The sequence below is a fragment of the Silene latifolia genome, chromosome 6 (genome assembly GCF_048544455.1).
Source record: "Silene latifolia isolate original U9 population chromosome 6, ASM4854445v1, whole genome shotgun sequence".
NCBI lineage: Eukaryota > Viridiplantae > Streptophyta > Magnoliopsida > Caryophyllales > Caryophyllaceae > Silene > Silene latifolia.
Genome location: NC_133531.1, coordinates 16,225,014 through 16,289,185, shown reverse-complemented (window position 1 = coordinate 16,289,185; position 64,172 = coordinate 16,225,014). Strand labels below are relative to the sequence as shown.

At 37.9% G+C, this 64,172-nt stretch overlaps 5 protein-coding genes and 1 pseudogene across 5 annotated transcripts; 3 read left to right on the top strand and 3 right to left on the bottom strand.

Annotated features, from left to right (window-relative positions):
• Positions 1 to 12,601: 12,601 nt before the first annotated feature.
• Positions 12,602 to 13,463, bottom strand: LOC141587595 (uncharacterized). Its single transcript, XM_074409070.1, has 2 exons — positions 13,326 to 13,463; positions 12,602 to 13,270 (listed from the first exon to the last, which is right to left on the bottom strand). Exons 1-2 carry the CDS (start codon positions 13,461 to 13,463, stop codon positions 12,602 to 12,604), a joined length of 807 nt encoding a protein of 268 aa, XP_074265171.1.
• A 19,361-nt stretch (positions 13,464 to 32,824) lies between these two features.
• LOC141587594 (F-box/kelch-repeat protein At3g06240-like) lies at positions 32,825 to 33,814 on the top strand. The gene has a single exon (XM_074409069.1). The coding sequence runs from the start codon at positions 32,825 to 32,827 to the stop codon at positions 33,812 to 33,814; it is 990 nt and encodes a 329-aa protein (XP_074265170.1).
• A 644-nt stretch (positions 33,815 to 34,458) lies between these two features.
• On the bottom strand, positions 34,459 to 36,829 carry LOC141587593 (putative E3 ubiquitin-protein ligase ARI5; annotated as a pseudogene).
• A 5,751-nt stretch (positions 36,830 to 42,580) lies between these two features.
• On the top strand, positions 42,581 to 43,852 carry LOC141587592 (F-box/kelch-repeat protein At3g23880-like). The gene has a single exon (XM_074409068.1). It carries the CDS (start codon positions 42,581 to 42,583, stop codon positions 43,850 to 43,852), a length of 1,272 nt encoding a protein of 423 aa, XP_074265169.1.
• Positions 43,853 to 45,024: 1,172 nt separating this feature from the next.
• On the top strand, positions 45,025 to 46,228 carry LOC141587591 (putative F-box protein At1g32420). Its single transcript, XM_074409066.1, has 2 exons — positions 45,025 to 45,454; positions 45,513 to 46,228. Exons 1-2 carry the CDS (start codon positions 45,025 to 45,027, stop codon positions 46,226 to 46,228), a joined length of 1,146 nt encoding a protein of 381 aa, XP_074265167.1.
• A 10,426-nt stretch (positions 46,229 to 56,654) lies between these two features.
• On the bottom strand, positions 56,655 to 58,928 carry LOC141587590 (uncharacterized). Its single transcript, XM_074409065.1, has 2 exons — positions 58,206 to 58,928; positions 56,655 to 57,350 (listed from the first exon to the last, which is right to left on the bottom strand). Exons 1-2 carry the CDS (start codon positions 58,926 to 58,928, stop codon positions 56,655 to 56,657), a joined length of 1,419 nt encoding a protein of 472 aa, XP_074265166.1.
• Positions 58,929 to 64,172: the final 5,244 nt, after the last annotated feature.

Genomic DNA, 64,172 nt, shown 5'->3' with positions numbered 1-64,172 from the left:
TAACTTCTTCTAATTACCGTCATCACTTTATTTACTCCAACACAATTCTCCTCCATTAATTTATTCTCTTACAACAAATTTCAATCTTACAAAAAAACTCTCTAGTTTTACAAATTACAACATAAGGAAGTGAATCACAATAATGGCAGGAATTAAGAGGAGCCGTGGAGTTGAAGACCATGAAAACCAACAGATGACGAAGAAGTTGAAGATTGTCGAAGAAGATGCAAAGGAATTACGCGCCTCAATGTTGAGAGCTCGATATGCAAACATCATCGCTAAGTCATATGAAGTGATAAAAAAGCGTGACGAGAAAGCAAGAACTAAGGAATTATTAGAGAACCAAAGGTGGCGACAAGAAGAGAGGCAGGCGGCTCGCCGTGCCTTAGACAAGTTGGAGAAATCGGTTCAATTTGACGACAGCTATGGAATTACAAAGGAGTTGGAGGTATTAACGGGATGCTCTATGTCTCGTTTAGGTTATGTTGGCAGAAGACGAATGGAGAAGCTTGGTTTGTTCTTTAAATCGGTTCAATTTGTTTGCTAGAAACAACCATCGTCCTCTGATCCGTATGTGGTTACTTCCTCCGTATTAAATATGTAATTATAATTTTGAAGTTGTTGTAATCACGATTCAGTAGTTTGTCGTAGCAAACATTGTTTGAAGTTTGAACTCTGTTAATTAGTTCTTACTGTTTTTAATTGTAATGAAGGAATACTACTTACGGAGTACAATGTTAATTAGAAACATAACAGTAATCAAAACAGAAGAATTTATTTTTGGAATGATACCTGGACTATGGTGGCTCCCACCTTCTGGCTGTCGTCTCTACGGACTGACGCTGTTTATGGTGCTCCATGATGGTAGAAACATAACAGTAATCAAAAGATTGGTCAGTGTTTAGAGGTAGTAAGGCAAGTGGGATGTTGATGGTGCTCCATGATGAGGTGGGCGTTGCATGACGGGCAATGGCACAGATGCGACATTGCTTGGTTCCGGAGGTGGTAGAAATAAACAGTAATCAGAAGATTAACCCTCTGCCTTCTAGAATTGCATTGCTCTGGTTGCTAATTCACATTATAAGACAGACAAACAATTTCGTCAATCATTCAATTTGATTGAATCATGACGAAAACTAACCAACGAAAAGTTGGCTCCATTGAAAATAAAGCATTCATATTGGTTCATCATTTACTAGCCGCCAGCTAGCGCATTCTATAGTTTCCCTGTCAATCATATAAACTGCAGAACATTATTTTTCAAGTATAAAGAAGATCGAGAACCTTATTTTGTAGGAGCGATTCATTGTTTGAGGCTTACAAGTTACAACGTGATGGGTTCCTTATATTGATGATAACATGCCCATTTGATTTGTGTTATCTTAGTTTACCTTTTCAGGATTAATGATTTAATCAAGCATGTATTAAGAAGTGTTGAAGTTGTTAATCATCCCATTGTATTGAGTCTTAGTGTCATCTAATGTACAAGTGAGAAAGTAGAGTATCTTAGAGTAATAGAAACAGTCAAGACGATCACACTTTCATTAGTAAACAGCTGCTTGGATTGTTGCCACAATTCGTAACACTTGAAGCCTTTTTATCTTTCGAAAATCTTTCACGTGTCTCTTATTTTTCAAAGATAAACTTCAGATTTTTATTAGGAGTTGGCCTTCAATAAAGAGTGGTTTGAATAATTATTAATTTCAAAATGTTTCCTTTTTATGCAAATTTGACCCTTTGGTCCTTTAAGAAAACAAGAAATGCTTTTTGCCATATTTGTGTAAACTTGTCATCATGTGACTTGTCTTTTCTCTCTTTGTTTTCTGAATTTGCATGAGCTTTTAAGGATATCTTTCAAACACTCTTTCTCTATTCTTGCCTTTGCAAAAGGACCTTCTTTGGTGAAAGTTTTGAGTGGTTGCTAAGGCTCTTCACATGTGTGGTCTTTGACCCTTCAAAACCCTAGCAACCTCCTCACCTTTTCTCTCTATAAAAGGCGAGCCATCTCCTTCATAAAATACCAAGACTTCTTTCTGAAATTAATTTCAAGTTTGCAAAATTGTTTTTTCAAAGCTTTAAAACCGAGTGTCCTTTGCAAATCTTCTAAGAGTCTTCAAGTTGTTACAGTCGTGGCTACTGTTACTTTAACATACTAAACTCTCTTGCTTATGAATTGTTGATCTTGTAAAAGTTGTCCATCTCTATTCTTTGCTAAGAATATGTTAGTGGAAACTTGATCCCATAACATTCTAAGTGTGTTAGTAGAGTTTAGGACGGAGTAGTCTTTAACTCTTGGCAACCGGAGTAGGTTGCGAGTTGGCTTGTCACAAGAACGGAGTAGTTCTTGGACTAGCTTTACAACCGGAGTAGGTTGGTGTTTTTATTGTATGGGTCTTTTAGTTGTCGGAGTAGATCACTAAAAGAAATCAATAAAAAGTAGATTGGACGTAGGCACTTGAGTTTCTTGCCGAACCAATTCAAAAATCTCGTGTTCATTTACCTTACTTTATTTCCGCTGCTCTTTTATTTTTGTTTGTCTTGCTTTGCTTACATTTCGAAGTAACAGTTCATCATACTGTCACATTTGGTCTGCAGTCTGTATTCCATAAACTGAGACAAATAGATACAGTCCGAACGGTTGTTACATTCATACTTCAGCAGGCACTCATTTTAGTACTCGTGTAATCTCTCAATATTACTCGAAGTATTCTCTCTTCTCTTGTGTTCTCTTAACTCACTTTAATTAATAAAGTTGTAGTTAAATTTTTAAATAGTACCTAATTCACCCCCTCCCCCTCTTAGGTACTTGAATCCATAAACTCAACAATTGGTATCAGAGCCTCGTGCTCTTGATCGAGGCTAATCGTCTTAGAGTTTGATTCGTGGGTAATGGATTCCGAGAAACACTCCAAGATCCCTGGTCTTTTACCGGTTCAATTTTGGATGGTGGAAACTCAAAATGGAACATTACATCAAAAGTATTGATTATCAATGTTGGAACATCATCCAAAATGGACCTCTTGCCATCGAGGAAACCGATATCTTAAACGGTTTCACCAAGACAAAAGAGGAAAGAAATTACAATGAAAACGACTTCAAACTTGCCGAAAAGAATTCCAAAGCAATGTCGATTCTTCAACGTTGTGTTGGTGAGGGGGAAGTTAGTCGTATTTCCGGATGTCCTACGGCAAAATCTATTTAGGATTCTCTTGTACTTGCCTATGAAGGGACGTCCCAAGTAAGAAAACACCGTATTGACCTTCTCATGCAACAATACGAGATGTTTAGAATGTCAAAAGACGAGTCCTTAAATAGTTTCTCTTCACGTTTTTCTTGTATTATTAATGAGATTAAAAGTCTAGGAAGGAATTTCGAGTCCGAGGACATCATTCGAAAAATCCTTCGTAGTCTAACCCCTAAATGGCAACCTAAAGTCACCGCCATAGAGGAAGCTAAAGACTTGTCAACCCTATCTCTTCATGAACTAATGGGATCACTAATGGCTCACGAGTTTAACCTCGATAAGCATTCTAGTGAGTCCTCAGAGGGAAAGAGTCTCGCCCTCACATCCTCTCCAAGTGATGGAGAAGATGAGGAGGAAGACGAGTTTGCTATGTTCACAAGGAATCTAGCCGGGTTGGTCAATGGACAAGGAAGCAAAAGGTTCACTAATAATTACTCGAAAAAACGCTTTCCTAAGAAACGACCTAACTCCACCGTGGGATGCTTTAAATGTGGTGATAAAACTCACCAAATTAAACAATGTCCCAAGTGGGAAGAAATCAAATCAAAGGAAAGAAGAGAAAAGGTTAAAAAGGACTATAAACATAGAGTCATGAGTGCTATTTGGGGAATGTCCGACTCCGAGGAAGATGAGGAACTAGAGGCTAAAATGTGTCTTACAAATCATGGTAAAGAAAAAGTCTCAAAAACCTCAAAACTTGAACACTTAAGATGCCTCATGGCTAATCCCGACGATTCCGACTCCGATTCCGACAACGAGGTAAATCATCTAAAGGCCAAGGCTAGAACTTACTCCAAAGAGAAAGTATGTAAGCTTCTTGATCAACTTCTTGATAAGTGTCGGTTTCAAAATGATAAGCTTGAGGTAATGCAAAATGAAATTGAGGAAATTGCTCAAGAGAACTTTAATCTTAAAAATGAACTAAAAGCAACAGACAGCGTCACTGTCACCTCTGAGGCCTATGATGAAGTTAAAAGAGTCAACAAGTTAAACAAACATTTGACTAAAGAACTAGAGCGTCTTAGGTTGACCCCAACGGACGTCTCTGACCTTGAAAATGTCAACACTACCTTGGTGATGCAAGTTTCTTCACTAACCAAGGAACGGGATGATCTTTTGAAGGACAAAGATACTCTTGAGAATGAGATCTATGACTTTGTAGTTGAAGTTGTAGACTTAAGAGAAACAGTGTCTAAGACTGTTGCTTCTGACAAGGATTTAGACAAGTCTAAAGAAAAGATTAAATGTTTGGAAAATGAAAACAAGTGTCTTAAGGGTGAGGTTGTTTGTCTCAAGAATGAAATAGAAGTTCTCCATGATAGGCTTACTTTCTTTCAAAAAGGTATGCCCGAATGTAGCACTTCTAGGTCTTCTCCTCATCATAGATCCGATGAAATCGTTGATCTAAACAAAAGACTTGACGAGATGACATCTAATTATGAAGAGTCCAAAGAAAGACTCATATACCTCGTGTCTAAACTCAACAACCACACCCATAACTTCAACATTTGAGAAAAGATTGTCCATAGAAAGTGTTAACAATGATGAACTCAAGAGAGAAAAAGAAAAGAATTTGCATCTCCTCTCTAGGGTTAAAGACTTGACCAATGAACTTGTTAATGCTAACAACATCACTGAAAAATGGGAAGGAAGTCAAACCGTGTTAAACTTCCTCACGAATCAAACCGAGAGATGTAACAAAACTGCTGGTTTGGGGTTCAAATGGAACAGTCGGGCCGATCGTTGCATCCAGAAGCCTAAAACTGATTTTAGAAGGAGAAAATACGTGGGTCTTCCCGAATACATCATTTGCAATTATTGTGGTAACAATGGTCATGTTTTCAATGGGTGTACAAAACGATTTGATTACATTAACAAAAACATCAAAACAATAAAGAAAATATGGATTAGGAAAGATACCATAAGATATGTGGATCACAAAAGGGGACCCAAGTTTGTTTGGGTTCCTAAACTCAAAATCTAATCTTGTGTAGGGCTTGGTGAGAGGCGGCCGCAATTGGTACTTGGATAGTGGATGCTCTCATCACATGACGGGTGATAGAAGCCAATTCCTCTCACATAAAGCATACAATGGTGGCACGGTAAGGTTTGGTGACAACAAGAAAGGTGAAGTAATTGGCATTGGAAAGGTTGGTAAGTCACCATTACTTTGTGTCGACAATGTGCGGCTTGTCAAATGTTTGAAACATAATCTCCTTAGCATTTCTCAACTTTGTGATAAGGGTAATTTTGTAGAATTTAGTGCTAATATGTGTCGAATATTTGATGCCACTACTAATGAACTAATACTCGAAGGAAGACGTGTCAAAGATGTTTACTTAATTAACTTGAACTCTCTATCCGGTCACACCATGTCTTGCATGAGTGTAATGAACAATGATCCTTGGTTATGGCATAAAAGGTTTGGTCATGTTAGTACAAAAACTCTTAATACCCTTAAAAGACTTGACTTAGTTGAAGGCATTCCTAATATGAAGTTTGATTTTGATAAAGTATGTGATGAATGTGCTAGAGGTAAACATGTTAGAAGTTCCTTTAAATCCAAAAGAATTATGAGTACATCTCAACCTTTGCAACTTTTACATATCGACTTGTGTGGACCAATGAGAACTAGAAGTAGAGGTGGTAGTCATTATGTGTGTGTCATTGTTGATGATTACTCTAGGTTCGTTTGGGCACTCTTCCTAAGCTCTAAGGAGAAGACATTTGATGAGTTTCTAATTTGGTTAAGAAAGATTCAAAATAAACTTGGCTTAAAACTTGTTTCAATGAGAACCGATCACGGAACCGAATTCGAAAACTCATCATTTGGTGCTTATTGTGATGACAATGATGTAGACCATAACTTCTCGGCTCCTAGAACACCACAACAAAATGGTGTGGTTGAAAGGATGAATAGAACCCTTGAAGGAATGGCTAGAACAATGCTATTATCTAGTAAGTTGCCTAAGAACTTTTGGGCCGAAGCGGTAAATACCGCTTGCTACATTCATAATCGTGTCATGATAAGGAGTATATTGAATAAAACTCCCTATGAATCGCTACGTGGAAGAAAACCCAACATTTCATATTTTAGATGTTTTGGAAGCAAATGTTTGTTCATAACAATGGTAAAAACAACTTGGGTAAGTTCGATCCACGTAGTGATGAAGGAGTATTTATTGGTTACTCCGATCATAGCAAGGCCTATAAAGTCTACAATAAACGAACCTTGTTAATTGAAGAAAGCATTCATGTCATTTTTTATGAATCTAGTGTGCTTGGACAGGTACAAAACGTGAATGATGATAATGATAGTGATGACGGTGAGTTTGAGATTGGTCTTGTTCGAAAGGACTTCGTGTTCGAGGATGAAGAAACTCCCAACGCTGAATTGCAACAGACACAGGGACTGTCACCTTCAAAGGATATCAGCAACTCAGGGGGAACACGTAGCACATCTGCTACTGTTTCTTCTCTGGAAGCAACAGTCCCAACCGTTGCCTCCACCTCCAGAACTGAAGCAACCCAAAATAGTAATGATGAAGATCACTCCAGGCCAAAAGAAACAGTCACTATGACTGATGCTGCTGAGGGGGAACAAGAAACCATTGTTCCAAAGAAGTGGAAACATCAAAGCTCTCATCCACTCACTAATCTCACAAGTGATCTCAACTCGGGAATTCGAACAAGATCATCCCTCAACAATCTCGCTCATCTCAATGAGTATTGTGCCCACAATGCCTTCCTTTCTCAAATTGAACCTTCAAATGTAACAATCGCCTTGACCGATGCAGATCAAGTTGCTTGCTATGCAAGAAGAACTCAATCAATTCAAAAGAAACGAGGTATGACACTTAGTCCCTAGACCGCCTAATCGTACCGTCATTGGTACTAGGTGGGTCTTTCGCAATAAGCTTGATGACTCGGGAGAAATTGTAAGGAACAAGGCTAGACTAGTGGTGCAAGGTTATAACCAACAAGAGGGTATTGATTACGATGAAACCTATGCACCGGTAGCTAGACTTGAGGCCATACGATTGCTTATAGTTTTGCGGCTCACAAAGGCATTAAACTCTTCCAAATGGATGTTAAAACCGCTTTCTTAAATGGATATTTGGAAGAAGATGTCTTTGTAGAGCAACCACCGGGTTTTGAGAACAATGACTTGCCTACCCATGTTTTCAAATTAGACAAAGCTCTTTATGGTTTAAAACAAGCACCAAGGTGTTGGTATGATAGATTGTCTAAGTTTCTTATTGAAAATGGTTTTAAAAGAGGCTCCGTTGACAAAACATTGTTCTTAAAGTCACAGTCAGACGAACTGTTGGTTGTACAAGTATATGTTGATGACATTACATTTGGTGCAACAAATGAACTCCTTTACTTATATTTTTCGGAACTAATGAAATCGGAGTTTGAAATGAGCATGATGGGTGAGCTAGGATTTTTCCTTGGGCTCCAAATTAAGCAATCAAAGGATGGAATCATGATCCATCAACAAAAGTATATTAAGGAAATGCTTAATAAATTTGGGATGACTAATGGTAAGCCTCATGATACACCTATGGTAGCCGGGTCCAAATTGGACAAAGATGAACTCGGTAAGAATGTTAGTGATAAGGTGTATAGAGGTATGATAGGCTCACTTCTCTACTTGACCGCAAGTCGTCCCGACATTCTCTTTAGTGTTTGTTTATGTGCTAGGTTTCAAGCAAATCCGAAAGAATCACATTTTAAAGCCGTTAAACGAATTCTTCGGTATTTGATTGGAACACAAAATCTTTACTTATGGTACCCCTTAAATTGTCCTTTTGATCTCATAGGCTTTTCGGATGCGGACTATGCGGGGTGCACGGAGGATAGAAAGAGTACCTCCGGAATTGCAACGTTCTTGGGTCCTTGCTTGACTTCTTGGGGCTCAAAGAAACAAAACACGGTAGCTCTTTCTACGGCCGAAAGTGAGTATGTTAGTGCGGCACATTGTTGTTCTCAACTCCTTTGGGTAAAACAACAACTCTTGGATTTTGGTATTATTTTGGACTCCATTCCCTTAATGTGTGATAATACGAGTGCAATAAATATTTCCAAAAATCCTATTCAACACTCTAAAACCAAACATATTGATATTCATCACCATTTTATTCGTGATCATGTGGAAAAAGGACATATTAAACTTATCTTTTGCAAAACCGAGAATCAAATTGCCGATATTTTCACTAACCCACTTGCAAGAGAACATTTTGAGAAATTTAGACTAGAAATTGGGTTAATTAATTGCTTGTGATTTTTAGTATGAGTTTTAAAAATTTCCTTAATTGATTAAATTAAAATTGGATATATGTTATTAAGTATTCTAAGTGCATTGACATCATTTTTAGACCAAAAATTGACACCGTATTCGTGAGTCGGTAATCACTCAACCTCATATCTAAATTTACGTTTATAATATGTTACCTTGCGTTTTACCTCGAGTGATTAAATGTGTTTAGTTGGGCCAACTACCTCACCTCCCTCATTTATTGGGCCATTCACTCCCTTCAACCCACCTTCTATCCTCAACCACCCGTCCAAACTTACTAACCCACAACATCCATCTCTTCATCTCCCAAATCCTACCATCTCACCTACCCACTAACCTACCCTTAACCCACCATGGTAAAAACATCCTTCAACACACCTATACCCGTCAAACCCACAAAAATGACCTCACCACCCGTCACATCTGACCCACCAACAACAACAACTCCAAACATGACTTCACCTAAAATCTCCCATGCCTTTCCTCCACAAACCTCAAACACGACTCCAACCCCATCACCGAACCCAGATCTACCAAACCCTCTTCCAACCCCTCTCTCCACTGTTCCACCATCATCCGACGACATCCCCATCTCCACCATGGTAGGGCGTCGTACTCGAGGAGGTCGGAAGAAGAGTACCGTTGTCCCAAGCTCTTCCTCTGAACCGGTTACGGTGAATGTTGATGATATTGAAGAAACTGAGTTCGATTTGAATGAGAATCCAACCAAGTCTGCCGAATCTGATCCGATTCCGGTAAAGAAAAACAACAAAAGAAAAGATAAAGCTTCTTCATCCCAATTACCCCCCATTTCTGAAAGTGTCGAGCAAAGCAACATTGAAAACCCCACTATCAATCCTCCTGTTGAAACACCCAGTGAACCACCATTAAAAAAATCGAAACCTTCAAAGAAGAAATTAGTGTACCTTTCTCCCACAGATTCGGTTTCCCTAACCTCTAAATGGGACTTGGCTCTTGTTTGGGATCACCTTGAAAGTCTAGATCTTCCTACCTCTATCTACAAAAACTGTGAGAGGTTGATGAATCCCAAAGCCATCCATTCTCCTCGGGTTTACAACCAAACTTGGTTCGAGCCTCCCGCCTTTCACACTGTCCGTGACATGATTTTGGCTCAAGGTTGGGAAAAATTGTTGGAAATGCGTGAACCGGTCTTTGTGAGTGAGGTGATTCAATTCTTTGCATCCGTCCGAGTTGACAAATCGGGTGAATTCCTCACGGCTAAGGTGAATGGTAAGCCTCTGAAACTTACTCAATCTGATTTTGCTACCGCCCTTGGTATCCCAACCGGAGGTTATGACAAACTCCCCTCCGAAACCTGGGTTGCTTTACCTTACGCCTCACCCCTCGGCGTTGCTCAAGTCGTGTGTCCTAAAGCAGTCTCTTGTGGTCCAGTTAGTAACACCCAAATACCCCCTCCTCTTCGAATTGTCTTTAATATGTTGTGTCTTTCCATTTACCCTTCGGGTGACCGGGGAAAACTTTCCATAGCCCAACAATATTTAATCTATCACATTGCAACTCACAAGAAGGTGAACTTAGTTGGGCTAATGTTTAAGCGATTTCATCTTATTTCGACCAAACTCCGTAGACCCTCTTCTAGCATGCTACACTTACCCTATGGAATGTGGTTGTCGGTTGTGCTCAAAGCACATGGGGTATTAGTGAGTACTAGCTTGGGGTCATTAGACATGTGTGACATTATGAGTAATGGTCAAATGGGGAAAATGCTTATCAAAGTGGAAAATGATGAATTGATTTCTGTGACAATTAAGACGGATCCGGAGGGTGGGTCGTCTAGTCAAGTGAATACGGGTAGTATGCGGGAAGTTCTTCAAGCCGTGCCTGAATTGAGTGCTTGGATTAAGCACGATGCTCATCAAAAGGATTTGGCGATCTCGGCCCTTGCCTCCACCGTGGACCTCATTCGTGGAGAAGTGGACATTATATCCACTCTTGTCTCAACAAAGGAACATGGTGATGATGCTCCATTGGATGATGATCCCATGGGTAGTGGCTCGGATGGTGAACAAGCTTCCTCCCCTTAGCCTATCCCTTCTATTCTCGGCCCCCTTGACCTTGCCCTTACCTTTTTTCATTTTGTCCCACCGTGTTGTGCCCTTCTAAGACTATTTTTCTTTACTCGTTATTTTGATGCTTGGTGGTGTATCTTAAACTTTCTTTAGCCGTGGTGAACTATGGTGAACTTATGTTTAATCAGTATGTTTATGTTGACTTTGTTACCTTGTCACGGTTATATGTGTCTTTTTGTGTTTTCTTGTGGTTATTTGCACTCTAATGCCTTTGACATCCCTATCCGTTTGATGATGTCAAGAGGGGGAAAAGGTAAACTCATGCTCTTAATCTCTTTGCATTTTGATTAACTAATGTCTTGCCTAACCTTCTTAACTTTAAATCTTGTTTTGGGGCAATGTAAAATTGTCATGGCTAGTTTGATTTTAGCTCTTGCCTTAGGTAAGGTAATATTGTCCCTTCTCTCATTTGATCTTGCTTGTTTAAAATCTTGAATTAAGGTGTTTACATTGCTTATACATTCGTTTGGGGCTTGTCATCATCAAAGGGGGAATTTGTTGGGTTCCTTATATTGATGATAACATGCCCATTTAATTTGTGTTATCTTAGTGTACCTTTTCAGGATTAATGATTTAATCAAGCATGGATTAAGAAGTGTTGAAGTTGTTAATCATCCCATTGTATTGAGTCTTAGTGTCATCTAATGTACAAGTGAGAAAGTAGAGTATCTTAGAGTAATAGAAACAGTCAAGACGACTGTTACTTTCATTAGTAAACAGCTGCTTGGATTGTTGCCACAATTCGTAACACTTGAAGCCTTTTTATCTTTCGAAAATCTTTCACGTGTCTCTTAGTTTTCAAAGATAAACTTCAGATTTTTATTAGGAGTTGGCCTTCAATAAAGAGTGGTTTGAATAATTATTAATTTCAAAATATTTCCTTTTTATGCAAATTTGACCCTTTGGTCCTTTAAGAAAACAAGAAATGCTTTTTGCCATATTTGTGTAAACTTGTCATCATGTGACTTGTCTTTTCTCTCTTTGTTTTCTGAATTTGCATGAGCTTTTAAGGATATCTTTCAAACACTCTTTCTCTATTCTTGCCTTTGCAAAAGGACCTTCTTTGGTGAAAGTTTTGAGTGGTTGCTAAGGCTCTTCACATGTGTGGTCTTTGACCCTTCAAAACCCTAGCAACCTCCTCACCTTTTCTCTCTATAAAAGGCGAGCCATCTCCTTCATAAAATACCAAGACTTCTTTCTGAAATTAATTTCAAGTTTGCAAAATTGTTTTTTCAAAGCTTTAAAACCGAGTGTCCTTTGCAAATCTTCTAAGAGTCTTCAAGTTGTTACAGTCGTGGCACATTTTTAACATACTAAACTCTCTTGCTTATGAATTGTTGATCTTGTAAAAGTTGTCCATCTCTATTCTTTGCTAAGAATATGTTAGTGGAAACTTGATCCCATAACATTCTAAGTGTGTTAGTAGAGTTTAGGACGGAGTAGTCTTTAACTCTTGGCAACCGGAGTAGGTTGCGAGTTGGCTTGTCACAAGAACGGAGTAGTTCTTGGACTAGCTTTACAACCGGAGTAGGTTGGTGTTTTTATTGTATGGGTCTTTTAGTTGTCGGAGTAGATCACTAAAAGAAATCAATAAAAAGTAGATTGGACGTAGGCACTTGAGTTTCTTGCCGAACCAATTCAAAAATCTCGTGTTCATTTACCTTACTTTATTTCCGCTGCTCTTTTATTTTTGTTTGTCTTGCTTTGCTTACATTTCGAAGTAACAGTTCATCATACTGTCACATTTGGTCTGCAAATCTGTATTCCATAAATCGAGACAAATAGATACAATCCGAACGGTTGTTACATTCATACTTCAGCAGGCACTCATTTTAGTACTCGTGTAATCTCTCAATATTACTCGAAGTATTCTCTCTTCTCTTGTGTTCTCTTAACTCACTTTAATTAATAAAGTTGTAGTTAAATTTTTAAATAGTACCTAATTCACCCCCTCCCCCTCTTAGCAAATGGCAGTTCCAAGTAATTGAATTTTTCCAAATCAAAGTCAAGAGAAACTAAATGAGTTGAACAATCAGCAGAGTTACCATCTCCATTTGGGTCATCACCAATCCAATGTGCTGCTCCTTGGAAGAAAAAACCCGGTTTGGGATATCCCCATAACAAACGCAAAAAGTAAGAAATAGACATATTGAGGCCATCGTTTCTAAGAGACCATTGTTGATCACTGAGCGTATAAACTGCAACACACATATTCATGACATCTGTACCCTGAGGTCCCTGACTCCGTCGAATTGTCATAACAACGACTTTATAATCGTTACAGCAAGGCGCAAACCCAAATGTATAACTGAGCGACCCAAAGGAGGACAATGGAGAAAGGGGAATTCGCAACGACTTTCTAATACAAGGGTTCCATAACATCAACGGTTCTTGACGACCAGAACTAATTAAGGGGTGAATTAACAAAGAACTCATTACAAACTCCCCTAATATACGATACCTTTGCGAACTCTTAAAGATGTGATCAGTTTTTCGAAAAGTATCAGCACGACGAACTGTCAACAAGCATCCGTGCATCCCATTCCGACCCGACCCCTCGAGGGCTACTAGTAATTTACTACTAACGGAATTGATTTTGCAAAGATTATGATGCTGGGTAACGAAATCAGGATTATCAATAATGGAGCACCAAGATTTACATACGCACCTGAATCTTAACACGGTTTTGGGGTAAATTTGCGAGAATTTGGGTATAAAGATCGTGGTGGTATGTACACAATTCGGAAATAAGGGTGGAATTTGATGAAGATTTCGTCTTCTTCTCTCGCTCTTCATTTTCTCGCATTTCTTGGAGAATCGATCAAAACAGAGAGAAATGATGGGTTCTTGATTATTCACACTGAAATTATTAAAAGATGAACAATATAAACAATCGCAACGCCAAATAAACCAAAAAAAAGGGTGTTTAAGGGTTTTGAGAAAACTCCGTGATTTCAAGAACAATTAATTTGTAACGGAGAAAAAACAAAGAATACCAAATGTTGATTAATTTGCAAAGGAGAACTGGAGAGGTAAAAACATGGCAGGGGATGGCAAAATGTTACTTTTATATTTTTAATTTGTTTTATCTGTCAATTTAGGCGTTTTCCTGAAATTGCCTTTCAATTTTTATCTTATCCAAAGCAATTCCCAATCAATTTTCTCTCGTGGAGTTGTCGTCGGCAGACTTGACAAACGGGTTAATCGGGTCGATATTGGTTTTGGCTCGGATCAATCTTAGGTTTGCAAACTTCCAGGTTGGATCATTTTTAGGTCACCTATTATCAAGTTATTTATGGTTAATAATCCGTGTGCAATAATAAATATTCACGATAGGTCAATTCAGGTTCGGGTCAAACTCGAATCTTGAGTTTGGGTGTACACATTTACACCTTTCGACACCAAGGTAGGGGTACAAAGTAGACCTGGCAAACGGGGCAATTCGGGTCGGGTCAATTCGGGTCCTCCATTTATTTCGAGCTAATTCGGGTCAGGTCGGATAAGTTTGGATCTTTCATTTATATCGGGTCAGGTCGGGTTATTTTCGAGTCAATGAATAAGAGAAAAAAAACATTCGAGTTTTTTCGGTTCGTTATGTATTGTGGGGTTATTTTCGGGTTGGATGGTTTTTGATCGGGCCAGTTATGGGCCAAGTAAGCTCGGATAATGTTCGGTTCGGGTCGGGCCGGGTTGGGTCGGGTTTCGGGTGATGTAGTTCGAGTTAATTTCAGGTCTCAAGTCAGTCCTTTTCCGCTCGTGTTGCTTTTGCAAGTCTAGGTACAACTGAGAAAACGAAAAAAACAAAGAGGAACAAACGAGAAAAACATTTATTTTGTTTTTCTTTGTAAAACCTGCTTAATTTAGGTGTTTTTTTTTGCAAAAATCGTCTTTATGTTTTTTTTTATTTACCAATTCCTAAACTGTTTTATCATTTATATAAGTGAATCATGAAGACTAAGGTAAAGACTAAGGATCATCATATATTTATATTCATATGGAATATATGGAATAGACGTGACAAATAGACCAGATGTTTTATGTTCGTATTTGTTAGAACACACTTGGTTGATGATGCCAAGTTTCATTGTTATTTAATTGTTTGCTTCTTAGTTATAATGTTTAGCATTTGAAGCACTCAATGAATTTCCAAAGATGGTTCAAGAATGATCAAGATGAAGTTATGACAAGAAATCCCGTAGCCTCAATCAAATGTTGTAAACGATTACAAATGCTTAGTGATTAAAGCAATCAAATAGACTCTCAAGAAGTCTTAACATGATCAAGATGAAGTCAACAAGAAGTCAAGACAATGATATAATCCTAGCCTTATTCGAAAATTATAAGAGTAAGTGTAACATTCTCATTTTCGTCAAGTGGCTGCAAAACCATACAACAGTGCACTGCACTATGTGGTTTCTGATACTGCACTGTGGTTTCTGATACTACTGTATGGACGAATGTTTATACGAAAAGTTTAAGTGTAAAAATCTTTACAAATTTCATATTCTCAAAACTTTAACATTTGAATCTTCAAAGTTTGAAAACAAATCTGAAATTTTGAGTCACTAATCTACATTGATAAAGCCTCTAGATTTGTGCATTTACCTTTTCCCAAAATGGTAAGTTGAACTTGTCAAAGTTTTAAAGCTAGAAACGTTTTTTGCTAATTTGGTAAAGTGTCACATGTTGAGTGTTTTGGGAAGAGTTTTCTGTTTCCTATCAAACACTTGTGCCCAAAGCCTAAAGCTTAACACTTATCATCACTCAAAGGCAACCTATTTTATATTGGATTTAATTAGCCAAAGTTGTACTTCTTAGATGATCAAATCCATTATAAATAGTGTGCCTTAGTATCATTTATTACCCAAGACTTTTTTGAGCATTAATTGTTAAAACACTTTGCAAAATTTCAGCTCTTGTTCTTCAACTTATTTGCAAAACTGTTTTCTATTTTAAAAGTCTTCAATCGTTTTTCAAAAGAGTTGTAAATCTCCATGTATCAGTTCGCTGCACTGTGACATCTGAGCTTGTTCCATGATTCTCGTGTTTAGGTCTTAATTGTGATCTCCATGTTCATTAAGTGAACGATTGAGATTCAAGGACTCTGTAAACCTGTGAGATAGAACTTAAGTCTTGAAGCAGAGTAGCTTTGAGCAAGTGAAAGTCTTGAAGCGGAGTAACTTCAAGCAAGTGCAACCGGAGTAGGTTGGCGAGTAATTTTCATTGTAAAGGGTTTAGTTGTTTGAGTAAATTTCTAAAAAAGCAATAAAATAATGGTTGGACGTAGGTCTCGGAGTAGAGGCTGAACCAAATTTTTTAAAGATCGTCTTGTTTGTTCATTTACTTTTACGTTTGTTCTCCTTACTTATATATTGTTTATCTCACAATCTTTTTGTGTCACAGTATTCACTACTGTGTCTCAGACCTGCTGATTGATTCAATCTTGTGAACTTAAAATGATTAAGTATCTCAAGTTTGTGTTAACACCCCTACCCATAGGTATGAGAATTCCATACCCCAAACTCATGAGGTATAAAAATACAAAGAAAGGTGAATAATAACAACGTACTCCCTCCCATCCACTCCAAAGGTAACATGGACCCACTTTTTCCCTCACAAAAAATAAGTCCATATTATCTTTAGAGTAGATGGGAGGGAGTATGAGTTTACCTCCTTCAAAACACATATACCTCCAAACACCCCCAAGGTTTTAACATGACAAAACCATACCACTATACAAGAACTTGCTACATATAGATTACATAATAAGAGTAAATTAGAAGTTACTCCATTTTACAATCCAGTTTTTCAAAAATAATCTTTTATAAAAAAATTCATAAAATTATTTCCTTAAATGCACTTTGATTAAAAATTGCTTCAAAATTTTAACTTAAGTGACTTATTCCGTTTGTTATTGAACTCTCCCTCCATTGGTGTACATAGTTATAACTTTTAAAGTATAACTTGACTAAGTCACAAACGAAATAAGTTCAAAAAAAGAAAGCATAAGTCACTTAAGTTGGATTTAAGAGCGACTAATTTCTAATTTACTCTTAGTTTTTAACCATTATTTGGTTCAGTTGCTGCACTATTAAGACAAACGTATCAATCTAAATCGGGTTACTACCGGATCGGGTCAAAATTGGGTCAGATATGGTTTTTCGGGTTCGGGTCACAGATTATCGGGTCATGTCACTTAGGGGGTGTTTGGTAAACGGCGGATTGGGAAATTTTCAGCATATTCAAGACTTTTAGCATGTTTGACTCACCAATCTACTATTTTGAGTGTTTGGTAAATGGCTTATTGAAAGAGTAGATTAGAGCTCAATCTCATCGTTTTCCAATATCTTTTCTACTCAAAGATATTCACATTAGTAGATTGTGAAATATGAATCCGTCAACAATCTACGCATAGATACAATAATCTATTAACCAAAATCTGCTAATTACCAAACACTTCTATTAAATCTGCTAATTGAAATATACTAGTCAAACCTCGTTAATTCAATCATTATTTATAATCTGGCACAATAATCGCTTCTGCTAATATCAATCAACGATTCAAATGCGCTTCTTGCCCAAGTGATGATTACAATGATACAACCGTGTTAGAAATGGCATTTATGTGTTTGATTCACATAACAAAATTCTATTCTTTGTAATCCAACAAGTTCATTGAATTAGGAAAAAATGTTCGACCATGTCGATTGTCAAGTACTCCGTATGTGGGATTTGCCAAATGTTTTATAGGTCGCAATCCCACTATTTGTAATTGCCCAATTTTTCAATATTTTGATCGCTTATTTTGAAAGATGGTGGTCTTCTTAATTCAGGAAACAATACAATTTTAATGTAAGAGGTTAACAATTTCAGGCTTACTCATTCGACATCAACCCATAAAATATGTTAGTCTTAGATTGTAAAGCTTCAAATCGTCTAAATTCTTTTGTGATTACTTTATAAAAAGTGATCCATTTGGAGCTTTAGAAACTGTTTGTGAAATCGACCGTCTAAATTGTGATAGCTTAATGAAAGTGATTTCATAGGTGGAACCTATGAAATGGACAGGCCATCACACATAAGAAATCGACTTGTACTAAGAAAATGGGCAAGCTACTAGCCTACTACACATAAGAAAGAAAGAAAAAAAAAAGTATATTGAGTGGCATTTGGTGCTTTAAAATCTCTTTATGAACTCAACGTTTTAAATTGTGATTACTTTATAAAAGTGATTTCATAAGAAAGTAATTTCTGTAAATAAAAAACGAGTCAAATAAATATCACCCCTCTAAAACTAATTGCTTAGGGACTTGAAAGTCCTATGCGGTGAGAAGTTAGTTGGATAAAAATTAAGGTTATAAACTTGTGAAAGGATAAAGGTTATATCAAGGGGGACATTTGAAACATTAGATTTTAGAACCTCTTTATAAAATAGTCCGTCTGAATTATGATTGTTTTCGGGATGTTGAAGGTAATTTAATGGATTGACTCCTTTTATATTTGGTTTTTTCATTCGCAAGAATCAGGAATCGAATCACGACCACTTGTTTAAGAGATGAGAACCCTTATCATTCACACCAGCCAACTTTGGTGAACTGTAATTGCTTTATAAAAGTGATTTATATTAGTCATTTTGGGCCATGAACAAAATGGCCGCTCTCCGTTAGATTGTTCAACCCGAAGTTTGGGTGGTTGCGTATTGTGCTAGGTGATGTAGTTTCTTTCGACTTTAAGTCAAATTTAACGTAATTAATAAACCGCCTTTTCTTGCAGAAAAACACACATTTTTATTTAAGATGGGTCAATTAATAAAATGAGAGAAAAGGCAAATGCGTGGAGAAAAACAAGTTGTATCTGTCTTAAGATTAAGACGGGTCAATTAATAAAATGAGAGAAAAGTAATTACGTGGAGAAAAAACAAAAACTTTGTCTTATTTGCTCAAGTGGGTTACTTAACTCGTTTTAATGTTAAGATGGATACCTTCATCTTAAGGGAGACTAACTCGAAAAAAAAAATTGGTCAGGGAAAACACTAAAAAAGGTAAGGAAGTTTCTCAAAAACTTAGGGCGAGCGCCGAGCGCGCGGGCCTAGCACCCGAATGACTCCACTCGAACCTGAATTGAGAGAATTTGGCCCAAACTTATTCAAGCTGACCCGAATGTTTATTATTGAAAACTGATTATTATCCCCAAATAACTTGAAAACAACCCGCGTGAAAATAACTCGAACCCAAAATGAGTAAACCTGAACAACTCGAATCCGAATTTATCCGACCCAAACCCCATCTGGTTGCCCGTTTACCAGGTCTAGGCGAGCCCATATCCCCCAATATTTTTTGTGTTAACTATCCCTCTGTCCCGATCAATTGTTGTCCTTTTTTATTTTTTGGTATCTTGATCAATTGTCGTCCTTTCTATTTTGAGAATGAACTTGATGAGCAATTTGATCACTCACACTCAATTTGGTCAACTTGTCATTTCGTAATTGATCCCCTTCTCTTTCCTTAATCTTTGTTCCAAAATCAAAAGGACAACCATTAACCGAGACAGAGGGAGTATAAAACTAGTATAAATAAGTGTATTTTTCCACCTGGAAATCAATTGAACTGCAATCCCATATCCCTTTCATTTGGTACTCTTATCAAACTCTTACAATGAAAAACAGTAAGAATTCAACAACCTCATCGAAATTGCCCTATACTTCAGAATTGACCTATATTTCAGATCCAAGTACTTGCCACCAGAAGTTTGGACTCGTATTTTGTCAACATTACCCGCTAAAACCCTATTAAAATTCAGGTGCGTATGTAAATCTTGGTGCTCCATTATTAATAACCCTGGTTTCGGCCACGTGCATGCCCAATTCAATTCTGAAAATAATACGAGTAATAGATTATTGGTAGCCCTCGAGGGTATGGGATACACTGGAGGTCAAGGGTGTGTGTTGACAGTTCGTTATGCTCAAAATCTTTGTAAAATCGATCACATTTTTAGAATACATTCGTACAGGTACCGTCTTATAGCTAGCTGTAATGGCTTGCTTTTAGTCGAACGATCTGCTCCTCAGGGTTGCCTTAAGGAATTGAGATTATGGAACCCATGTATTCGCAAATCAATGATACTTCCACCTTGCCCGCTTTCCTCTCCTTTGCTATACAATAGTTGGTATTTGTTCGGGTTTGCCCGTGATAGCAAGGATTATAAAGTGGTTGCGTTTGGATTTGATAATAGTCAGGGGGTAAAGGATGAAAAAATTTATTTCGCAGTTTATACTCTCACTAATCAACAATGGACCGTTAGAAATGACCCCCTCAATGTCGGTACTCTGGACAATAATGTTAGTATGTTTTGGATGTTTAATTCTGTATCAACTGCTGTTTTCTTTCGAGGCGCAGCACACTGGCTTGGAAATAATGATAACCAAAGGATTGCATTTACTCATCTTGGTTCATTCGACTTTGATCAGGAAAAATTAACCCTTTTGGATCTGCCATTTACTTGGGAAGAAAGAGGCTCCTTAAGGTTTCTTTTTCTTCTTGGAGGGTCGCTAGCCGTTTTCAGTATTTCTGAGGTAAGTTCGAGCATATGGGTGCTAGAGCAGGACAACCAAAAGAAGCCATGGACTCTATTGTTTTCAGGGAAATCAAGTGAGGATGGTTATGAAGTATTCAAGTTGTGCTATGGTAATCTTGAAAAGGTGTTCTATTTTGAGAATGATGACGGCTATTTAGTTTGCGGGAACAAGGTTTATAATATAGGTAGTGGCCAAGTGCATCCGTTTAAAAGATATATGAGCTCTCATTTAAAACTGGAAACGTATTTGGAGACCTTGGTTTTGTTCAAAGGATATGGAGCTCGTGATTTGAGGTCGTTCCCGTGAATAGGAGAATAGTAGTACTCTTATCTTTCTTTCTCCAATTATTTCTACACCCTCCCTGATTATTGATTTCTAATAGAATTCTTCACCCATTTTCAAAATTAAACAACTACTGATGTTAAAACCATTACTGAATATTTGCTGCATATGCTGCAGCTCTGCGATATATATGAAACTCTCTGTCATTCTTAAGAATTAATGTGAAGTCAGAAAACCATCTGTTGGAAACGATGGATATAGCAGTCACTAGTCGTCTTCTTGCTGTTCCATTAGCTTAAATTACTGTTACTTCTATCATAATGCTGTTAGCTTGTTCCTGCTTGGCTTAGCTTTATTCATTACGGGATTTCTCGACAATGGATATGTGTTCACACTTAGAAGCACAAAGGTTAGTACTCCGTAAAAAGCGAGAGTAAGAGAATTCGGACGTGTAATCTATTCTTTAGTACTTTGTATTAAGTTGTATCTTAATGTCTTGCTGAGCAGTTAAGTATTGTATGGTAATAGGGAGCCTCCATTAATCCCAAGGCTGTCCGTCAAACTTCTGCTGAGTTTCAGGTGCGTTTCTAAATACTGGTGCTCTATTGATGACCCTTATTTCATTTATATTCATTTACAAGTTACTACTGTATAAGAACAATTGCGAAAAGAATCGAATTCTCGTCATGGAATGCTTGGGGTATAATGGTAACCAAGGAAATATTGGTTTACAATGATCATGGAGATGGAATGTGAAGAAACCCAAAAGTTCCACATGTGAAGATTGTCCCACATTGATAAAAGAGGAGAAGATTTATCACTTTATAAGGCAAGGGGCTACTCTTTGTATCGTCAATTGGTTTTAGGGTTGAACCCTCTTTGGCCTTTCTTGTGGACTTTCATGGAAGTAGTACCAACAACACAATTTCTCAAAATTTAATAAAAAATTTCCCGCCAAAGTACACCGACTCAAATATGGAAATTTCATTAAACAAATCTTTTCATCAAATTAATATTTATACTCTCCGTGATAAACAATGGAGTGTTAGAAATGATGGGTTGAATGTCAGTCTGCAAACGAGCCCATTGAGCCTGTTCAATCCATAAAATAGGCTGAAGTCTTAGGCTGCAAACGAGCCCATTGAACCTTCACATCGTCTAAATTCTTTTGTTATTTTCCGAGATAAATTTAAAACCCAGAAATAGTACTTCTTAAATAATTAAATACAAAAAAGTAAAAAAAAACAATATATACTCTCTTCATCCCGATTGCTCATTTACCTATTTTATTCTGGATATTTAGAGTATGGGTTTTTCTAACATGTCGATTGACCGGTTAGCACAACATGGCTTTATCCCATAAAATAAAATTAAACAAATAACCGAACATAATAGTCGTCTTAAAACTTAAAATGGGCCTAATAGTATATCTGTGTAACAAATATTCTAATTGTCTAAATGCTATCAAAAAGTTAAGTCTCATATATCCTGGAAATCTATTTGACCCGTTTTAATTTTACGGCCATCTCCGTCTTATGAGAGACCGACCCGATAACCTAAACGAAGATACTTTTAGCAATTACTCCATACTTGATTGGCCAAGAAAACCCTATTCAGTCCAGGGAGTAGTCCACCAACGTACGATGCCGGAGAAGAAGAACGGAATAAACAAAGCCAAATCATCATCATCATCATCATCATCATCATCATCTTCTTCCAAATTCAAGTACTTACCACTAGATATATGGATTCATATTTTGGCAACGTTGCCGGCTAAAACCGTATTAAAAATCAGGTGCGTATGTAAATTTTGGCGCTCCATTATCGATCACCCTAATTTCGTTCACTTGCATTTCCAGCTTTGCAACCAAACACAATGGAATAATGATAAAAAATTATTCGTAGCGCTCGAGGGTTTGGGATCCAATGGAAATAACGGGTGGTTGTTGACACTTCGTAAGGCTGAAACTCTTCGGAAAACTTGTATTATTACAAAATATGATTATCACTCGTGCCTTATTTTCGGTAGCTGTAATGGGTTGCTTTTAGTGGAAAAAGGCCGTTCTTCGCGATTAAGATTGTGGAATCCTTGTATTCGCAAATCATTGGTTCTTCCCTGGAGCCCACTTCCCCATGGTTTTTTCGGTCGTAGGTATTTGTTTGGGTTCGCCCCTAATAGTCAGGATTATAAAGTGGTTTCGATCACATTTGACAGAAGTGAGGGTATAGAGCCAAGTAAGATGTATTATGCAGTTTATACACTCCGTGATCAACAATGGACCGTTAGAAAAGATCCTCTCAATGTCACCAATCTATACAACAGTAATGCAATTATGGCATTTTATTCTCTACCAACTGCAGTTTTCTTTCGAGGAACAGCATACTGGCTTGGACAAAATGATTTTGGACAACACAATAACCAAAGGTATGAATTAACGCATCTTGGTTCCTTTAACTTTGATACGGAAAATGTCAACTTTTTGGAACTGCCCTTTAGTTTGAACGAAGAAGGCTCCTTGAGGTTCGTGTTTCTTCTTGGGGGATCGCTAGCCGTTTTTAGTATTTCTGAGGTAACTTCCAGCATATGGGTGCTAGAACAGGACAACAAAAAGGTGCCATGGACTCTATGGTTCTCCGGGCAATCAAGTCCGGATGGGTATCAATTGTTCAAGGATTCAGTACAAAAGATTTTCTATTGTGAGAGGAATGGTGGCTATTTTGTTTATGGGAAGCACACTTATAATATAGCTAGTTGCCACGTCCATGAGCTCAAAAAATCTCTGAGCTCCTATGTAAAATTGGAAACGTATTCAGAAAGCTTGGTGTTGTTCAAAGGATACAAATCTTATGATTTGAGGGATATCTCATGAATAAGATCGGGAATATGACTCTGTTTGTATGTCGTACCAATGGTTTTGGGAAGAACCTCCGGCTGTTACTTAACCAACCATAGATATAGATATGTCAATGGCTAATCATCGCTCTTGTTTTTGAATTAGTGAGGATGCATATTATTCCTAGTATTTCGTCGTAGGTTATTTATTTATTTCCTGTCAGTCCCTTGGCTTCAGCGAGGATACGTATTGTTCCTAGCATATTGTCGTAGCTGATTAATATTTGTCCGACAGTCCCTAGAATTCTGCAGACAGTCGTATGCATTTATCTATTACATGTGATTGTTGTTTTGGAATCTGTTTTATATGCAGAGCATTTAGCTGTCATATTAACATGCCAACTGGTAAGGTTATTTGGAGTTTTAACCACGTCTAAAGTTCGGAAACATGTGCATCGGCCTAGTAGGTCTTGCTTAAGACGATCTCAAGTTAAGACCTTTCACAATTCCCTTGTCATTTTAACATTATTTAAATTGATTGTGAGTATGTCTTAACTTACGACCGTCTGAAACAAGAATTTGCGGTGCATCAAACTAGTCATTGAGACAGAGGTTTGTTGTTATGCAAAACATGTGCATCAAACTAGTCATCTAATCTTTGAACACATTAAACATTTACACCTTTGATCCGATTCGAGAATATGAAACCTGTTGTTGTTTGCCTAATTTCCTCCTCTTGTTTGAAGACTAAACTCGTCATTTAGTGCACTAAAACTTTTGTGTGCGATTGGAAATGTACTCCTATATTCGAGTTTAGTGTTTCCGTATTTGTAGTGAACAATTTTTTGTACAATGTGCTCTTATATTTTCACAATTTATTATATAAATAAGTACGAAATTACTATGTCACGATCAACAACATGACAAAAGGGTCACGAAATACAAAAAAAAGGTAGGGAAGACTAGTCTCTCAATAATTTATTGAAAACCCGTCTCTTCCAAGTTTTAGTGAAACAATTATAATTCTTACAATTCATCAATTTGTGCAATAGGGAGCCGTGAAAATGAAGGAGTAATCAACAATCTCTCGGATAATTTGATGATCTTGACTCAATTTCCGTAAACTTTCTGTAAACCTTGGTTTTTTGCAGGAGAGAGTAAGAAAGTGCAGATTCGCGGATAGAAATAAATGAAGCTGAGACGAATTGAAATAAGTTTTATAGAACTAACTGAAGGAATCTAAACTAAACGGGAGTAATTGAACCGAGAACTTAATTAATTGGGGAAAAAAAAAGGTCCTGGTCTTTTACTAAGGCTCCGTTTGGCACGACACTTCAGGTAGCTTATTTGACCAAAATTTCAGCTACTTAATTTTTTTGCAAGTGTTTGGCAAATAACTTATTTGGTCAAATAAGGTACCTGAAATGAAATGTTACATCGGGTAGCATTTGAGAAATTAGGTACCTGAAATGACTTATTTTCCATTTTTTACCCCTTTATTCTATAATATTAAATTTTGGGATTAAGGCTCTGATGTTGTTGTTGTTGTTGTTGTTGTTGTTGTTGTTGTTGTTGTTGTTGTTGTTGTATTCTATAATATTAAACAATTTTCATATACTTTTACGTCATTTTACCAAAATCAGCTATCTTTTCAGCTAGTTTACCAAACACATTTTTATATAATCAGTTACCTTATCAGCTCATAATTTTCAGCTACCTTATCAGTTACCTTTTCAGGTTTCAGTTAGCTTTTCAGTTTTTAGCTACCTTTTCAGGTTTCAGCTACCTTTTCAGGTAGTTTTGCCAAACAGAGCCTAAGTTTAGTTTAGATCCTATAAATTCAAATCTTATAATAAATTTAGTTCAGATTCTATTAGTTCATTTCAGTTTATCAAAATTAAGTCCAGGAGAATAGGGCCCAACAATACCAATAATAACAACAACAACGTTAACCGAAACTTAACTTTGAGTTAAATAGAAAGGAGCTAAGGGGGCGTTTGGTTCAAACATTAGGTATGGAATGGAATGGATTCTAACTCCAATGGGGCATGGAGTTAGAACCCCATACATGTTTAAAGTTGTTTGGTTCAATCCGGGTATGAGAATAATAATGTGTTGGGTGGAATGGAGTTGGAAACTTGGGGAGATAGATGGGTATGGGATTTCAAGGGGTTGGAATGAAGTTAGAATCCATCAGGTATCTAACTCCATTCCAAAATGCCCCAACCAAACATTGGAATGGCCTGAATCCATTCCAATCCATTCCAAAAGCTCCAACCAAACACCCCCTAAATTGAATTTAAGTAGCTCTATTGAACTGTATGAAACCGAAGTGAGTTGGAGCGTTTGGAGGTAGACTCGACTATATTGACCTAACCCGCTAACATAATCTGTATCCAACCTGACACCCAAATTGAAAAATCGAATATAATAAACCCGATCCTATATAATTATAACAAACAATTACGTTACATAACTTGATAAAAATAAATCCAGAATAATCCGATCCAACCGGAATCAAATTCATGCAAAACCGAGCTAAACTAACCCAATTATCCCGATTTAATTGACTCATTTAGTAGGTTTACTTGGAAGTTGAAACCGAAGGTGAATTGAAATTAAGCCGAAAAGAACGTGACCTAATACCACAACAATAGGCGATTGCAAAGAGAGAGAGAGACAAAGAGGAACCGATTGAATTAGAGAAACCCTGTTTCCAGTCGACGGATTCTGCCGAAGGAAGAAGATGAAATCATCCAAGTACTTACCTCCGGAAATTTGGACTCAGATTTTCGCAAAATTGCCTGCCAGAACCCTAATAAGAATCAGGTGCGTATGTAAATCTTGGTGCTCAATTATCGATAACCCTGATTTCATTCACTTGCATCTTCAACTTTCCCAAATCAATTCTGCAAATAGTCAGTTATTCGTAGTCCTCGATGAATGGTCGTTGACTCTTCGTGATTCTCAAACTCCTCGAGATATCGGTTGTATTTTTTTTGGAAATCTAATATCTACACGCACTGCATTGTAGGTAGCTGTAATGGGTTGCTTTTAGTTGTAGGACACCGTCGTTTTTGTTACGATGATGAATTAAGATTGTGGAACCCTTGTATTCGCAAATCGTTGCTACTTCCAACTTGCCCACTTACTAAGCAATTCGGTAGCTCCAATATTGATTATTTGTTAGGGTTCGCCCCTGATAGTAAGGATTATAAAGTGGTTGCGTTCGAACCTGAAAGAACTCGAGGTATAGGGCCTAGAAAGATACAGTTTGCGGTTTATACACTTCGCGATCAACTATGGACTGTCAACCCTACTAGTATGATGAGCCTTGATTTTTTGTCACTTGCTGTTATCCTTCGTGGGGCGGCATACTGGCTTGTTAATAATGATACACGAAGGAGTGGATTATTAACTCATCTTTGTTCCTTTGACTTCGATAAGGAAAGAATCACCTTTTTGGAACTGCCAATTAATTTGAAAAAAACAAGCTTCTTGAGGTTTTTGTTTCTTCTTGGGGACTCACTAGCGATTTTCACTATTTCTAAGGTAACGTCCAGTATATGGGTGCTAGAGAAGGACAGCATAAAGCTTTCTTGGAGACTCTGGTTTTCGGGGAAATCAAGTCCGGAAGGTTACGAATTATTCAAGTCATGCGAGTCATATGAAAAGGTGTACTATTGTAAGAGTGATGGCGGCTATTTCGTCTGTGGGGGGTACATTTATAATATAGTTAGTTGCCAAGTACAAAAGTTCTATAGATCTATGAACGTATTTTCACAACTGGAAAGATATTCGGAGAGCTTGGTGTTGTTCAAAGGATACGGAGCCCGTGATTTGAGGGTTTTCCAATGAGTAAGAGAATATTACACCGTTTGTCCTAGGCTCTTAGCAATGATGTTGGAAAGATCCTCCAGCTCTTATTTAGCCAACCGTAGTTACTGCAATTGCTACTCTTTCCTTTTTGATGTTTGCTTTGCGAGAATTTGTACTATTCCTAGCATATTGCCATAGTTTTCTTTTTCTTTAGCAGGCCTTTCCTTTGTAGTTGGCGTGCCTTGAATTTTGCAGATATGAGTTTTAAGTTATATGGTATTCGTTTCTCTATTACATATTGCTGCACCTCTGCAATAAATACAATAATCACTTTCATTCTTGAGAGTTAGACTAATGTCAGATAATTTGCAGTACATCTTTGAAATCTCTATTATATGAATAAATGAGCTGGCATGCTGTCTAGTGCGAGGATAATATTGGTAAGGGTGATCTGACTACACATTTTGACACGCCAGCAGGAAACTAACTGAGAATCCATAAACATGTGATTGTTATTTTTCAATTTGAGCTGCTGGTTAAGTTTAATCTAATCTTTACACATTACACATTTACACATTTGAGCCGATTTGAGAATATGAAACCCTAGTGTTAGAAAATCATGGCTGCTTCTCCCGTACCCGTGTCCTTTCCCTTTGAGTCGTGACACTATATGTGCGTATGGGTTTCCTTTATTTTAGTTGGAGACTTTCATCTTTCTGGAATTGCCATATACTTCGGGTGATGGAGAAACTTCCCGCTTTTTGTTTCTTCTTAAGGAACTCCTACTTTTTTTCATATTTCTTGTATAAATTACATACGTCCAGCATAAGATGCTCGTACAGGACAGCAGAAAGGGGTTTGGAATCTACAGTTTTCAGGATGTTTAAGTAATGATGGTTTTAATATATTTCAAGCTGTACTCAAACAGGTATTCAAAGGTATTTTATTACGATTTATGAGAGGGTTAACGAGAACTATCTTGGTTGTTGGACGAAGTTGTTACATGTTACTGCTTGGCTTTATTTATTATCAGTCTTTTAAGTGTACAAAGCCGAAGCTATTCATTTCATGCCCCCTATTTCAGCTTTCAGTGAATTTAAGATGCTAGAAAGTCATGTTCTGTTTTTTTTCGTTGATGGCATTTTCTCTATGGCTTTTTCGCTATATTAATCAATTTTGTCCTTTTTTTTTGTTAAATTGAGACTGTTGAATTTACAAAATACATTTTGCACTTTTATTGTTACAATCTTCTTCTTGTTAGGCTTTAATGTTCTTCGTTTTATGTTGTTGATCATAATTGCCAGAGAACATAAGATCTGGCAGACAAAATGGTTTACTAACTTGTTGGTGTAAATCGAACCACTAATGTAATTAGACGTACCCATGTCAGTAATCCTTGGGTGTAACATTGTTGTATAAATGGGATGTTTTGATTAACTATGCTTTGATATTAGTAACATACTTAATAATATATTTGTACTCCTTCCGTCTCAATCATTTGTTTACTTTGATTATAATATTCCTCATAAAGAATAAAAATAAGGTAAACAAATGAATAAGGCGGAATGAGTAACATACTATTTACATGTTATCTGTGTTGTAAATTGGCATAACAATAAAATATTAGTAATTTTATCACTGTGATAAATTTGTGGAGTCTAACACCCACCATGTGCCGGAAGGTCGAAAGGAAAAGTGTTCCGGCCTTGACCTCAGGTCCTCAACCACATGCAGATGGAAAATTTTGTGAGTTGATCACTCGGGCTGGTAAAATCATGGCGTCTACCGTACTTATTCCTCCGTCGTCTCTGTGTAGAACGAAGGACGCATTCCTGCTTTTGGGAAGAGGATTGACCTTCATTTACCAAGGACAGGCCAACCATCTAATAAGAGTTGACTTCGCCCGTCTTTTTTGGACAAGCAACTATAAAGAGTTGAAGACTGGTCATTAACTGAGAGTGCGTGCTGTTGGTGCTGAGATTGACGAAGTTATGTAAGCAATGCTACATAACTCTGTATGATTTTAAGTTTGACAGGTCTTAGTTTGAACTTTCAGCCAATATCAGTATTTTTTTTTTCTGAAAACTTTGATACTTGATCAAAATAATCTTTTTACTTCTCTCAGTCTCAGAATTGCAATCCCCCTAATCATCCATCCCCGTGGAAACAATGCCTCAGATTTCACAATTTAAGTACCTGCCAACCGAAATCTGGACTCAGATTTTTGCAACATTACCCGCTAAGTGCCTGTTGAGATTCAGGTGCGTCTGTAAATCTTGGTGCTCCATTATTGATAACCCGGATTTCATTGGCATGCATTTTCAACTTTGTGAAATCAATTCTGGAAGGGAATAATCAATTATTGCTAGCCCTTGAGAATGCAGGTAACATTGTAGATGAAATTTGGTTGTTGCCTCTTCATGAGTCTCAAACTCTTCAAAATATCAGTCGTATTTTTTGGATATCTGATATCTACTCGTACTGCATTAAAAGTAGCTGTAATGGGTTGCTTTTAGTGCTACAAAATGGTCCTCATGGTTCCCAATTGAGGTTGTGGAATCCTTGTATTCGCAAATCTTTGCTACTTCCTACTTGTCCACTTCCCTGCTATCTATTCGATACTAGGTATTTGCTAGGTTTCTCTCCTGATAGTAAGGATTATAAAGGGGTTGTGATCGCATTTGAAAATACTCAGGGTATAGGGCCTAGAAAGATACAACTATGCTCTGTCAACACTACTACTATTAGTATACTTGAACATTCTCTGTCAACTGCTGTTTCTTTCGAGGGGCAGCATACTGGCTTAGAATTAATAATGTAGTAGTAAGTAGTGGAATAACTCATCTTGGTTCCTTTGACTACGATAAGGAAATAATCACCTTTTCAGATCCGCCAATTAGTTTCGACAAAACAGACACTTTGAGGTTTCTGTTTCTTCTTGGGAGGTCGCTAGCAATATTCAGTATTTCTTTGGTAACGTCCAGCATCTGGGTGCTAGAAAAGGACAATAAAAAGGGACCATGGACTCTGGTTTTCAGGGAATCAAGTCAGCAAGTTATGATGTATTCAAGTTGTGCGCTATGGTAATCTTAAAAAGGTGTTCTATTGTGAGAATGATGGCAACTATTTTGTCTGTGGGGGGAAGACGTACAATATAGCTAGTTGCCAAGTGCAGGTTTTTAAAGGATTTATGAGCTTGGTGTTGTCCAAAGAATATGAAGCCCGCGATTTAAGGTTTTCCCCATGAATAAGAGAATACAACTATGTTTGTCTTACCAATTGTGTTCGGAAGAACCTCCGGCTGTTATTCAACCAACAGCAGTTACGGCTATTGCTGCTCTTTCCTCATGATGTTTGTTGTAGGGTATTTTTTTTCTTGGCATTCCCTTGCCTCTGTACGCCTAAAATTCTGCAGATATGATTTTTAAGTTTTATACTATACGTTTGTTTATTACATATGTTGCTGCCGGCACCTCTGTAATAAATGTGAGTGTTATTCTTGAGATTTACACTGAAGTCAGATAACTTGCGATACATCTGTGAAATCTATCTTATATGAATGAATGAGCTTGCATTCCGAGTCTAATCTGTATTGGTACGAATGATCTGACTTTGTCGATTGATCTGTTCTGGTTACTCATTTGACGTGCTAGCAGGAAACTCACTGAAATTCCATAAATATGTGATTGTTGTTTTTGAATTGAAGCTGGTTTATGATGATTATGACTTTCATATCTTGTAACTGAGTGATTCATATGCAAGGGGCTTTTGCTTTGTTCTGACTTTTGGGTGATCGTGCGTTTTTATAACATGGAGCAAAGAGTAATACAAAATGAGAGTTTGGTGAATTTTAACTGATCAGGTATGTGGAACATTTTCTGCAGGTCTGTTGTATGATGATTATGAGTTTCATATCTTGTAACCGAATGAAGTGTGAAGAAAATGATCTTATAATAACTTATTGAAACACCGTCCTTCAAACTCTCTGCATCCGGTTTTTGACTAGTAATAATTTATTATAATTGTCCATTTTCGTTGAGTATCCCTAATTAGTAAAATCACCCTAGTTTACAATCCGTCTAAGTGTAGATGGAAACTATCTGTCTAACGATGTAGACGGGTAGTGGCCATCTCACAAAATGTAAGTGGGAGGGCAAGTGTGGTATCCATTTTCCACCCACTTACACTATCCACTCGCGTTTTGTGAGAGGGACACTATCCGTCTACAGCTTTAGACGAATAGTTTTTGTCTAAATTGAAAATTTGTGCCTAGTTTATTAGGTGAGAATGTGAGATGAAACCTGGCAAATGGTCAACTGAGTCAGTTCGGTTCGAAGCAGCTCGGTTGGGTTTATGTTGAGTCGCAAGAGTTCAGATCGGGTCGGATCATATTTTAAGTTAACTATTATCAATTTTTTTTATGGATAATAAGCAGTGTACAACAATAAACATTCGAGTCGGGTTATATTAGGTCGAGTCAATTTAAATTCGGGTCAAGCTCAAATCTTAAATTCGAGTGTTTGATCAGGTACATATCCTGCTATTCGAGTCGGTTAAATTTTGCTAAGTTTAGGTGAGAATTGAGATACATCAATACACTTGGCACTTGGCAGAGGTGACAAATGGGTCAATCGGGTCGGGTATAAGTCGGGTCAGTTTGGTTTTGGTCATCTCAGGTCTGTCATACATTTTGGATTGGGTCAGGTCATTTCGGGTGATTTGTTGTCGGTTCACTTTGGGTCGGGTCACTATCGGGTATGGGGCATTTGGGTCGGGTCGTTTTCGGGTTAATAGCTAAAACACTTTACTATTTTGATTAAGAAATACTCCCTCCAATTCAGAATAAACCCCTCATTTCATTTTAACACAAAAATTCACCATATAAATAAATTTGAACCACACAAATACATTACCCAACCATACAATTAAATTTGGACCACACAAACACTTACCAAAAAAGAAAATAAGGAAGTTATTGTGAATAAACGGAAATGGAAATAGGGAGTTTTATTGTGAATTGGAGGGAGTACTATTTTGCAAATTAAACGATTTATTAAGATACAAAGTCTCATTAAAAACGGGCACTATCCGTCACAAGCCATAGTGCCCCTCTCACAATATGCAAGTTGCACTATCCATTGGGTTCTCCATTTTCCCCCACTTGCCCTCCCAGTTGCCTTATTGTAAGAGAGGCACTATCCGTCTTAGTTTGTGATACCCGTCACGAGTAAGACCAAGAATGGTTCGTCACTAATGGAACTCTATTTTTATGCATATATTTAATATGACTTAATATTTGTTGTTTCCGGATTTTGGATCACTTTAACTCATTTTGAATCGGGTTAATTATGGATCAGTCTTCTCGGGTCGGGTTAACATTGGGTCAATCAAGGCACGGGTCGGGTCTAGGTCACATTGGGTCATTTTGGATCATGTTCGGTTATTTTCGGGTCTTGGATCATACTTATCCGATCAGGTCATTTGGATCAGGTCCGTTTTGCAAGGTCTACTTAGGCGGCAGTACCACCACCCACCTACCCACATTTTTATTGTTCCGCAAAAAGTAAACGAATCATTTGCAATTTAGAAAAAAGAGGGGAAATCAATTGAATTGGAGAACCCCTCTTTCCATTGCAGCTATCCTTAAATACCGAAGAAAATGAAGAGCAGAAGAAGAAAGAAGGTGAAATCAAACAGTAACAAACACTCAGAATTCAACTACTTACCACCCGAAGTTTGGACTCAGATTTTGTTATCATTGCCGGCCAAAACCCTATTAAGATTCAGATGCGTTTGTAAATCTTGGTGCTCCATTATCGATAACCCTCATTTTGTTAACATGCATTTCAAACTTTGTAAATTTAATTCTGGGCATAATAAGAAGAAATTATTGGTAGCCCTCCAGGAGTTGGGAAAGTTGGGATATGAAGGATGTTTGTTGACTGTTCGTAATGCTGAAAATCTTCGATATGCCGGTAGTATTTTTAGAATATATGATTCGTACAGCAACGATATTATAGGTAGCTGTAATGGGTTGCTTTTAGTGAAACGCTATTGTACTTCTGATTTTCCTTACCATTATGAGTTTCGGTTGTGGAACCCTTGTATTCGCAAATCGTTGATAATTCCCACTTGCCCACTCGTCAATTGTCGGTATTTGTTAGGGTTCGCCCCTGATAGTCAGGATTATAAAGTGGTTGGGTTTGCATTTGACCTAACTCGGGGTGAAGAGTACGCAAAGATGTATATTGCAGTTTATACACTCGGTAATCCACAATGGATAGTCAGAAATGATCCCCTTAATATTCTCAACTGTTATCCTAGGCGTGGGCTATTTCATTCTCTATCAGCTGCTCTTTTCTCTCAAGGAGCAGCATACTGTCTTGTACGAAATGATAAAGAGAATAGTAGAGTATTAACTCATGTTGCTTCCTTTGACTTGGATAAGGAAAATATCACCTTTTTGGAACTGCCATTTAGTCTGGAGGAAACAGGCTCCTTGAGGTTGCTGTTTCTGTTTCTTCTTGGGGGTTCGCTAGCGCTTTTCAGTATTTCTGAGGTAACTTCCAGTATATGGGTGCTAGATCAGGACAACAAAAAGGGGCCATGGACTATGGTTCTCCGGCCAGTCAAGTCAGGATGGTTATGAATTGTTCAATGTGGGCTCAATAAAAAATGTTTTCTATTGTGAAAGGGATGGTGGCTATTTTGTTTATGGGAAGCAGACTTATAATCTAGCTAGTGGTCAAGTGCAGGAGTTGAAAAAATCTATGAGATTCTAATCTCAATTGAAAGCGTATTCGGAGAGCTTGGTGTTATCGCGGCGCCCGTGATTTGAGGACTTCCCCATGAATAAGAGAATACTACTCTATTTATCTTCCCAATGGTTTTGACAAGAACCTCTGGCTGTGTCAACCAACCGTGAATATGTTAGTTCCTATAATTCCTCTTGCTCAATTCCCTTGACTGATGTTGAAAAACTCAACTTTTTGGAACTGCCATGAGTACTTTGGGAGTTCGGTTGAAAGAGAAACTTTCTGGTTTTTGTTCCTTCTTAGGGAATCACTAGCTATATTCTGTGTTTCTTGTGTCAGTTCCAGCATATGGACGCTGGAACAGGACAACGGAAAGGGGGTGTGGAGTTGTGGACTGTATAAGGTTTTCAGGACGTTCAACGGGTTCAACTTATTGTAGTTCAACGGGTTCAACTTATTGTAGATTTAATTTATTCAAGTCAAACTTAAAGCAGTTTTTCAAAGGTATTTTATTATAATAGTGTTGATGGTAGCTATCTTAAGTGTCGGAAGAAGCCCTATAATCTTGATAGTTGTCAAGTGCTTGAGGGTGACAACTGACAAATCTATAAGAGATCTTCAGGTAGAATTAGAAATTTATGCAGAGAGTTTGGCGTTGCTCAAAGAAGATAGAGCCGAGGATCTGCCTCCTTTTGCATGAATAAGAGACTACTAACTCTTATGATGGTTTTTCGACAATAGTCTTGACGTGTTCGCAGCACAAAGGTAAAGTCATCCTTGTTTAATTGTGCTGATATGATATATTTTCCATATCTATTGTTACGGCCTTTTTGTTGTTTGGCTTTAATGTTTCTCGTTTTATGGTTGTTGCTCATAAACCACCCCCCTCGAATTTTAACATCGCTTTTTTAGGTTGACGATATTTATTCGTTTTTTTCAATTTAGGTTTTCAACACGTTCAAGTTATGATGTTTTTAAAATATTCAAGTCGTACTCAAATGGGTATTCTATTATGATTTATGAGAGGGTTGACGAGAACTATCTTGGTTGTGGGACGAAGTTTTTACTGCTTGGCTTTATTTTTTATGGGAAAATATATGACAAATTCCTGTGTCGTTAACGGTAAAATTTACGCTTTCTATCTCCGTTTTTACCATCCTTTCTGATTTCCATGATGTATGCTTTCAAAAATCTGATTTTATTGATGGTGCTCAAAGATATGTTGACAGAATTGTAATCCGAAACCATTTGTTGCTACATTTTCATTGATGGAGTATTACCTTTGTGATCTAACGATTCTATTGAAGTACCTCTCCTTATGTCGTTTTTCGTTTGTCTTCTTTAAGTACTCCTTCTTACATGTTGATTTAACTTCCGACAAATCATTTACCAGTGCCCTAACCAAATTGTCAAAATATGACCCCGTCACAGTGGTTAGATCAGTCAGCTTGAGTCGTAATGCTCTAAGTTCCGCTTCTAGCTTCTCTTTCTTGTATGACTCTTCCTTTCGATCTCCCTTACACAATGTTTTGGAATCTTCTTCATCCTGGTTTTCTACTTCTGTGTCGTCTTTAAGGAAAACTTGGAAAACCGATAGCTCCTGTTCTACACATTGATGAAGCCTCTCAAGACAAGCCTCGGCCTGACCTTGTAAGTACTCGAACAATGTTTTCTTGCCAACTAAATCCTCTTGTAAATAAAAGCCATATGCATAAGTCCACTTTAAAACTCGCATGCACTCTATAATTTGTTCCCAAGCTTTTATCATAAACACGAGTTCAATATCGATAACTTTAAACTTGTCACTAAGCTTATTTAAATCAGTTTTCGTCTTGCGCAAATCGTCAATAGCATAATAATGTATGTATTTCTTTAAATTATTTTCCGCCATTTTTCTTTCTTCTTCTTCTTCATCATACTTGCCACGTCGTTTTGCAGCATTTGTATACATTACATCGATAGTAGCCCCCGGTTTTTTGACTGTGGTTCGACCATGCTTCAAGGCATAGCCAGCAGAATTCATAGAGACAGGGGTTGCTGCATGTCATATGCATACAACCTTGGTTCTTCTGGATCGGGCGCTTGCACTTTGGACAAGGCTTTGAGTTGGAAACAATCCAGTTTGTATTTTCATATTGCGACGTGTTCTTCAGGGTCCAGTTTGCCACTGTGTCACAATCCACGGGCCGGTGGTCCTCCTCGATACAGTTCCAACAGAAAGCATGTGAACAAAGGCAGGTAACATTATAAACGCCCTCGCTTCCAATCTCGAATTCCACGGCATTCTCACATCCGGGACCTGGACACCACTTCATCTTCTTATTTTCTTCGACATATGACCGAAATAAATAATGCGCATGTTTTTTTCTCTCGTCATCTGATGCAAGTTTATCGACCATGTCCTGACCGACAACAGCAGCATGGCACGCAGGATCAGGGCATCTCAATGACAAACATCCAGGGCCGTCTTTTATCGATATACTAAGGTAATTTTTCCAACATGTTACACAATAGATATGCCCACACACTGTAGGATAAAAGTGGTGATTATCAAGAGGAAACGAATCGAAGCAAATCCCACAAGCAGTCAATTGTCCTGAACAGCTAAACAGGGCATGGTTGGTTGGCAAGCCGACATTCTGTCGAACCCGTTCTTCATTGGAGAACCACTCATCGAGCAGCAACGAGTCCTTCCAGTTATAGTGGTAAAGCACTTTGATTGCTTCGTCTAGGGAAATACAAAGAGCAGAGGAAACATGTCCAACTACATTGTCTAGGAGCTCTCGGACGTCAGCCTCCGACAAGACTCTATAACTTTTCTCGAATTCGGTGTCAGTGTCATAGTTGTCTTCGTCTTCAGAATATATATCTTCATCTTCAGAGTATATATCTTCGTCTTCAGAATACATTGTTGCGGAAAAACAATCTTTTAGAGATCAAATATTCTCGAGTATGTGGACGATACGTTGCAGGTTCGAATTTTTTTCGCCTTGGAGCTCCTTTAACACAAAAAACAGAAGACCTTATTCTGTTGTAGCTTAAAAGTTGGGACACGCATAAGCAACTCTTATACTGATACTGATACCATAGCAGAATGAGATACGAATTAGGAAACACGTCTAAATAATTTTTATTTTGGTAATTTTAGAAGATTTTGTTTGATTATGTAGTACATTAGAGAACCGTGGAAGTAAACTTGGAAATTCTTACTCCTTCCTCATCACTCATTTCTCAAAAATGCTACGGTTACACGTAGTGTATAAAATCCTCTATACACTGCGAGTAACGTTACTACATGTGACAATTGTGGGAATGAGATAGAATATTTTTAAGTTTGATTTTGTCAAAAAATTAGGAGTCATAATTTAAAAAATCAGTTTTTAAATATGAAACTTTTCCTAAATTATTGTATACCATAATTATTAAGATTGTCTAAGATATTATTTTTAAGATACTTTATTATTTTGTGAAAATCTTTCCTCTTTTATGTTTTATTCCCTAATAGCAAAGTTAGCCTCCTCCATGGTCATAGACAACATATCTCCTCCTACCACCCACGCGTCAGCACCGGCAATGACTCATGCCGGCGGCCGTCATCCCCTGCTGCCACAGCTCCCACGTGCAACCACAACCACCAGAAGCCACAACTGGAGGTTAATCTGAAAACCTTAGTACGTTGGGCGCACATCGTACAAAAGTTTTCAGCGATAAATTCGTGACGAACGTTGTCCGTGCAAGAATTTCACATCCTAAGAATTTGATCACTGTGTTAACAAATCAATTTTACAAAAACCAATACCCTAATTGAAGACTATAAGATCGATCAAGTTAAATGAAATAATTTTTTGTACTCCCTCCGTCCCGGTCATTTGTTGTCCTTTGGTTTTGGCACAAAGACCAAGGAAATAGGAGAGGGCCAATAGCTAAATGACAAGTGGAACAAATTGAGTGTGAATGATCAAATTACTTATCAAGTTCATTCTTAAAATAGAAAGGACAACAAATGACTGAGACACCCAAAAATGAAAAAGGACAACAAATGACCGGGACAGAGGGAGTAGTTTATTAATGAAACAGATTAAATTCTTATTTGATATAAAAATTGTGATTCATAATTGAAAAGTTTGTGAGAGATTTGATTGTGTTTTGATGAAGGAGAACCGATAATTGTTTTTTCCTTGATACTAGAGTTCGATTTCTCATGGAGTCATTAACCATAATTTTTTTTATGAAAAGCAACTTATGATTTTGATTTTTTGTTTTTTTTTCAACGGGTAACCGTATATTTATCAGGGTAGAAATTTTAGAAGATATGACAAATATTTTGCTAAGATTTAATATAATTTATTATAGTATATATAATTACTAGTTTTAAACCCGTGCAAAATTGCACGGGTATGTATTTGGGCCGGTATTAATATTTTTGGATGTATTTTTATTTTTTTTGCATTTCTATTGTACTTATCTGGTTTGTCTAAATCAGCATCTACATAATTAATGTTTAAACTTGTTATAAATACGTGTTCACATGCAATAGTTTAAGAGGAAATAACAAAGGATATTTTTTTAAAAATATATATCGTACTATCTAGTTTTTAAAAATTATGCATGTAATTTATTCCCATTATATATAATTCAATCCCGTTATTAAATGTAATTCCTTCTCGTAATTATGTAATTTTATTATTATTATTTTTTTTTTTTTAAATTATGTAATTCATTTATTTGTAATTAGTTTCATTTATTCCGATTTGTAATTCATTTCGCTTATATGCCATTAATTTCATTTATTCGAAATGTATAAAATTATTTTATAGTATTATTTCATAGTATTTGTTCTAAGACGCAATTTGTCGCATGTTTGTATAGCCGAAATTCTGAAGAAATAAATACATTGCACACTAACGGGTCCCACCATAACATGTATTTCCAAAAAAAGTAAAAGGTTGAATTAATGATGTGGCACGCCTTAGATTGAGTATTGTCTTCTGAATTAATAAAGATAAGATTAGTTATGATAACATATTTAATAAAGATCTTAAAATTTTCCTTCCCATCATTCTCTCCAAAGATGATTTTTTCCCTGCTTTTCATAATTCCCACCATAAATACAAATAGATTCCTCCATAATGTCAAATTTTAATTGGTGGTGATTTTATACACAAAGTGTAACCGTAACATCTTCCCTCATTTCTTCCCTCTTTCATTTTTCATGGTAGTCGGATTTTCTTCCCTCTTTATTTGCTTTTTCGGAAAGGTTTTTGTGATCCAATTTCATTTGCATGTGGGTTAGAGTGTTTTATGTAGTTTAAAATCATTTACTTATTTTTTGTGCAAAATAAAAGGAGAAGAAATGAGCGACTAGAAGGAAGTATTATATTCGATATATTAATATACCATATATAACTATTTGTCTATATAATCTAACTAAAAGGTGCCAAAAACATCAAATTAATGTGACATGTCAATAATTTACGTAGTTGCTCATTTATGTATCGATTTTACTCATTCATGGACTTTTTTACATTAGTGTGGTATGACACTGAGCGTGAGAATCATCAACATAATGATAACCGTGAGAACTCTACCTTAAAAAAAAAAAAAAAAAAAAAAAAAAAAAAAAAACGGCATATTTGGATTCGTCGTAGATTTTTATGGCTAGATAACATATTTCTTGATCCAAAATCTATAAGCTATTGACGTAAATCGAGTCGACATATATTTTCTTAATTTTCACGCACCTAGTAAAGATCAGCAAATTAATAGTACGTAGTGCCGGTGCTAATAATGTTCATGTTTAGAATTCTATACAGGGATTCATTACGATCCAAACCACAAATTCAAGTGAAAACTTTATTTATATGAGAAATAAAGACAAAGCTCTATTAAAGTTATTGGACCCCTTTTCGTCTAATATAAGATAATGTTTATCAGTTAGACTTATGTCAAACTCTTTATGTTTCGTCTATTTCTCTTAATTTAATTTCAGTAAGCGCACTTGATAGGTTTGGATATTCATTTGAAATAGACAATAAAAATTTTCACTTTGTCTGAAAATTCTAACCATATTGGTTGGGATTTTATAAACTTCATCTTAATCGTAATGATGCTGAAATCTGTCTCACCATACATAATAAAGAAACAAAACGTAAGTCATCCAAAAATCACTCTTATTTCGTGTGGCATAAAAGACTAGGTCGTATAGGTTGGTCCTACCTCAGAAGATCAATCTAGTTTTCTTACTTTATCAAATAAAAAAAAACTAGGTCATATATCTACCGAAAGAATAAAACGTTCAGTAAATAAAAGATGGTTTTCTTCAAGTACAACTTATGTTGATTATATTAAAGAAAAAACAACCAAAAACACAAAGAAATGAGCCACAAAAACTACTCAACTTCTTGAAATTATGCATACATATATTTGTGGACCTTTTGATGTTCGAACTTTTGTAGGAGAAAAATATTTCATTACTTTTATCGATGACTATTCACGTTACTGTTATTTTTAGCTATTGCATGAAAAATCTCGGTGGATGCTCTAAAAGCATACATTATCGAGGTTGTAAGACAATTAGAAAGGAGAGTGAAAATCATTATATCTCACAGAGGCGGTGAATTTTATGGAAAGTATATCAAAATAAGACAACATCTTGGACCTTTTGCTAAACTTCTCCAAATACTTGGAATTGTTGCGTAATACACACCGCCTGGTTCACCATGGCAGAGCGGTGTAGCTAAAAGGCGAAATCGTACATATATGGAAATGGTAGATTCATAACGAGTCATGCTATAAGACGGAAGTTGCTGAATATGTGAGGACCGCTAGCCCGACCAGCCTAAGGGTCGGGTAGCCCCAGCCCGGTCAGGCCAGGCCCGACCTGCCCCTCTCACAGGTCGATTAGGGGGCCCTTTGGATGAGCCCACCCCGCCCTTGGGTTAGCCTGGCCCAAACCCGACCCGTGGCCAGCTCTAGAACTACTACCTAGCATCTTGCATTGCATTTACTCCATTATATTCATTGCATTAGTCTATTAACCTTCCCCAATCATAAATAAGTTATAAGTGGTATTCTTTTGCCTCCTTTAAAATCAAGGATTAATTAATCCTTACTTCTTTATAAAACCAACTTTTCTAAACTTACACCTTTATAATTTTTTTTAATATTTTATTACACCCTTATAAAACACTTCTGATAAAATCTTGCCTCTGTGTCTGATTCCAATGAAAAACATGGTAAATTTACGATATTACTCCCACTTATTATTAGCTCATATCCATACTCTTATTCTCTTTTGTCTTTTATCGACTTCCTTTTCCAACTGACCTACACTACACTCTTAACTCTCATTTTTCCTCTCCCCTAAATTGACTTCACTAATTTCTCAAAAAATTAAGTATCGATACAACTCGGCAAAAGAATATAACAAAATTTAAGTATCGATATAACTCGGTAAAATAAGAGGCATTGTTCTTTACAGGTAAGCTGATGTTAATTTTAGTGGTTGTATACATGTGCTTAACCCCTCAAATTTTTGCTAGTCTTCGAACCATTAATTTGACGGATAATGATTTGGTTAAAGTTCATTTGTGAAATTCGAAGATAAATGAAAGAGGTAGAAAGAAGAAAATAGGTACAAAAGAGAAGGGGAGGGAGGGAGACATAGGAGAAAGAAATTAAAGCAAGTGCATTTTCGTTACAAATTATGGGTTAGACGGAAAATTTAAAATTTGCCGGAATATTCCATCTATTTTCTAAAGCTAAGGGTGAGATTATCCGTCAAGACTCACTAAATCATGTATTTGTTTAGCCTATCTCGGCGAGCTGTTTAGCTGTATCAAATACACAGGTTCTCAACCCAAGTTTATATACAGATATAAGATTTCAAATCGTAGCTTGTCTATTTACGCTGTAAAAAGGTGTGATGATTGAACGATTCATTGAATTAGGAAAATAATGTTCGACCATGTCGATTGTCAAGTACTCCGTATATGGGATTTGCCAAATGTTTATAGGTCGCAATCCTACTCTTTGTAATTGCTCAAATTTTCAATATTTTCATCACTTATTTTGAAAGATGGTCGTCCTCAATTCAGGAAATAATACAATTCTAATTTAATGTAAGAGGTTAACAATTTTGGGCTTACCCATTCGACATCAACCCATAAAATATGTTTTAGTCTTAGATTGTAAAGCTTCAAATCGTCTAAATTCTTTTGTCATATATTCCGCAATAAATTTAAAAACTGATTTAGTACTCCGTATTTATGTAAAATAAAAAGGTAAAAAAACTACTCTCTTCGTTTTGGCTGCTTACTGCCTTTTTCCACCCTCCGGATATTTAGAGATTGGCTATTTCGACCATGCACTACTTGTCACTCCCTCCTTTATTCCATAAAAATAAATAAAACCAAACAAATAACCAATGATATTTAATAAATGTGCCGACGATGTTTATCAACCATTCAAGCCCCATAACCAAACACAATATTTATTTTAAAACTTAAGACTGTTCTAATAACATAGTCCGTACGAAAAGGCCAAAAACTTGTCTCGTAAGATGGATATATTCGTGTTGAGATAGACGAAGTGATAACCTAAACGAAGATACATTTGGTGATAACCCTCGTTCAGTTCAGGGAGTCAACCCCCGTTATTAGATGCTGAAGAAAATGAACAACCGAATAAAGAAGGCGAAATCATCATCTTCACAATCCAACTACTTACCACCCGAAATTTGGACTCAGATTTTATCATCGTTGTCGGCTAAAACCGTTTTGAAATTCAGGTGTGTATGTAAAACTTGGTGCTCCATTATTGATCACCCTGATTTCGTTCATTTCCATTTCCAACTTTGTAAACTTAATGCAGAGAATAATAATAAAAAATTATTCGTAGCCCTCGAGGATTTGGGACTTAATGGATATGAGGGGTGGCTGTTGACCGTTCGTCAAGCTATTACTCTTCGAAAAACCGGTTATATTTTTGGGTTATCTAATAAGTACAAATACCATGTTTTAGGTAGCTGTAATGGATTGCTTTTTGTTGTACAATATGATGACTCTTTTCAGAAACCGGCACAATATAGATTATGGAACCCTAGTATTTGCAAATCGTTGGTTCTTCCCATGAGCCCATTTCACAACTACTTGAACAGAACATGGCATTTGTTTGGGTTCGCCCCTGATAGTCAGGATTATAAAGTGGTTGTGTTCACATATAGCAAAATTGAGGATACAAAACCTCTAAAAGTATGTTTTGCAGTTTATACGCTCCGTGATCAACAATGGACGGTCAGAAATGATCCCGTCAATGTCACCAATTTGAACTTTCCTAATACGGCTGTGGCATTTCAATATTTATCAACTGCTTTTTACTTTCGAGGGAAATCATATTGGCTTGCACAAAATGTTATACAAAGCAGAGAATTCTTAACTCATCTTTGTTCCTTTGACTTGGATAAGGAAAATGTTACGTTTTTAGAACTGCCATCTAGTCCGGATGAAACAGACTCCATGAAGTTTCTTTTTCTTCTTGAGGGATCGTTAGCGGTTTTCAGAATTTCTAAGGTAACTTCCCGTATATGGGTGCTGGAACAGGACAACAGAAAGGGGCCATGGACTCTATGGTTTTCCGGGAAATCAAGTTGCGATGGTTATAACTTGTTCAAGAATGGTTTACTAAAAAAGATTTATTATTGTGAAATGGATGGTGGCTACTTTGTTTATGGGAACAAGGTTTATAATATAGTTAGTTGTCAAGTGCAGGAGTTGAATAAATCTATGAGCTCATGTTTAATACTGGAAGAGTATTCGGAGAGCTTGGTGTTGTCCAAAGAATTTAAAGCCCGTAATTTGAGGAATGATAGTGATAGGACGTCACCAGATGACGCTCAAATTGGGTGTCACCCCCTCACATGCATTTTTAATTGAAGGGGTCCCCACTCCCCACTCACCCCATGTGAGAGGGTGGCGCCCAAATTGGGTGTCATCCGGTGACGCCCTTTCATTTTCCTTTGAGGAAAGCCCGTGTTTAATATGACTCTCTGTTTGTCTTACCAACAAAACCATAGTTATGTCAATGGCTACTCATCCCTTTTGTGTTTGATTAATTAGTAAGGATACCTTTTTATCAATTCTGCAGATATGAGTTTAAGTTGTGATATACATTAGGTACTTTTTCTTTCTTTCTCTATTTTCTTTAGAATTTTCAAGATTGTTAATTGCTTAATTTCTTATTCCCACTTTGAGCGTCTGCTACATAATACATATCTTGCGTATGGGTGATTCATTTGCGAGGGGGCATCCGCTATGTTCTGGCTTTTTCGGCTGAATAAGGATTTTCCTAACCTTTGATGCACAATAATTGAATTTTGATGCACAGCTCTAGGTTGCTAGATTATTTGTCGTCATAGTTCATTGTTGTTCAGCCAATAATTGACTAGTGCGAAACATTGAGATTGACCAACTACCATACATAAGAACGAACAGAAAAAAAAAAGTATATCAATTATCAAGTACAGCATTTGGAGGTTTAGAAACTCTTTATGAAATCGACGGTCTAAACTGTGATTGCTCAATGAAAGTGATTTCATAGGCGGAACCTATGAAATGGACAAGCCATCACACATAAGAAATCTGAGTTATACTCTTTAAGAAAATAGGCAAGCTACTAGCCTAGTAGCCTACTACACATAAGAAAGAAAAAAAAAAGTATATTAATTGGCATTTGGTGCTTTAAAAACTCTTTATGAACTCAACGGTTTAAATTGTGATTACTTTATAAAAGTGATTTCATCGTTACAAGTTACAACACTTAAACCTACTTTAAGACATACTTATACTGATCGGAACTAAATAGTTTGGTGAGGAGTCAGTTCCGTAAAAATTAGGTTATAAACTCATGAAGTGGCATTAGATTTAGAGCATTTTAGGAACAAAATGGTCGCTCTTCGTTAGATTTTTCAACCCGATTTTACGAAATTGGGGAAATTGCGCACGGTCCAACAACCAGTATAAATAGATAACTGTATAAATACTAGAAATCAATTGAATTGCAATACCATTTCCCTCTCATTTGACAGTACCCTTATCAAACTTTTACAATGAAAAGCAGTAAGAATCCCACAACTTCATTGAATTTGGTCTATATTTCTGAATGCAAGTACTTACCACCCGATATTTGGACTCGTATTTTGTCAACATTGCCAGCCAAAACCCTATTAAAGTTCAGGTGCGTATGTAAATCTTGGTGCTCCATTATTGATAACCCTGATTTCGGTCACGTGCATGCCCAATTCAATTCTGAAAATAATACGAGTAATAGATTATTGGTAGCCCTCGAGGGTATGGGTTACACTGGAGGTCAAGGGTGTGTGTTGACAGTTCGTTATGCTCAAAATCTTCGTAAAATCGATCACATTTTTAGAATACATTCGTACAGGTACCGTCTTATAGGTAGCTGTAATGGCTTGCTTTTAGTTGAACGATCTGCTCCTCAGGGTTGCCTTAAGGAGTTAAGATTGTGGAACCCATGTATTCGCAAATCGTTGATACTTCCACCTTGCCCGCTTCCCTCTCCTTTGCTATACAGTATACAATAGTTGGTATTTGTTCGGGTTTGTCCGTGATAGTAAGGATTATAAAGTTGTTGCATTTGGATTTGATAATAGTCAGGGGATAGAGAATGAAAAAATTTATTTTGCAGTTTATACTCTGAGTAATCAGCAATGGACCGTCAGAGTTGATCCCCTCAATGTCAGTAGTCTGAACAATAATGTTAGTATGTTTTGGATGTTTAATTCTGTATCAACTGCTGTTTTCTTTCGAGGCGCAGCACACTGGCTTGGAAATAATGATAACCAAAGGCTTGCATTTACTCATCTTGGTTCATTCGACTTTGATCAGGAAAAATTAACCCTTTTGGAATTGCCATGTACTTGCGAAGAAAGAGGCTCCTTAAGGTTTCTTTTTCTTCTTGGGGGGTCGCTAGCTGTTTTCAGTATTTCTTACGCAAGTTCGAGCATATGGGTGCTAGAGCAGGATAACCAAAAGGGACCATGGACTCTATTGTTTTCAGGGAAATCATGTGAGGATGGTTATGAAGTTTTCAAGTTGTGCTATGGTAATCATGAATTTGAGAATGATGGCGGTTATTTAGTTTGCGGGAACAAGGCTTATAATATAGGTAGTGGCCAAGTGCATCCGTTTAAAAGATATATGAGCTCTCATTTAAAACTGGAAACGTATTTGGAGACCTTGGTTTTGTTCAAAGGATATGGAGCTCGTGATTTGAGGTCGTTCCCGTGAATAGGAGAATTCTACTTTCTTTGTCTTATAGTACTCTTATCTTTCTTTTTTTTTTGGAGAAAGAAGTGCATAAAAAAATCAAAAGAACAAGAGTACACAAGAGTACACAAGAGTACACAGGAATCAAGGGGGGTCGGGGGGAAGCGGTTCGATAGCCGCAACAAAGTCACTAGTACAAAGGCGAAGAACGAAAGGGGGGGCAACGTCCCAATTAATACAACCATTACTAGAGCTACTGTCGACTAAACCAGCTTTGGCAAGAGCATCCGCAACAGCATTAGCCGATCTTTTTCCAAAAACAATCTTCAAACGGGGGGAGCTATCCAAGAGATCCCTACACTCAAGAATAACATTAGCAAATTGACCACAAGGCTGAGCCTTACTCAAAATAGAAGTAACCGCATTAAGGCAATCCGAAGCAATGATAAACCGATCCATAGACTCAAGGCCGGCCCTAAGACCCTCTCTAATGGCTAAGACCTCCCCAACAAAAGGAGAGGGGGCAAGACACCGTCTAGACCAACCCCGAACCCAGGATCCTATGTCGTTCCTAATCACACACCCAATACAAGCTAAAGAATTAAGGGGGGAGAAAGCCGCATCAACGTTGATTTTGAACCAACCAGGCGGGGGAAGGGCCCAACTACAAGGGTAGTAAGAGGCAGAGGTAGACCCGGGTGAGGAGGGAAGAGAGCTAGGAGACGAGGCAGAGGTCCAAGACTGGGCAAGGTTGTTCGTGGCATCACAAAACAAGTGGGGCGGCCTAGGGGGGGGTAGCTTTGAAGGTAGAATCGCACCTCTGGATCCAGAGACGCCAGAGAACAAAGGAGAAGAGAGTAGCCCAAGACGGGTTGCGAGAAGTGCAGTTTTTATGGATCCAAGGCTGGAGTTCAAGGGAGTAGAAAGATTGATCGACATTGTGGAGAGTCCAAATAGAGGTAGCAGTACTACAATCTCGAAGAATGTGGATAGAGGATTCTTCGAGGGAAGGATTGGGGCACAGGAGGCAAGCCGGGGAGGGGAGGATGGTTCTTTTAAAAAGAGTCTTATTATGCGGCAACTTATCCCACCACACAAGCCAAAGAAAGAACTTGATTTTTGGGAGGGTAGGGAGGTCCCAGATCCAGTCGAGGGTAGGGGTGAGGGAGGGTGGGCGGTTATTCAAATTAATGAGGGAGGAGTAAGCAGAGCCAACCGAGAACTTATCTCTAGGTGCGAGGCTGGTGGTAAGGAGGTCGGGCTTGCAGACAGAAGGAAGGGGGATGGCAAGGATAGTGTTAGACAGATCGGTAGGAAGGACAAAGTCCAGGTTATCAAGTGCCCAGGCACCATTGGAGATGATAGTCCTAAGTTTAGCTTCAGATGAAGCGGCGGAGAGGGGTCGTGGATGATGCTTCAAGGGGGCCAAGGAGGACCAACAATCAGTCCAGAGACAGATCGAATCGCCGTCACCAATAGACCAAATGGTATGATTCCGGAGGAGGGGGAGGCCCAAGCCCACATTTTTCCATATGTGCGAGCCCTTAAGGAAGGAGTAGGAAGAAAGGGTTGGGTACTTGCTTTGGATAGCCGCAGAGGCGGGAGAGTTCTTATTGAGGAGGAGGTTCCAGCTGAGCTTGGTAGAGTAGGCGTCATTAAGAGGGCGAGCGGCCTTAATGCCTAAGCCCCCGTGGGACAGGGGCAGGGTAACAAGGTCCCAATTGGAGAGGTGAAGTTTCTTGGAGGAGGATCCCGACCAGAGGAAGGATTTTGTAATCCTATCAATATCCCCAAGAATGGAGGAGGGGAGGCGAATGCATTGCATCGAGTGAGAGGGGATGGCACTAATAGTGGAGTTAATGAGGCAAAGTCTCCCGGCCTTGGTAAGGAAATTGGCTTTCCAGCTAGCAAGTTTTGATTGGATCGCATCAACAATGTGTTGAAGGTCAGCCTTCTTAGGTTTGGTCCCTTTGAGGGGAAAACCCAGGTAGGTGCCAAGGTTAGCGGCGGCTTTAATGCCAAGGGCGGTTTCAAACATATCAATCTGGGAAGGAGAAGTGTGCTTAGAGAAGAGGAGTTTGCTTTTTGAAAAGTTGATCTTTTGTCCTGATGAGGAGCAGAAGGCCTGGAGGGTGTCCTGGATGGCACACAAATTCCTTTCCGAGGCGTGGAGGGTGTCCTGGATAGTACTCTTATCTTTCTTTCTCCAATTATTTCTACACCCTCCCTGATTATTGATTTCTAATAGAATTCTTCACCCATTTTCAAAATTAAACAACTACTGATGTTAAAACCATTACTGAATATTTGGTGCATATGCTGCAGCTCTGCGAGAGTAAGAGAATTCGGACGTGTAATCTATTCTTTAGTACTTTGTATTAAGTTGTATCTTAATGTCTTGCTGAGCAGTTAAGTATTGTATGGTAATAGGGAGCCTCCATTAATCCCAAGGCTGTCCGTCAAACTTCTGCTGAGTTTCAGGTGCGTTTCTAAATACTGGTGCTCTATTGATGACCCTGATTTCATTTATATTCATTTACATGTTACTACTGTACAAGAACAATTGCGAAAACAATCGAATTCTCGTCATGGAATGCTTGGGGTATAATGGTAACCATGGAAATATTGGTTTACAATGATCATGGAGATGGAATGTGAAGAAACCCAAAAGTTCCACATGTGAAGATTGTCCCACATTGATAAAAGAAAAGAAGATTTATCACTTTATAAGGCAATGGGGCTACTCCTTGTATCGCCAATTGGTTTTAGGATTGAACCCTCTTTGGCCTTTCTTGTGAACTCTTTCTCCTCCGTTTGGGTGTGGCCTAGGCCCTTGTTGAAATTACGTGTAAAAAATTGAAAATTCATTGTTGTATTCACGTAGCATACATTTTCAACAATTTCTCAAATATTATTAATTCTCAATCATTGTTGTAAAAATATATGTCAAAGGGAATTTGATATCTACTAAGAGAATAGGCATTCTGAAAAAATTTCCCGCCAAAGTACACCGACTCAAATATGGAAATTTCATTAAACAAATCTTTTCATCAAATTAATATTCTTTTTCTCAAACTATAATAATTTCAATCAACTCTAAATTATACTTATTTAATTAAAATAAAATAACATAGGTATCAAATTATAAATGACAAATAACTAAATCTTTCATTTGTCTTATTTATCTATCTATCTATATTAATAAAGGAAGCTCCAGTTAGTAAGGATTATAAAGTCATTGCGATTGCATCGGAACAGGGTGTGATTGAACAGGCTAGGAAGACGTATGTTGCGGTTTATACTCTCCGTGATCAACAATGGAGTGTTAGAAATGATGGGTTGAATGTCAGTCTTCCGAATGGTTTCGAGATGTTTTGGCCATATTATCGTTTATCGGCTGCTGTTTTCTTGAATGGAGTGGCATATTGGCTTGGAAATGTTGATAAAGATAGGATTGAATTAACTCATCTTTGACTTTGATAAGGAAGAAGTGTCCTTTGTAGAACTGCCATCTAATTGGGAAGAAAGAGGCTCATGTAGGCTTCTGTTTCTTCTTGGAGAATCACTAGCGATTTTCAGAATTTCTGAAGTTGCTTCCAGCATATGGGTGCTAGATCAGGACAACAAAAAGGAGTCGTGGATTTGGATTCATAACCTCTCGTGCGCAATGGGTTTGATGTACTGTTGGCAGAGTTGTGACTATACAACAGAGTTGTGAACAGGCTAAACCAGTATCATGTAAAGGCATGCCACCCATGTCATATGTTGGAAGCATAGCTTCAGGAATTGGGACCTCAGACATGTTACAGCCAGGTGGGTATCCGTAAACACGCCCTCTTGGAAGCATTTGTTGCTAAGGTTGTTGATTTCTGCTGAACAGGACCAGAACCCACGCCTTCCAGTCGATCGCTGACCTTTAATCCCTGCTGCATCTATGAAACAAGTTGCTGCTGATATCCAAACTCGGCTTGTGGAGGCATCATAGGTATTGCCCGTATTGGATTTGATTAGTTCACAAATTTCACGGAAATTGGAGCTATTTAGAAATTTCCGTTTCTTTAAAATGAAGAAAGTCGTTTACCTAGCATTTCAGTTCCTACATATGAATGTAACTAAGCAGTTTTAGCAAATCGACATGTCAAGTAAAATTGTATCAACTATAAATTACTAAAAAGTTTGTGCAATTAACGAGTTTAAACATAAAATTCCAACTTTTCCGAGTTTGGGAGTTCATTGAGATATGAAAATACTGATTTGTAATTGCTTAAATTTGAAATATTTTCCTCACATAAATTGAAACATGGTCGTCTCCCTAAATCACGAGAGATTAAAGAGGACAATTTTGAAGTAGAGGTTAGCAATTTCGGGTTAACCCATTGGACAATTTGACATCAACCCATAAAATAGGCTGAAGTCTTAGGCTGCAAACGAGCCCATTGAACCTTCACATCGTCTAAATTCTTTTGTTATTTTCCGAGATAAATTTAAAACCCAGAAATAGTACTTCTTAAATAATTAAATACAAAAAAGTAAAAAAAAAAAAAAAAAAACAATATATACTCTCTTCATCCCGATTGCTCATTTACCTATTTTATTTTGGATATTTAGAGTATGGGTTTTTCTAACATGTTGATTGACCGGTTACCACAACATGGCTTTATCCCATAAAATAAAATTAAACAAATAACCGAACACAATAGTCGTCTTAAACTTAAAATGGGCCTAATAGTATATCTGTGTAACAAACATTCTAATTGTCTAAATGCTATCAAAAAGTTAAGTCTCATATATCCTGGAAATCTATTTGACCCGTTTTAATTTTACGGCCATCTCCGGCTTATGAGAGACCGACCCGATAACCTAAACGAAGATACTTATAGCAATTACTCCATACTTGATTGGCCAATAAAACCCTATTCCGTCCAGGGAGTAGTCCACCAACGTACGATGCCGAAGAAGAAGAACGGAAAAAACAAAGCCACATCATCATCATCATCATCATCATCATCATCATCATCATCATCATCATCATCATCATCATCATCATCATCAACTTCTTCCAAATTCAAGTACTTACCACTAGATATATGGACTCATATTTTGGCAACGTTGCCGGCTAAAACCGTATTAAAAATCAGGTGCGTATGTAAATTTTGGCGCTCCATTATCGATCACCCTAATTTCGTTCACTTGCATTTCCAGCTTTGCAACCAAACACAATGGAATAATGATAAAAAATTATTCGTAGCGCTCGAGGGTTTGGGATCCAATGGAAATAACGGGTGGTTGTTGACACTTCGTAAGGCTGAAACTCTTCGGAAAACTTGTATTATTACAAAATATGATTATCACTCGTGCCTTATTTTCGGTAGCTGTAATGGGTTGCTTTTAGTGGAAAAAGGCCGTTCTTCGCGATTAAGATTGTGGAATCCTTGTATTCGCAAATCATTGGTTCTTCCCTGGAGCCCACTTCCCCATGGTTTTTTCGGTCGTAGGTATTTGTTTGGGTTCGCCCCTAATAGTCAGGATTATAAAGTGGTTTCGATCACATTTGACAGAAGTGAGGGTATAGAGCCAAGTAAGATGTATTATGCAGTTTATACACTCCGTGATCAACAATGGACTGTTAGAAAAGATCCCCTCAATGTCGCCAATTTGTACACCACTAATACGATTATGGCATTTTATTCTCTACCAACTGCAGTTTTCTTTCGAGGAACAGCATACTGGCTTGGACAAAATGATAATCAAAGGTATGAATTAACTCATCTTGGTTCCTTTAACTTTGATACGGAAAATGTTGACTTTTTGGAACTGCCCTTTAGTTTGGACGAAGAAGGCTCCTTGAGGTTTGTGTTTCTTCTCGGGGGATCACTAGCGGTTTTCAGTATTTCTGAGGTAACTTCCAGCATATGGGTGCTAGAACAGGAGAACAAAAAGGGGTCATGGACTTTATGGTTCTCCGGGCAATCAAGTCGGGATGGGTATCAATTGTTCAAGGATTCAGTACAAAAGATTTTGTATTGTGAGAGGAATGGTGGCTATTTTGTTTATGGGAAGAACGCTTATTATATAGCTAGTTGCCGAGTCCAGGAGCTCGATAACTCTTTGAGCTCCTATGTAAAATTGGAAACGTATTCAGAAAGCTTGGTGTTGTTCAAAGGATACAAATCTTATGATTTGAGGGATATCTCATGAATAAGATCGAGAATATGACTGTTTATATGTCGTACCTCCGGGCTCCGGCTGTTACTTAACCAATCATAGATATGTCAATGGCTACTCATTGCTCTTGTTTTTGAATTAGTGATGATACATATTATTATATTCCTAGTATTTCGTCGTAGGTAATTTATTTATTTCCTGTCAGTCCCTTGGCTTCAGCGAGGATACGTATTGTTCATTCCTAGCATATTGTCGTAGCTGATTAATTTTTGTCCGACAGTCCCTGGAATTATGCAAACATGAGCTTAAGTTGTGGTATAGGTACTTTTTCTTTTATTTAGATTTTTCATGATTGTTATAAATGTTATTGCTAATACATTTCTTATTCCAACTTTCGCGATGAAACAACGATACAACCGACCACAGTTATGACAATTGCTACTCTTTCATTTTGATATTTGCTTAGAGAGAATTCGTACGATTAATAGTATATTGCCTTAGCTGTTTTTATCCTTTGCTGTCCTTTGCATTTGTATGTTTAGAATTATGGTAGTCGTATGCATTTTTATCTATCTATTACATATACTCTTTTTTTTTTTGGCGGAAATGAACGATGAAATAAAAGGCGCATAAACAGCGCAAAGTACAAAGTTCAGTACAGCTTAGGGGGGAGGGTCAGGCGATAAGGGAGTATAAACATGAAGAAGATCCGAGTTATACAAATGTAATACAAAAGGGGGCACAGAGTCCCAGTTATAAAACCCACAATTCGGGCTCGAGTCACTCAAAGCAAACTTGGAAAGTGCATCCGCAACATGGTTTGTAGACCGCTTTTCATAAATGATGGTCGTTGAAGGTGAGGCTCTTAAACGATCCCTGCACTCCAAAATGATGTTAGCATATATGCCACAAGGAGCCGTATTATTCAAAATTGCATTAACCGCAAGAATACAATCAGAGCTTAATATAAAGTTCTCATGTCTGTTAGTTGCGAAAACGAGACCATCTCTTATAGCAAGCAACTCGAAAATGAAGGGATTATGGGACAAGATTCTAGAGGACCAACCCGAGATCCAAACACCCGAGGGGGAACGGGACACACACGCTATACCAGCAAGGGAGGAAGTAAGACAGAAGGCCGCATCAACGTTAATCTTAGACCAACAAGGCGGGGGAGGGGCCCAACAGTTTGGGTAGAGGGAAGTATGCAGAGGGGGGGTGTTATGGCTGTGAGCATGGTGTAAGGTGGTGTGCTGGTTAAGGTCGGGAGTGGGGATCAGGTTCTGGTCAGGGCCTGGGCAGAGAAGAGGGAGGTCCGAGGAGGCAGGGGGTGGGGGGGCTTGGGCAGAAGTCCATTGGGAGGCGAGAAGGGCAGACTGGGTAAGCCAGTTACAATTAATGGGAGGGGAGTTTCCAGAGAAAACAAGATCGTTACGTCGAAGCCAAAGGCGCCACACGAGGAAGGAGAAGAGGGTCACCCAGGATTTATTAGAAGAGGTACAGTTAGATTTGATCCAAAGCTTGAGGGGGAGGGAGTAGAAGTCAGGGGGAAGAGTGTAATTGTCCCAAACACAGGTAGCATGGGTACAATCGCGAAGGATATGGAGCGTAGATTCATCAAAGGAGGGGTTGTCACAGGCAGTGCATTGAGGGGAGGGGAGGATAGACCTTTTGAAAAGGGTAAGATTATGTGGGAGCTTATCCCACCACGAGAGCCAAATGAAGAGCTTGATGCGGGGTTGAGAGGGAATGTCCCAAAGCCAGCACAAGTCATCAAGGGGCAAGGAGGGGCTAGGATCGCTAGAGGTATGGTCATAAGTGGCTCCAATAGAAAATTTGTTTTTAGAGGCAAAGGAAGAGGAAAGGAGATCAGGGAGAGGGGTGGAGGGGAGGGGGATGGAAAGGATGGCTTTAGTGATGGATGGGGGAAGGTTATATTCCAGAGAATCAAGATCCCAATTCCCATCTTTGATAATTGAACTAAGCAAGTCAGTGTCGGAAAAGGGCGATAGGGGCCCCTGGAGGCTGTTTCTCAAGGGTCCTGTGGGGGACCATTTGTCATTCCAAAGGCGAATAGTGGAGCCATCACCAATGGACCAAGTGAGAGACGGTTTAAGGAAAGACCATCCAATGCCAATGCTTTTCCAAATGTGCGAACCACGCTTGAAAGAGGGTTCAGAGTTGTCACGGATATATTTACTATGAATGGCAGTGGAAACAAGGGTACCTTTGAGGCAGAAAACCTTCCAAGCAAGTTTGGTAGAGTAGGCATCATTTAAAAGCCGAGCTTTTTTTATGCCAAGACCGCCATTAGCTTGAGATCGCGTCACAAGGTCCCAGTTGGCAAGGTGGAGCTTACGGGAGGGGAGGCTGGACCAGAGAAAGGATCTATTAACCCTATCAATAAAGGAGGACGTAGAGGACGGGAGGCGGAGACATTGCATGAGATGAGAGGGGATGGCATTCAAGGTGGATTTGATGAGACAGAGTCTAGCCGGACGAGAAAGAAAATTGGTCTTCCAATTGGCAAGTTTTGAGCTAATTTTATCAATGGTTGGTTGGAGATCAGAGTTGCTGGGCTTCCGAGGGAGGAGGGGGAACCCGAGATAGGTTCCAAGATTAGAGGCTTTCTTAATGCCAAGGGTGTCTTCAAAGAGAGAGATATTGTGAGCGGCTGTTTTTTTGGAGAAAAAAAGTTTGCTTTTTGAGGTATTGATTTTTTGGCTAGAGGATGAGCAAAATTGAAGAAGGACATCTTGTAAGGCGCAAAGATTCTTCTCCGAAGCCCTTCCAAAAAGGAGAAGGTCGTCAGCGAAGAGGAGGTGGGAGAAAGTGGCTCCTCCTTTACCAAGAGGGAAGGGAGTCCAGTTGGACTCGGCACAAGAAAGATGGATCGCTTTAGACAAGTTTTCCATGCAAAGGATGAAGAGGTAGGGGGAAAGGGGGTCGCCTTGGCGGAGACCCCTAAAAGGGAGAAAAGGAGGGGTGGAGGTACCATTAAGAGTGATAGACGTAGAGACGCTAGTGACACAGTTCATAATGAGAGAGATCGTGTTGTTATCAAACTTGGATCGGATAAGCAAGAGTGAATGAAGTCCCACTCAAGCCGATCGAAAGCTTTCTCTAAGTCTATCTTAAGGGCAAACCAGCCTTTCTTACATCTAGATGCCCTCATGGAGTGGATGATTTCGGAAGCGATGATGTAGTGAGAGTCCGTGCCTCGGCCAGCAATGGAGCTCCCTTGGTTAGGAGAGATTAGGAGAGGCATGATGGGCTTTAGCCGGTTAACAATGATCTTGGTGACAATCTTGTAAACCGTGTTGCAGAGGCTAATGGGCCGGTAGTGCTTTATGGAAGTTGGAGAGGGAAGTTTGGGGATAAGGGAGATAATGGTAGCATTGATAGTAGGGGGGATGGTGAGGGTGTTAAAGATATTCAAGATGAAGGGGATGAGGTCGGAGGATATGGTGTTCCAGCAATTTTTAAAGAACCCAGCATGGTAGCCGTCGGGTCCAGGGGCTTTGCCAGAGCCCAGGGAGAAGAGGGCAGTGTGAATTTCATTAATGGAAGGCCTAGCAGAACAGTGGTAGGAGGGGCACTCCACGGGAGGAATTCTAGTGGAGAAATCCTTTTGGGAGGAGTACAGGTTGAGGAAGAAGGAAGTGATGTGTTCAGCAAGATCAGAATGGGTATTAAAGGTGGTGCCAACATCATTAGTCAAGGATAGGATGCGATTGTGAACACGCCGGATGGTGACAGATTTATGGAAAAAGGCAGTGTTGCGATCCCCATCAGCGAGCCAGCTAACACGGGATCGGTCTTTCCAATAGGCGGACTCAAGGTCAAGGATGCGGTTAAGGTCGAGGGAGAGGGAGTCATTGAGGTTGCAGAGGAAGGAAGAGTTGGGGTGGAGGCAAAGCTGGGTTTGAATTCCTTTGAGTCTGCTAATCAGGGTCTTTTTTTCCTTAGAAAGCTTTCCAATAGTGGTAGAGGCCCAGGTTAAAAGGTGTTTACTAAGAAGGTCAAGTTTGAAGGGAAGTGGTCCATCCAACCCAAACCAGGTAGTGTGAACAAAGGGGTGGAAGGAAGGTTCTAGGAGCCACAAGGATTCAAATTTGAAAGTAAGGGGGGCAGGAGGGGTGGGGAGGATCGTATCCAGGAGGATAGGACAGTGGTCAGAAGAGAGGCGAACAAGGTGTTGGTTGTGGGAATTAGGGAAGATATCTAACCAAGCATGATTAACCCAGACACGGTCAAGGCGTTCAAGGATAGGGTTGGTCCGTCAACGGTTAGTCCAAGTGAACTTGGGTCCGGAGAATCCCAGGTCCAAAAGATTGCATAAGTTCATGGTCTCATTGTAAAGGTTGACTCTGTTTAACTTAACACTCCGCCCACCAAACTTCTCAGAGGCAGTCGACACTTCGTTAAAGTCCCCCAGGCAGGCCCAAGGAAGAGAAATGTTGTCAGCAAGGTTAATAAGGGAGTCCCAGAGAAGTTTACGGATTCTAAATTTGGGACTAGCATAGATGGTAGTAAGAAAAAAATTGAGGTTAGAAGAACGTACCTGGACCACCGCATTAATAAACTGGCCCCCTTTGTTCACAGTCGTAACCGAAACATCCCTAGCATTCCACAGCATCATGATGCCACCGGAGAATCCGACAGGATCCACAATGTCAAAGGAATCAAAGGGGAGATTCTGCATGATGCCAATCGCGTTCTGGCCGCTGACCCGAGTTTCAGAGAGGATGATGATGTCAGGCTTGTGAGCATTGTTAAGGTAGGAAAGGTGTGGTTTAAAGGAGGGCCTAGCAATTCCTCTACAATTCCAAAAGACAATCTTCATGTTGTTATGAATAGAAAAGGAGTCAAAGAGCTCAGATTGTTCCGGCAGATTTGGACCTATCGCGAGATCGTCCTCTTCTGCCTCCCCTTTGAAGGACACAATTATGGTCCTCGGACCCACTGTACGAAAGTCCTGCCAATCGACCCATATAGTTAGCTTCTTCATTGGTAGGATCGTATGGGCCACAATTACCCCATTCGAGAAGCTTGCTATCTGTAGTTCCTTGTATGTTAAACTCAATGGAAAGGTTTTTCTCAATCGAGGCAAGATGGGAGAGGGGTCGATGAGAAAGATCAACTCTTGAGGGAAGATCAGTTGGGACCAGGTTGGTTGCAGCTGGCGGACCAGCCATTGGAGGAGGCAGCGGAGGACCAGTGGCAGGCCCTCGAGGTCGCTGAAGTCTGGTAGGTGAGCAGGAATTAGACGGCGCTCGAGAGAGAACGGATCTACCATTTTTAGGTCGAGAAGGCCGGGTGGAGGGCAGCGAGGGTGGGCCAGGAGTTGTCGGATGGTTAGCCCGCAAATTGGAGGCGAGTCTGGGGGAGGATCTAACAGGTAGGTTATGGAATTGAGTGGGATTTCTGGCAAGGTTAGGGGGGAGTTGGAAGAAGACCAGGGAGGTTATTTTTGTGCTGGTGGGAATTAGGATGACATGTGGTGGTGGGTACCGGGGGGGTCTTGGAAAAGAATGAGTGTTGGAGGTCTGGTGGAGGGGATGAAGGGACGTGCTCTGGTTGTTTTTTGGTGATTCATTGTGGCTGATTAGATTTGGGGGCTTTTGTTTTGTGAGGTAGAGAGAGAGGGGGGGGTAAATTTATGGGTAATCGAATTATGGGTAGTCACAAGATTACTGTAGATAAAATTATCCCCAAGGAGGGACAGAGAAGGAAGAAGTAAAGGGGGGTTGGGAATAGAAAGGATGGTGTTGAAAAAAAGGGCATTAAGGGAATTATTTTTCCCAGGGGAAAAGGAACAATTTTTTAGTACGCTAAAGCTATTAGTAAAGCCAGAAAAGGGATCATTTACTTTATTGAGGGGAGGGTCAGGGATGTTGACTTTATTCTTAAAAGGGATAATGGTCCAAGTATCACTGTGGCAGGTAGTCACGGGATTATTTTTTGTAGCAGACTGGTCAAAACCCGAATTGGACTGTCGGTGAAGTTCCGGCCCAAGGGTGGGGATGTCGGGAGCAGGATGATCAGAACACTTCCCATAACAAAAGGATTTACAAAAGCCACAAATAATTTGTTTGTCAGCAACTTTTACCTCTTGGCACAGAGAGCCGATCCAGATCTTGGTAGGCGGAGGAGCCGTTTGGTCGAGATAAACAGATAATCTTGCAAACCTGGCATTTTTATTTTTCATCCCATTGTTATCAAACTTAATAAACCCACCAAGTTTATCACCGATGGCGCGGAGGATATCAATCCGATGGTATTCGATCGGCAACTCTGGGAGGATGATCCAAGTTGGAACAGAGGAAACAGTAGCAAGGGATGGTCGGAAATCAGGCACCCAATCTCGGACATGGAGGTAGTGGCCGTGGACGAACCACGGACCTCCAGTTTTAATTGAATGTAAATCAGACGGTTTGTCCAATTTGCAAGTATAAAATCCTTTACCCAAACCAATTAGGTTGATCGGACCATTAACCTTCCAAACGATCCGGAGAGCAGAAGCAAGGTGACCGGATTCAAGGGACTTACCCATGACTTTGACGATGAGGGAGGATTGCAATGGCGATTGAATCGATTTTAGCAGGTCCGGAGAAAGACTGATAGAGATGCAATCCGAAGGCGGAAATTCCGGTGGGCCAGACGGGTTGATAGATGGGGTTAGAGATTTCGGAGGGTTTGGGGGAGGGATGAGGGTGGAGGTTAAGGCTGATTTGTAGCTTAGAGGTAGGAGTTTGTTCGGTGGTGTAACAGTCCCGGCGGTGGAGCCGGTGGTGGTTGGGGGCGGAGGGGTGATGGTGGGAGGGGTAGTCAGAGGAGAACGCGAGGAGGCATGATGCAGAATCCCAGTGACGGAAGGCGAAGTGGATGGCGGTGAACAGAGGGGGTTTTCATGCGGTGAGGGCGGTGGTCCAAGTCTGATGGGTGGGGGTGGTTGTTTTGTGTGTGAGGGACACGTGCTCTCTTTATCTCTCATATCTCTCATCTCTCATCTCTCCAAAAATCTATTACATATACTCTGCAACGGAGTATATGACAGTTACACTATATACAGAGCATTTAGCTGTCATATTAGGTCTAAAGTTCGGAAAAATGTGCATTTGTCTTGTAGGTCTTGCTTGAGACGATCTCAAGTTAAGACCTCTCACAATTCCCTTATCATTTTAACATTATTTAAATCAATTGTGAATATGTCTTAAGACTCTTAACTTAGACCGTCTGAAACAAGAATTTGTAGCGATTCGAGAATATGAAACCCTAGTGTTGTTTGCCTAATTTTCCTCTTGTTGTTTGAAGACAAGTAAAATTGTAAGAACTGTCTATAACTTGTTATTTTGTGCAGTAGGAAATGTACTCCCGAAAAGACTACGGGTATATTGTGTGTGAGAATTTCATACACAATTAATGATTTTGGGAGACGTGGCAAACTTGAATTAAGTTCAAGTGGTTAATTAAGGGTTAGATTAGTAATTTAACATATGTAGTTAAGTTGTTAACTCCGGTCAACTATGATGGTCAACAGCGGCTAGATTAAGGGCTAGATTAGTAAGTTGTTAACTTCAGTCAACTAATGGTATGTGTCAAGGTATTCTCTACAGTAATAACTAGTATTGGTGCCCGGCTTCGCCCGGGCTACCTTTACTTAGCATTAATTTTTTTTTTTCATTAAATAAAATTAATTAAAGTTGCAAAACTCATAAATTTATTATTAATATATTTTTCTATAGCATATCCTAAAATTACGATTAAATAAATTTTGAGACAAATTCACTACTCCCGCTATTAATATTTTACTCTTATTAATGAAACAATAGTAATAACATTTCACTACTTGCCCGTAATCATTGTTACTTTCATTACTTACTTTCATTACTCCCGCCGTAATTATTGTTACTGTCACTACTGCCGCGTTAATATTGATAATTTCACTACTCCGGTCGTAATAATTGTAACTTTTACTATTGCCGCATTAATATTGATTATTTCACTACCCCCGTTGTTTCTACAACTTTTACTAATCTCGCTGATTATATTGTTACTTTTACTATTTAAATGAGTGATTACTATCATATAACTATATCCAATGTTACTACAATTCTTTTCTTTACTGACGAAATTATTTTACTACTTAGGCATGTAATTTTAAGAGGATTATATATTTATATAAATATATTACATATATGTATTAAATCAAATCGAAAGAATCGTGCAATATTATATATTATGGAATCTAACTTGAATTATTTATAACATACTTATATTATATTTTTGTACTTATTTTAAGGAAATTGACCATCTTAATCAATTATTTTATTTTAAGGAAATTGACCATCTTAATCAATTATTTTATTTTAAGGAAATTAACCATGTTTAGGAAAATTACCAAGCTTCTATATAATTTAATGTTAACTCAAACTATATAATATTTGCATTGAGATCCCTTAATCGGGTCCATCACACGGTGCTAGTGATTTAAAACTATATAGTATAATTAATTTGTATAATTTCCTTTAATTACATTGAAGTCCCTTGGTTTCTGGAATTAATATATAGTATTGATTATTGCATTACAAAAAAAAAATTAGCAACTTATAATAATTTTATTTAAATGAAACAATCAAAATTATGAATTTAATTATTTTAATGAAATAATCATAATTATGAATTTAATTATAAGAATATATACATTAAAAAAATAGTAATTTAAGGAAAGAAAGTTTTACTTATATCTTTATTTAGGTAGATGCATTTTGGAAGAAAAATTAATAGAATTTTTATTCTCTTAGTAGTAAGGGAGATTAAATATTTTACAAAAGGTAATAAAGATACCTATTATATATAATGATGTATTAATAAAAATGATTACAATCTAGGATTAATAGATATGGTTGTTAAAAACATGTACCAAATGGTAGAGTCGTTGAAGAGTTAGGAACACCTAAAAGGGAGAAGGGTGAATTAGGTGTACTTTTTTTAAAAACTTATTCTAAACTTAATTGATAATTAAGTGATGAACTTTAAGATACAAAACTTGAGAGACTTAATAGAATGTAAGTTCACTAAGAAGTACAGCGGTTTTATGTCACATTATTGATGACTGTGACACAGAACTGACAATAAGTATGAACGAGATGGAGCAAGGCAAGAGAACGTAAAACCAAATGAACAAACAAACGATGTTTTAAAAATTGGTTCAGCCTCTACTCCGAGGCCTACGTCTAATCGTTATTTTATTTCTTGTTTAGAAATTTACTCAAACAACTAAACCCTTACAATGAAAATAACTCGCCAATCTACACTGATTGCACTCAAACTTAAAGCTACTCCGCTTCAAGAGTTTATGCGTTCTATCTCACTGCTTTACAGAGTCTTTGAATCTCAAGGGTTCATTTAATGAACATGGAGATCACGATTAAGACTTAAACACGGGAATCATGGAAGAAACTCATTATGTCACAGTGCAGCGAACTGATACTTGGAGGTTTACAGCTTTTTGAAAAACAAACGAAGACTTTTAAATCAGAAAAAAGTTTTGCAAATATTTAAAGAACAAAGCTTTAAATGCACAAATGATTTGCAAGTTTTCTCAATAAATACTTTGGAAAGTCTTGAGAAATAAATGATGTTAAGGCTCTCTATTTATAATATATTTGATCATCTATGAAGTACAACTTAGATTGATTAAATCAATTATAAAATAGGTAGCCTTTGAGTGATGGTAAGTATTAGGTTTTAGACTAAAGCACAAGCCTTTAATCAAAATCAGAAAACTCTTTCCAAAACACTCAACATGCAATACTTTACCAAATTGGCAAAAAACTTTTCTAACTTTAAAACTTTGACAAGTCCAACCTTACCATTTTGGTAAAAAGTAAATACACAAATCTAGAGGATTTAACAATGGAGATTTGTGATTTCAATTTTCAGATTTGTTTTCAAACTTTGATAATTCAAATGTCAAACCTTTGAGTATATAAAATTTGTAAAGATTCTAACACTTAAACACTAGTGTAAATCCCGCGCGAAAGCGCGGTTTCTTAGAACGTTTTTTTCTTAGAGAATTTAATATTTAAACTCACTATAAAAGTAAATTTTAATAATGTGTAGTAATAAGAGGTAACAGAGATAAAATTAGACATTTTAGCCTAAATAAAGTTTGTAGTAGAACTATTTTTTTTTAATTAAAAAGTTGTTTATTATAAATAAGATTGTCAGATTAACATACATAAATAACACGTGATTCTTTTTTATCCATATAAAATATTTATGTGAAATGTATAACTAATATTGTAATTTTTGTTAAAATATACACTAATTTAATAATGTGAGTAAAGAATTTATGTATAGTTTATAAGATGGTATAATGGAACACTATTTAGTAACCCATTATTTATTTATAGTTTAACATTTACAAAGGAGCCCAATTATGAGTAAATATTGTTTAGTGAAAAAAATAATAGAATCTCTCATTCTTTTAATAGTAAGGGGATGTAATTGATCAATATATCACATTGTTTTATGAATTGTAGTGGGATCCAATTTATTATGGACCAATAAATTATTATAACCCAATTATTATCTAGTTTTCCATTCAAAGAGCTGGCCCATTTTTCTGAGTAGGTAGCATAGACGGGAAAACTATTAAGAGTTTTTATTCACTTAGTAGTAAGGGAGATTGCATAATATATTAGGGGTAAATGATGTGATGTTATTTTTTCGAATTTTATCTCTGATTAATTGATATGAGAAATTGTATATTGGGGTAATTTATTGTGGTTCGAGATATTGTGATTTGAGATTTTCGAAATAATATTGTTAGCATTGCATAATTTGTGGGGCAAATTATAGTTCGTTTCCATATAGGATTGTATAATTAGAAAAGTTAAAGTGTAATTTATTTCCATGTATAAGATTCCAAGAATTATCAACTTAAAATGTTAGTAATGATGCCAAATTATGTAAAATCAATTAGTTTAAGTCGAGGGCCCAACTTAGAACGTGATTTGTGCTATTTACAATTCATAAGACAGGCCCATCAAAGTGGGAAGACATTTGGGCGGGAAACTACTAAGAGAATTTTATTCTCTTAGTAGTAGGGGGATTTCGTATAAAAGTTTCTCCATACGGTAGTATCAGAAACCATAGTGCAGCGCACTGTTGCATGGTTTTGCAGCCAATTGTCTTAAATGAGAATGTTACACTTACTCTTGCAACATTCGACTAAGGCTTAGGGAAATATCATTGTCTTGACTTCATGTTGACTTCATCTTGATCATGCTAATCCTTCGTGAGAGTCCATTTGATTGTTTAAATCACTACGCATTTGTAACTATGAACAAACAATCAAATAACAAGAAATCTTGGCTTCATCAACCAAGTGTGTTCTAACAGTCGTATTAGTATATAATAAAAAATACTCCATTCATGCCACAAATATCTTCCAAATTATAGAAATGGTACGATTTAAGGAGTATAAATAAAAGTATTGAGGATCACGTATAATGGGTTAAGTAGGGTATTTGTGTGGTTGAGATGATTGGTAGTGGGATCAAATCTGGTAAAAGAGTCAACGGGGCTGGCCGGGTTCGGTCCGAATCAACTCGGGTCAGGTCAATTTCAGGTCATAAGAGTTCATGTCATTTTCGGGTTAAATATTATTAAGTTTTCTTATGGTTAATAAACAGTGTACAACAATAAAAATTTGAGCACAAATACTATTATACAACTGGTTGTACAAGAGCATTGTACAACTATAACCAATCTAATTGAGCTAATGTGT

Coding starts and splice junctions, on each gene's coding strand:
- LOC141587594 (XM_074409069.1), top strand. CDS start 32,825: ATGAAGAGCAGAAGAAGAAAGAAGGTGAAATCAAACAGTAACAAACAC.
- LOC141587595 (XM_074409070.1), bottom strand. CDS start 13,463: ATGCGAGAAAATGAAGAGCGAGAGAAGAAGACGAAATCTTCATCAAAT. Junction 13,271..13,325: donor AAAACCGTGTTAAGATTCAG/GTGCGTATGTAA, acceptor TTCGTTACCCAG/CATCATAATCTTTGCAAAAT.
- LOC141587590 (XM_074409065.1), bottom strand. CDS start 58,928: ATGGGTAAGTCCCTTGAATCCGGTCACCTTGCTTCTGCTCTCCGGATC. Junction 57,351..58,205: donor GCTTTACTAATAGCTTTAGC/GTACTAAAAAAT, acceptor GTCGATTGGCAG/GACTTTCGTACAGTGGGTCC.
- LOC141587592 (XM_074409068.1), top strand. CDS start 42,581: ATGCTGAAGAAAATGAACAACCGAATAAAGAAGGCGAAATCATCATCT.
- LOC141587591 (XM_074409066.1), top strand. CDS start 45,025: ATGAAAAGCAGTAAGAATCCCACAACTTCATTGAATTTGGTCTATATT. Junction 45,455..45,512: donor GTTAAGATTGTGGAACCCAT/GTATTCGCAAAT, acceptor TTTGCTATACAG/TATACAATAGTTGGTATTTG.